General features: G+C 31.5%; 4 protein-coding genes across 5 annotated transcripts; 3 read left to right on the forward strand and 1 right to left on the reverse strand.

Annotated features, from left to right (window-relative positions):
* Positions 1-11,328: 11,328 nt before the first annotated feature.
* LOC133701722 (dihydrolipoyllysine-residue acetyltransferase component 2 of pyruvate dehydrogenase complex, mitochondrial-like) lies at positions 11,329-17,626 on the forward strand. Its single transcript, XM_062125765.1, has 19 exons — positions 11,329-11,556; positions 11,843-11,918; positions 12,612-12,667; positions 12,861-12,958; positions 13,044-13,084; positions 13,798-13,853; positions 13,929-14,003; positions 14,090-14,182; positions 14,442-14,690; positions 14,814-14,886; positions 15,068-15,168; positions 15,628-15,713; positions 15,794-15,869; positions 16,398-16,465; positions 16,556-16,622; positions 16,718-16,813; positions 16,895-16,997; positions 17,073-17,168; positions 17,281-17,626. Exons 1-19 carry the CDS (start codon positions 11,518-11,520, stop codon positions 17,349-17,351), a joined length of 1,620 nt encoding a protein of 539 aa, XP_061981749.1. The 5' UTR covers positions 11,329-11,517; the 3' UTR covers positions 17,352-17,626.
* An 8,338-nt stretch (positions 17,627-25,964) lies between these two features.
* On the forward strand, positions 25,965-26,854 carry LOC133701002 (mitochondrial import inner membrane translocase subunit TIM23-2-like). The gene has a single exon (XM_062124752.1). The coding sequence runs from the start codon at positions 26,084-26,086 to the stop codon at positions 26,639-26,641; it is 558 nt and encodes a 185-aa protein (XP_061980736.1). The 5' UTR covers positions 25,965-26,083; the 3' UTR covers positions 26,642-26,854.
* A 3,959-nt stretch (positions 26,855-30,813) lies between these two features.
* On the reverse strand, positions 30,814-34,525 carry LOC133700968 (protein phosphatase 2C 16-like). The gene is made up of 5 exons (XM_062124712.1): positions 34,393-34,525; positions 32,832-34,280; positions 32,025-32,384; positions 31,846-31,951; positions 30,814-31,530 (listed from the first exon to the last, which is right to left on the reverse strand). Exons 2-5 carry the CDS (start codon positions 33,669-33,671, stop codon positions 31,196-31,198), a joined length of 1,641 nt encoding a protein of 546 aa, XP_061980696.1. The 5' UTR covers positions 33,672-34,280; positions 34,393-34,525; the 3' UTR covers positions 30,814-31,195.
* A 16,849-nt stretch (positions 34,526-51,374) lies between these two features.
* Positions 51,375-55,610, forward strand: LOC133702080 (large ribosomal subunit protein eL20z-like). 2 transcript variants are annotated; one of them, XM_062126271.1, is made up of 4 exons: positions 51,375-51,628; positions 53,942-54,230; positions 54,353-54,470; positions 55,177-55,610. In XM_062126271.1, exons 2-4 carry the CDS (start codon positions 54,121-54,123, stop codon positions 55,228-55,230), a joined length of 282 nt encoding a protein of 93 aa, XP_061982255.1. In that variant the 5' UTR covers positions 51,375-51,628; positions 53,942-54,120; the 3' UTR covers positions 55,231-55,610. The 2 variants fall into 2 exon arrangements, with proteins under 2 accessions (XP_061982255.1, XP_061982256.1); XM_062126272.1 differs by having other exon boundaries at positions 54,104-54,230.
* The last annotated feature ends 16,479 nt before the right edge of the window (positions 55,611-72,089 follow it).

The raw sequence follows: 72,089 nt of genomic DNA on the forward strand, positions 1-72,089 counted from the left end.
AGTTTTAAAGAGAATTGGGCAAAAATCAGAAGAATTAATTAAGTTTAAGGACTTAATTAAACTTATAATGAGTTTTATGGATTCAATCAATGACTCAATTGAGGAAAATTCTAGTTTTGAGACCTAATTCAGATCAATTTGCAAATATTGAAAGATTAAGGACATAATTGAAACTTGAAAATGCTAAGTTGGTGCAATAAAGGGTTCAATTGAAAGAAATTTGAAGATTAAAGGCTAATTGAGGGTCAAATTGAAGGATTTCAAAACCAAGGACTAAATTGCAGAATGCACGTGAGTTCGGGGATTGAAATTAATCCAATCATGGGTTAATTTGAAAGAAATTGAAAGTTGATGGTTGATAAGAGTCAAATTTTATAATCAGGAAAACAAGGACTAATTTGTAAAAGGCACTTAAATTAAAGGATTTAAACAAAGGTTTTCAGGGGTGTAATTATAAAAATTAAGAAGTTTCAGGGTCAATTAAGGATACATATGCTAAAATGGGAAGGACAAAGACTAAATTGAAATTTCCCTGAAATCATATTTAAAAACCCTAATTTTTAGGGTTTAAATGAACAACGCGTCACTTGCAGTTTAATAAAGAAATAAGTGACACGACGTTTGGTTCTTGTGTGAAGTTCTTTAGCCAAGAAAGTTGATCGAGATGCTACCTTTAAGCGAATGAATGTACCTCTGACCACCTTCGAGGCTCCAACCACCACCATTCAACTAAGAAACATCTTCTCTATAAGGATCGGCTATTTCTATCAAATTTTTATATCTCATTTGCTTCAATGAACTTGATAACATCTTGTCCCTAATTAACCACTCTTGCATTGGCAAATTCAAGTTGATCGAGGGTCAACCTTCTAATCAATGAATGTGGAGTTTTGGACAATCAAGTGTGGTTTATTCCTGATGATAAATATACATAAACTCTAGAAGTTTTAGGTCTAGCAACGATATGTTTATAGCTCAATCTCCATAATAATCTTGACAAAGTACACAACCCAAATCATCTATGATTAAAGAAAAATTCACCATGATAGAATAAACTTTAAGGTTGTTTTCTTATGTTTGATTTCAGTTTACAAGAGTATAAAAAAAAGGACCAGGCACCACCTATTTCGGGGAGAAAGGTTATGAAAGAGAAATTATAAGATTCTTCTATAAAACCTTTTGGCAAAACCATCATGGTTTTGCAATTTCTAGTTTTGGTTTGCTTATAAAAGGACATTTGTTCTTGAGTAGAAAGAGGTAGAAGGGGAGAGAAAGAATTAATCACAGGGTGAAAGAAGAGAGGAAACACATAAAGATTAAGAGGAAAAACCTGATAGTTGATTAAGAGAGAAGCTACAATAATTGACTGTTAAGTAGTGTTCATGTTTTATTAATTAGGAACAACTTTGGTCTAGTGTAATAGTATTAGAGGTAATTGACTGTCATTTGAAGTTATGTGTTGGATTTGATTCATATACATTGTTTTCTTTCTATGTTTTAAAGTTTTTTATGGTTTAAGCAAGTTATAGTAAGCATGTTTGAGCTATAGTTGCAAGGCTTAGGTTGTTTTATTGTGTTTTTATGCTTTTTTTATTTGTATTTTTCTAGGTTTGTATGAATTTCTTGATTTTTGTTGTTGAGTGTTGTTCAACTAAAATTTAGGTTTTCTTATAATTTGATGTTTTTGCCTCCCCTGTGAGTTTCGGTTGAATCTCAAACCTATGCATGAGTGTTCTATGCCATTTTTCTCTTCCTTTTATGACATGTTTTAGATCAATCAATCTTTCTTAGCTTTGAATGTTGGGTTTAAGGTTTTTATTTATTGGGTAGATTAATGAGAATCAAGACCTTTTGTTCAATTATAATGCATGGTTATAGCTTAGTCTTTTTTTTTCTCATCATTATAAGCCTTTCATTCAATGTAATTGGGCTTGTATTGCTACTTCAATTTATAGGTTCATTTATTGTTCTTTATGTTCTCGAATAAGATTCAAACAATTTCTTCATTTGATCTTCTTTCCTTCGTCCACTAGTTTAGGTCTTGTTTCTGCGCTGGGAAGCCCAGCCATGTAGGAAGTGTTGAGTTCATTATTTTTTTTTAGATTGTGTTTGGCATGCTTAAAATTTACCAAAGGAAAAATGCAATTTTTTTTTGTCTTTAAGGCATTTGCCAGACATACCTTTAAGAAAATTTTTAAGTCTATGATTTTTAGATTTTTAGCTAAGGGCGTGGTTAGTAAACATGCCCTAGTGATTTTTCCAGCACTTATTTGTTTTTCCTTTTTGTGTGTTTTTCAAACAAAACCCTTGTTTTTTTTAATTAATTCAATTTTGTGCATTCAAAGGACTCATTTACAATAAATATTTTATATATCTTACTTTTAGCTCTTTATTTATTGAATATTTGGGATTGTGACCTTCATACGAGGTTTTTTCATAGTATTAAATAAACCAGTTTCTTTTCACACAAAAAAACAAATAATAAATTTTCTTTTCAAACAAATACATTTAAATATTTTAATTGCATATGGCCAAGTTTCTCAAATAAAAATCATATTGCATTAAAAAAATACATGGCATGATTTAGCATTTTTTTAAAATACAAAAAATTCAAGAAAAAATAATTTTGTTTGTATTTTTGCATGTATTTTTAGATTTAATAACAAATTTATTAAATCCATGAGAACTTGGCCTACATTTCAAAAACACTAAAAATTTATTTTGTTTCATTTAAATATTTGAGATTATAAACTTATACGTAAAATATATTCTAGATATTAAAAAAAGATTTTCCTTTTGTTTTGACTACAGAATGACTAAGTTTGACCCATAAAGTTATAATGTATTCTACTAGGGAGGATTAACTTTAACAAATAAACAAGTCAATGGTTAAAAAACACAACAATACCTTAGAAAATAAAAAAATAAACAATGCAACTTACCTTAGGTAGAGTGTTTTAAAGGTGATATTGTCTTCTCTATACACAATCAATTCTCTTATCCAGACTCTGAAGACCAATTAGGGTTCCTAGTGACCAAAATACTAGGTGGCAACTCCAAACTTTTTTTAACTAATAAAGAACAAGAATCCCTTGTTCTTTCCACTCATATCTGAGCATCCCGATATATGATGATGATCATTATGACACCGCACACGTGCAACAATCTTGATTAAGCAACATCTTGGCATTGAAGGCTAGGATATAAGATTAACAATGTCATAATTAAGCTTTTCCTTTAACAACCTATTTTTTATCTTAGATAACAACTATCCATCGGGCATTGGAAGTTCATGCTCCTTTAAGGATGTGACAAATATATTGAAAAGCAACTTGAGTTTGTAAAGAATATAATTCTTTAGCTTATTAAAAGACATTCACAGATTAGGCGTGTTGAATGTAGCCTTAAAATATATGACAATTTCATCATGCATTGAGTGCTAAAATTGCTTCACAAAATATAATAATGCTCATAAAGAGTTCTCTAAGAAGATATATGGATATAGTTGTAATTGCTTCATAAAAAGCTTTATCCCATTCTTTATTGTCCCTTAGAAGACTAAGGGTCTTGTAAACATACTGGAATATCAGATAAATAACCTTATAAACCTTTCTTAGATCCTTATAGCTAAAATCCCCTTTGAAGTGGGTCAAGAGAAATTTAAGGTAATATAGTACTCTAGCTGCGGGGTAAACATATGTCAAATAACCAAAACTGAACCGTTTATGACTTAGGGATCCACTCCTACTATCATGCATCCCGAAAAAATCTATTTGGAAAATAGGCGTAGTAAAGACCTTATGCATCCGAATCAACCTTATTATGCTCAAACCATTTTGTTAGCATTATCTTATTAATATAAGGCCTTCTAAGGACTGATTACAATGGTTTATTGCCTAAAAAATGAATTTTTTCTTAAGCAAAATATGGACCTGTAAACACTCAAGGAGGATTTTTTGAGTTGATAAGGAATTATAAAAAGCATCATAATGCTTCGTATATGCATATAAATCAATAATTTAGATAAGCTTTAATTTCATCATTATTCTCCTTCTTAACAAACATCTTACATATGTATGATCCTTTACTAAAATATTTAAAAACATATTTAATTAGTATTGATTGACAATATATCTTAATATTGATTTGAATGTTGTATCTTAGTAAGAAATTCCTATTATATGGTATAACATGGTTGTTGCATAGCTCAATATTGTTTTTTAGGATTAAATGGCCTTGTTGTTCATGATTTATATAATAGACAAATCCATTTTCATCAAAGACAATGTTGTTTTTAAACTTTATCGAAAACACTTAAAGCATTTGCCTTCTTTCATGCATTGAGCTTTTGGGTTTGAAAGCATGGACTGTGTAACATAAAATTTGAGACAATATTATAGCATACTGGATCAGCTTCTATATCAGAAAAAGTAGTTAAAATAATGGAATTAACATCCTCAAAACTATACACTTTAATTCAAAGTCAAACCAATAAAGAAGATGATTATGTAGCAATCCTATATTTTTTGGAATTCAATCGTGTAAGCATCTAGTAATAACTTGTGGGCAAAAAAACTAAATAAGAAGGAATGAATAAATTGTTGGATATGCATAAATAAACAAATGAAAACCAAAAAGAATTATACCTGCAATTGTATAGCCAAAAGGCTTTTCTAATTTGGTGTAGGTGATCGTATCAGTAAGTTGGCACAAAAAAACCCTTGTCGAAATGTTGGGCTTATCTTTTTGCTGGTAAGGCTTACCTTTACGAAGCTATCTCTAAATCTTAGGGTAATTAGATTTGCATGTAAATATGATGGAAAGATTTGGGTTACCATAAGCCCTATATATAGCCATGGCATCTTTGTAATTATTGATCATATAGCGTGAATTGTTGATTAAAAAGGAGGAAATGATAACGTTCCAGTGACATTCTCCCTAACATATCCTAATAGAATAACTTCATGTATACCCTTATAAACCTTCGTTCATATGTCATTTTGAGTTGCTCTAATATAATCAAGGTGGTCTTCTTCAATACTATAAATGCATCAACTAAAAGCTATTTGTATAATCAACCACCTTTAATACGAGTATTATCATCCCTTTCATTTTCATTAATAAGACAGGCGTTGAGCTCTCATCAAAACCTTTAATCATTTATTTGATGGTCGATGTTCTTAGTTGGTAAACGTGATGTTGCATTGATAGCCATCATCACTATAGGGGAAAAAAAGAAAAGAAAAGAAAAAAGGGTATTGCAAAGCTATATATTTGGGGTAGAGCTTGGAGACATGCTTCAAAGGTCGTAGGCAACTTTTAATGATCAAGTCACACTTAAAATGAAAATCATCTCAAACAACCAATCATCTAATATCATTCAATGAAGGATTATTATATTGACGTGAATCATTATCCTTTTTGCCTAGCGAGAGCAATCTATAGTTAAGATGATCAACATCATAAAGTCTTTGCTTTGCATTTCTAAATGCCTTAACCAACTTATTGATTTTATCAAACATCTTTATAAGTTCATGCATGATGCTTTCATCTAAAGAAGATGGTGAGTCATCACTATAAATGGAGCAAGATGACATGCGACTTTATTGTTAGTATCATATACATAGAGTTAAGAGAATTTTAAGGGTTCAACATCATTTGATAGTAATGATCCCATTAAATATGGTAATGACCATTAGTTTTAAAGACATATAGTCCAAGTCATATATATTAACAAAACTATTAAGCTTCATCCCTATTGATGTGAAAGAAAACATCAAGTTATATGCCCGAGCATTGGTTCAAGAGTTTTTAGAAAAAGGTTCCAATACTTGGATTGAGGAGAATGTCAAGCAATAAAGGTGTTGAGCATAAAACTGAGATCTGATCATTTGAGTAACAGAGTAAAAAAGATAGGTATTACTATGACGTATTTCTAAACCCAAAAACAAGCATTGTAATTTGGCATTTAAATGTTTTGTCTTTAAAATCAGTATAGTTATAAGATTCACTTGAGAGTGTCTTAACAAATTATAAAACTGTAAAAATGCATGGATAAAGATATGCAAGGGGAAAAGAGCAAATAATATAATAGTTTGAACTAAGAAATGAGAGGGGAAATTGAAATAAATGCATTAATCACTCATATTTTTTTTTCTATGATATTCATATTGGCCAAATATAGGTCGAAGATGTGGAAGAACATCAGGAGCTCGATCACTAAGAAGGTCAAAATCAGTTGGATGTTGATCACTGAATGGTGGTATGTTTGAGAAATTTTATTCAGGCGGTCACTCCTCAAAAGGTTCATCAATATGCAACGCTTGAGAAGCATTTGATGGGGAGGATGTATTCCTGTGTTTGAAATTAAGTTGTCTTTGCACATTGGTTGATCCATCAACCTAGACACAAGAAACAAACGCAGTAGGCGATGTGGATGAAGAGCCATTATGTGATTGACCAACATTGTGGCATAATTATGAGGTGGAGTTGTAGGGCAAAGTCAATCATGACTGATATACTAAAACGACTAAAGTCTTTAACAATGGCCGATCATAATAAAATATCTATAATTGAGTGAAAATCAATGAGAGAGCGACATTAAAAGACTGTGTGCCTAGTGGTTAGAGCAAAGGATTTAAAGCTGCGGGTTTGAAAGAGAAAGAACATAGAAAAAGAGTGATTGGTCAATGACTTGAACAACATTGAGAAACCTTGAACCAATTTTAAGCAACTTGTATAAAGAATAAATCGATTAACATGTTATATAGTAAGAAAGAAAAAAAAAAGAGTAAGGCTTGATATCCTAAAGCCAACATATGAAGAATGGTTCAAAGCCAAATATTAGTAGCGAGTAAATAGATTTGAATTAAACATGGTAGATTTTCATAACACAAACACCAAATATTCTAAAACAATTACCAACAGGAAAAATATGAAAGAGACAAAGAAGCAACTCATCGTGTTTAATTCTGCTATGATCTAGTTTGCAAAAAGCAAAATATAGCCTAAAAGGAATCGAATGCAAGCATTTAACATATCCAAGGAAAAAAATTAAAAACAAAAAGTGTGTACAAAGTCAAAGCAAGCAATTAACAAAGCATGAAATCGTTGAAGATTTGTAAGCGACTAACCTATCAAAGTTAATTGTGTAGAATTTACATATCAATATTAAGCATGTAACTTAACATAATATGGGAAGTACAAATAAATACATATCATTACAAGCCTAGAGCATGTAATTGAGATGACAATCCAAATAAAGAATAAAAAAAAGAGCAATGAAAACGTAAGAGAAAAGGGCATAAACCTTAACAAAGCAAGGATGAATGAAAAGTAGCTGTGAGAATGTGCTAGAAAAAGACTGATGGTTGGTAATTTGCTTATAAAAAAAAACTAATTACATCAAAAAAACACGTCAACAATTGAAACGGATAAAAGGTTTTAACAAAATATTGTTCATATTCATATCAAGCCCTGCTTAGCAAATGGAAGGTAATTGTGAAATAACAAAAGGATACTAATGTAAAGCATAAGGCAAACCGAGGCATATCAACAATCTAGAGGGACAAAAAAAGCAACGTCTCTTGAAACCATTACAAAGAGTGTTGGCTGTGAGGGGAGCAACGAAAAACATTTGGAAAAGCAAAGGAAAACCAATAAAAAAAGTCAAGAAAGCACCAAAAGCTTAAGGCACATCATAGGTAAGAAATGCTAGCTAATGTATTTCAAACACAAGACAAAACAAAGCTAGGATAAAATGATGATCTAAAAAGACTGTAATAAGTTGTCAATAACTTAGTTAACAAAACAAGCACTACAAAAAGAACCAAACAACTAAGAGAAATCAGAAAAAGCAAGGCACCTTGCAAATAACATTGACTAAGCAAAAAGTGACCAAACCCTAAAAATATAAGAATAAATACAAGCATAACACACCCAAGGCATCAAAAGTTTTTCAATTAGAACATGAACCATAATATATAAAAAGATAGTTAACAAAAAAAATAAAACTACCCAATATAAGCAACCAAAGATTCCACAATCAAGTTAATATATTATTGTCAGCAAGAACAAAGCACAATAATGTTTACGAATACAAACTCCCCAAAGCAGCTTAATGCATGAGAATCAACATAAAAGCAAAAGGAGGTTGAAAAAACAATGAGGTAGTTAGACCATAACATAAGGAAACCAACAAAATTCACGTATGTCGAAGTAAAATATCAAATGAAAAATAACCTTAGACAACATAGAAATGAATAAGAGGGAAAAAAAAATAGCAAACACGTCAAGATAAATAGAGAAAAGAGAGACAATATAGAAGGGGAATAAGACAATATAACAGCCCAACGAAAGAAGCCAATGAAATCAGAAAAGGCTTTAGTTTAATAAGCGACAGTAGTCCATAAAAGTCTACTAATACATGTAGAAGTGATAGTAAACCTTTGAAACTCAAAATAGAAACCAAAAATTATCAAAGGCTAATGCACATGGTAGTCACAAACCACTGGAAAACAAAGGAAAAGTGGTTAACTCCTAGTGTTGATAATGCTAAATCCTAAATCCTTGTTACAATTATTAGTGAAAATCATAGCCCTATGAATGGAAAGAAACTTATTAGTCCTTTAAGTCCTATGTTTAATAACCAACGGGGAAGAAAAGAAAGACCTAAAACAACTTGTAATGGCCAACAAACAAGTAAAATATATGCGAACCAATAAGGATAAAAGATAAAGCTATATCAAACCAAGTCAGCAAGCATTATTATAAATAGTCCATTAAAAAGAACTGAAACACCACATTCTTAAAAATACATTTGGAAAAGAGGAAAAAAAACATAAACAATTTTTAAAATTTAAAGCAATGTATATGAAATCTCCTTAAATGCAATGGCTCATAAACTGATAACTGCATGAGAGTTTAAGAATGCAAAGTCATCTAACAAAGAAAAAATAACAAGCCTATTATGGTTCCACCAACACCATGACACATAGTAAACAAGAGTAAGAAGTGAAGTCCCCTACTCAAACCACACCCTCATTTTCATTTCTTTATAGATTTAACATAAACAATAACAATAATAACATTTTCTTTCTGATGAGAGTTGACCCCTCAAGATGTTGTCATTTAGGTGCGAAGACAACAATGTTTTTCCAACAAATAACCAAGAGAAACAACAAATCACATTTTATAAAAACATAATTAACTTGAAAGTGTCTTTTGAATTCCCTAGAACCCATCTCTTATCTTACCCTTAACATTTCTTATTTTCATAGAACTATCTTGCATGTTAAAGACATCCAATGTACATAAATAAGGGAAATGACAACTTGTTGTGGCAATCAAGCGAGGTAGCTTATATTGTTTCATAACTTATAGGAAAAAAAACAATAAATGAGGTGTACAAACATGGCCTAGCAGGCTAGACACTTGATGCCCTCATTTCTTGTATCATGGAAGCCAACTTCAGAATAAAGCAAACACACATAGGACATCGTCATTTGGTGTAGTAGAGGGTGTGATAAAAAAAGGCATTCAATATCATGCTTAAATAAAAAAAAAAGTCTATTTGCACACTTTTTATTTATAATAATGCAAAGAAAGGTGGTTACTCATACAATGATGAACAATAGAAAATTCAAAACAACAAATAGAAAACTTCAGCATGACATTTATATAACACATGTAAACAATTTCAACCATAAAAAAATGAACCTAGAAAAGCAGCCAATTCATGTATACAACAATCATGAACTTGCAGCACAACACAATGACCCAAGGAGCAAGAACGATCACAAAACAACAAATTAGAAGGAGACAACAAAAGGAAAGAAGCGGGAGCATAAAAACCAAGCAAAAACAAAAGAAGCAACGACATAGAAAACACAAAGAGAGGCACAAAAAATGTATGTAAAATCAATAGATAAAAAGATGTTGGCCCATAAAATACAAAGAAACAAACCTGTTATAGATTACAAAAACCACAAAAGTCAATCCTAAGCTAAATTATATCAACCTACAACTACCAAATGAGCAACATAAAAAATCAATTAGCAAATCCAAAGCCAAATAATAAAAAAAATAATGCAGAAAGCAAAAACAATGTGCAAACAGGGAAAGAGACTTAAAAAAAGAAAATTGTAGTAGCTCGAAACCAATTAAGGTCCTCTAAAACCTAGACAAAACAAACTAAAAAAGGTATACTTGGGAAAATTAGAGGGCAAAAGGTCAACACAAACACACACGTTAAGAATAAGCACCCTAATTCCAAGAACATAGACAAACCAGAGGAAGCACACACAATAGAAGCAGGAAAAAACTCACCCAACACACTAGAAAATCACCAAACAACAGCTTGAGAAATGGCCTCCTATGAGAAAAAGGAAAAAAATATGCTTATATACCCCATCATATCCCCTAGAATTGTGGACAAAGTTTGAGGGAGAGAGAAATATCGAAACCCAAGAAAGAAAAAACAACTCTCCTTATAAGTGTTCTTGTCACTCTCAAAAGGAAGTGACAAAGGCAACAAAAAATATACCATGTGAAACGGGAAAAAAAACAAAAGGAAACCAAAAGGTAAAAGGGAAACAAAGAAAGGAAATAAAAAAATCTATCTGGTCAAAACAAAGCTCAATCAGACAATTCATATGGAAGCCCACCCAACTAACCCATCAGAATCTAACCACAAACCAATTCTAACTAAACCAATATGAGATTTCTCAACACAGAAAACAAAGCAAAGAATATGGCAAGTAGGGCCACAAAAAGGATTAATTTAACGCACAATGATGAGAAATCTACATGCTAGTTGAGAAGAAGACCCACCAAAGTGACGAAGTGAAGATAGTTGGGGCCGCAGAAAAGCACCAACTCTAACGAGAGGCAAACAAATTCATCCCAATCCAGCCTTGCCTCTCCATGATAGAGCCGTGAAAGATGATCAACCTAACCATATTAACAAAAAACTAAATGTGGAAGCCGATAAGCTCATGCAGATGAAACAAGAAAGATAGTGGTAAAAATAAAAGAAGATAACGTCCAAAAAAAAAAAGATCATGTGAGACACTGAAAATGCCTTAGATAAAAAAAGAGTGGAAACAATAATAATTGTTAGAATCCCAAGTTAAAGTAGTTTTGATCCACAATGCACCACTGGACATTTTTATTTAGTTTTTCTGTTAATTAGCTGTGAGGTACTATGCATGAGGTATATTTTTAAATGGAGGATGATTTCAATCAATTTGAATATTCGAGGGACCAATATATACATTGTTATTAATTAAAATGACTCGTTTGTGATTACAACAAATTCAAAACGAAAGTCATGTGCGATTTGTCTTCTCGCAGCCAGCCACCCCAAACTGACCACAACATAAACAACAACAAAAAAACCTAAAAAATAAACACATATTTTCCAAAAAATTTCGAGCTTTGAAAGAAGTTGATTGATTGACTGGTCGGTCGATTGAAGTTAGCCCACCACCAGCAGCGGCAGAAGCAGAAGCAGCAGTCATGGCGTATGCTTCTCACCTATTTAAGCACTCAAAAAAGGTATAATTTATCATCAGATCTCTTTATTGTTATTTGCTGAACGTCTCATTTCTAATTTTTTTAAAAAAATAATAATCTTAAATTGAATTTCTGGATTTTTTGTGTAAAATTTCTTGTATGCATCTTTAGTTTGTCTTTTTTTCTTTTTTCGATTTTGACTTGAGGGTTCAGTTTTTATTTTCTGTAATTATTTTGTGGAAAACTCTAATTTCCTTTCTGATTTTTCATTTTGTTTAATTAACTTATGATTTGTAGTAACTGTTTTTGTTTTTTGTGGTTTCGGCAGTTACGAAATCACCAGCATGCCGATTTGGTGCGTTGGTTATCAAATGATTCTCACCTCTCCGGTGGTAAAAGAAACGGTATGTTTATAATCTCTAGCATTCATGGGAAATCGTTGAAATCTGATGCTAATGGTTATGATCAAGTAGTTTTATTTAGCCCCTGTTTGGTATTGCATTCCAAACAGCAATTGGGCAAAATTTGAAAATTTTTTTTGCTTAATTTTATATGATTTTTAAAAAATAAAAAAAATATGATTTTAATGTATTTTCAAGTGAAAAGACAATTTGAAAAGCAACCGTTGCTATAGTTCCAAACACCTGGTTGCTGATTTTGTTTGACTGGTATGAGTTAATGCCGTACTTCGGTCGGACGCTTAGTTTTATATATATATATATATATATATATATATATATGATTAGATATGTGTAGATTTTGATTGATTGGTAAGAAAATTTTAATGGCGGGTGAGGTTTAGGAATAAAAAGATGACTAGTGAAAAGCGCATGTTAAGGGATTTGGGTTTGTTTTTAGTTGTTGCAGCAAATGTTTTTCAACGAGAGGTAAGTGTGGTGTTGTTGTTGGAAGTTTTGACTTGCAGTTATGAAATTTGGGAAGTGATAAGTGAAAGAACATGGTGTCTAATGTTCATGGTTATCGCCGTCGCTATGTGGTTTGCTGATTTTGAGTGTGAATTGTGCATCTGCTTGTTGACTTTGGAGTGGAATTTGCATAATTTTTTATTTGTTTTAAGGTAAGTTTGTTATTGCCAGATGCTTGGGCAGTTATGGAAAAAAGGAGGTACTCTAGCGCTGCTGCTAATAGCACTGTAAGTAGCCTTCTATCGCCCAATCATTATAATATGCTGCATGATGCTGTGATTGGAGTCCTTCTGTTGCAATTTCTACATTTCTTCCCTTGTCTTGGATCCATTATTTATTCCTACCTTTTTTTTTTGTAAACTGCTTTAATTGAAGTTTGTCTCAGTTTGCGAACAGTTACATATTTTTGTTGATATGAAGGTAATGTCATTCGGTGCATCTAAGAAAGATGTTTCTAGGACGTTTATGAAAGTGGGAAGCCCAATTGCTGGACCACTATTTATGAAGGATTTTGCTTGGTATGTATTGCTTAGGTTTGTTCCTCCTTGGTCACGCCTTCTCTTGATGATTCCATTTTTCTGATTCTCTTCTTTCCAATCTCAGTTCACAGGTACACTGGAAGAGAGGGTTTTCATCTGATTCAGGTAGAGTTTGTGCATAAATTTTTATTTCTTTGTTTGAATTGCTGATCTAGCTTTGTTATCACACATCTCATCCATATACCTTGATGATCTCCTTTTCACTCTCTGAATTCTTGATTACGAATTACACTGACCATATTGTGGCTCCTTTCACCCTTTAAACCCAGCTTGAATTGTCACCTATTATGCAAGTGGCATCAGATAACATGATTGAAATTTATTCAATGATTACATTTGAGAATCACAGTAGTTTTGTGATTGTGTGAAGTGTGACAGGCACCTTGTCACTTGGGTTATACTCTGTTGAAATTACTCTTTCTTTTACTGCATTGCCAGAGTAGGGAAAAATGTTAGGCATGTGGTTCATCTGTACTTGCTTGATTTTAGATAATAACAGTTTTTGAATATTTGTGGAGGGAGTTTGTCATGAGTGGAAAATAGAATTCAGATATGGAAGGATGGTGGGATAAGTTTGCATGGAATCAATGGGGAAGTTGTTATGTTTATTTATTTAATTTGCTTTTTAACAACATGGATTTATTTAAGAAACAAAATGCTCTTATCTCCTAGATTTGAACTGGAGACTGTAAAGTAACATGAATAAATTTACTTTTATTCATGTTCTTTTTTCATCTTGTTGGCGAGGGTTTAAGATGGAAATCATGTTTCTGACATAGCTTCATTCAGGGTTATTTAATAGTCATTATATGTTGCAGGTCTTCCTCCACACCAAGAGATTGGAATGCCTTCTCTCTCACCCACAATGACAGAGGCATGTATCTTTCTTCATCTTTTTGGAACAACACTGTAGGCTTGGTCTGCTAAGTGACTGTTTTTGAAATTTCAGGGTAATATAGCAAGGTGGTTGAAGAAGGAGGGTGACAAGATTTCTACCGGTGAAGTACTCTGTGAAGTCGAAACAGTAGGGTCTCTATACAGTTCTAGCTGTGCTTAACATGTTGTTTGTCATGGAAATATTGATGCTTTCCCTTTACATAATTTTTTCAGGATAAAGCAACTGTTGAGATGGAATGTATGGAAGAAGGTTATCTTGCAAAGATATTGAAGGGAGATGGGTCAAAAGAAATTAAACTTGGCGAGGTACTGACTTTATCTGGCAGTTGGCAAAGTTGTGCGCTGAGATCTTCTTTTTCCATCTCTTGTTTCTTTTCTTTCTTTGGGGAGTAGGGTACTCAATCATGGAAATAAGCAAACTGAACACATTTTGGTTGTCTGGCACCTTTCAGATTCCACAATTTTCTTTGTAAAATTAAACATTTTAGTTTCGGATTTAGGTCTCTGGTGTTGGTAATACTACTACATAGTGCTGATAAACTTTTTTTCTCTATATTATATATAGGTAATTGCCATTACCGTTGAAGATGAGGAAGACATTGCAAAATTTAAGGATTACAATCCTTCAGCATCAGGAAGTGGTGCTACTTCTGCTAACGAGGCTTCTGCCCCCACCCCACCTGCTTCACACAAGGAGGAAGTTGAAAAACCAGCTAGTTTACCAGAACCAAAAATTTCCAAGCCCAGTGCAGCTCCTGATGGAGATCGCACTTTTGCCAGTCCTCTTGCAAGAAAATTGGCTGAAGATCATAATGTTAGTAATTTGAAGTAGTTAGTACATCTAGAATATTTTCATTCAGGGATGGAAAGGCATTTATTGATCTTGATCCACTTTCAATTTACACTTATTGATGCACTTTCTTTATCATGGACATAGGTACCCCTCTCAAGTATCAAAGGAACGGGTCCTGATGGCCATATTGTGAAGGCTGATATCGAAGATTACTTGGGTATGACAATTAAGCTGTCTACACTTGATGATGTTGGTTTTTTTGGCTGTTCTCTATCCCCGGTGATTTGATGGATAAATGTTATATGCTGGCTGTTTAGTGTGTGATGTGAATGGTCTTGGCTTTTCTTGTTCTAGTCAAAATATATATGCTTCAGTGAAGAATTTCCCCCATTTTGTAGCTTCACGAGGAAAGGAAGCTCCAGCGACAAAGCCTGTCACCAAGGACACCTCAGCTCCTGCTTTAGATTATGTGGATATCCCTCATTCTCAAATAAGAAAGGTAATATTTGTAACCATCATTGTTTAGCCTAAATCCACGGGTAAGGATTTAAGGAATGTTGGCAGGGAACATTATTTCATTGGTCCACTATTTATGGATAAAAGTTCTGTTAGATGTTGAGGTTTGCAAATGCATGCCTGAAATTTCTTTGTTCTACCAAAGCTGAAATACCAACTTTTGGCTGAAAAATCACAGTTAAACTTTCTGTTTCAAAATGTAACCATGTCTTTTTCACTAAATTCCCCCAGAAATTTGGTGCCAGTCTGACAACTGTTTCTCATTAAGCTTGTATGAGATTCTTAAACTTTAGGATTTATTTCTTGGTCATTTCTGCATTTAAGTAACTCATGATGTCATATTATTTAGTACAGGCTCTCACATACATTTTTTCTTTTTGTCTACCACATATTATCTTTATCAAAGTTTGTCTTGAGGCAAAACTTGGCATCATTTTGACAGGTGACAGCTTCACGCTTGTTGTTATCAAAGCAAACTATTCCCCATTATTATTTAACAGTGGATACATGTGTCGACAAACTTATGGGGTTAGTGTTAGATTTTGCCAACTTATAAATGCAATTAATCTTTATGTTCCATATTTTTTAAAAAGATTTTTTGGGCACAGTTTGCGGAGTCAACTCAATTCGATACAAGAGACTTCAGGTGGGAAGAGAATATCTGTAAATGATCTTGTAATCAAGGTATACGAATATACTTCTTCATGTGTAGTATTGAAGCACTTACTATATTGTTTGGAAATACGAGAAGTGACCTCATCCCAGAAATTTTGCATAAAAAATCTATCGCAACCTAGAAGCATCCCTTTTCTGGTTGGATTATCTCACTTTACTTTTTAGAGTGAGCTCTTTTGACTAGATTGTCAACTGTGGCAAAGGGAAAGTCATTTAGCATGGTTTTATTTCTTTCTTTTTTAGTTGAAAAAAGCTCAAGTCATCTGAGTGGAAGTTTGAACTCAAACTGATGGTAGAGGGCTTGATCCTTGGAGTGGTTGTCCTGTGGACAGGAGACAATTTATCAAAACCACAAGGCACCAACATTTCACATTGGAACTATCCTAAGATTCTTTAAAGTGAAAAACTGAGTCAATGTTTTCCTCTATCTGAGCCATAACCTTGAGCTGTTAACATTCTGGACTTTAAGATGTTTATTGATTGTCTCTGTTTTTTAAATTTTTGCTAAAGAATAATTTCATGTCACTGTAACTACAGGCTGCTGCTTTGGCTCTGAGGAAAGTTCCCCAGTGCAATAGTTCATGGACTGATAGCTATATTCGCCAGTAAGTACATGGTTAATATACTCTTAAGATTAATGATTCATCTGTGATACCATATTTAAGATGATGTCTCTCTTCTTGCTTATAATGCAGGTATAATAATGTTAATATCAATGTAGCGGTACAGACAGATAATGGACTATATGTCCCAGTTATTAGGGTGAGTTATTGTCCAATTTCTGTTACGCAAAAAGTTTCTTGATTTTGTTCTGGGTGTAGAGCGCTTGACATGCCTTTATGTGGTAAAATTTGCAGGATGCAGACAAGAAAGGTCTATCCAAAATTGCTGACGAGGTGAAGAATTTGGCCCAAAAAGCAAAAGAGAATAGCTTGAAACCAGAAGATTATGAGGTTGGAATTCTGTCTCAGTTGGCCAGTGGACTGTTGTCTCATGTGAATTCCTTACGAATTTTGTTGTTTTTCCTTTTTCAGGGAGGCACATTTACTGTTTCCAACTTGGGAGGGCCCTTTGGCATCAAGCAATTTTGTGCGATCATTAATCCTCCTCAATCAGGCATTCTAGCAATTGGGTCTGGTAAGATAGGCACTTGGTAACAACTTTGAGACCAAATTAAGCTTCCACTTCTGATATTGACTTGTCCCTGTGCAGCTGAGAAGAGGGTCATCCCTGGTTCTGGTCCTGATGATTTCAAATTTGCTTCCCTCATGTCTGTAACTCTAAGCTGTGATCATCGTGTTATAGATGGTAAGCAGTTCTGTTAACCATCTTTTGTCATACAAACATGTTTAGCTTTATTCAACACCATCTCTGAGAATTGTGATGATATAACCCTGTTGGCGCAATTGGTCATTTTCAGGTGCAGTTGGTGCCGAATGGCTAAAAGCATTCAAAGGCTACATTGAGAATCCAGAGTCAATGTTGCTGTAGATTCCTCTACGGCCGCTTTCATCATTTCTTTTGACACTTATTTTCTTTTATTCGCGGTGGTGATTAACAACGAGGTACTTGGTGTAATCCCCATTGTCATTGCTGAGTTCTATTTGTTTGGCGTTTATGCATCACCCAGGAAACTCCCTCTGTAGTCTTGGCAAAACAACATTTGGTGGAATAAGTGGGGAATTGAGGCGTGAACAGCGAGCTCAATTTTGTAGTTGCAGAGTGTGAGAACCCTTTTTTGTGGGTAATAAACATGAGGTTTCCTAGACTTGTGTCATGTCGAACAGCACTAATAATCTGCTTCGCTTAGGAACTTAGAAAGCAGTGCCCATTTAACATGCCATGTTAAACATACTGGTAGAAGTAAAATTCCCGTTCCATAAATACCAAAGTCTTTCATATCTATGGTGGAAGTGAGCTCCCCTGCCTCGTAAGGGTTGTGTTTCAATTGAAGTTCAGTTGCCTCTCCCCGTCCTGTTCTTCTTCAGAATCAGAGACTAGAAAGACAGAAGCCCTTCAAAATATGAATAAGCAGTAGCTACCCATGATTTGTTGATTTTCATTTTAGCTCTGTGTGCGCGAGGGAGAGGAGGGGCAACTCGTTTCATGTACTACCTGTTCAGGCATTCCTGATTGTCTATTTTTTTTATTATTCGTGCCACAGCTGAATTCGTTCGCATGTGACGGTAAGAACAAGGACGTCGCAAGTTCATGCTTGGGATGTGAAAATGGTTATTTGACAGACAAGAGTCTGGTATTTGGTATTTTTTTCAAAAACAAGAGCTAGACGATATGTTATTTGTCCCCCTCTCTCGCATTGACCTATCTCTGGGCCACATGTTTGAGTTTTTTTCAACAGGTTCAAATGTAGCTCATTCAAGAATGGGCTTTTTTTTTTTTATCTTTTAGTGTTTTTTCAATTAAGTTCTTAGGTTTTTATTAAAATTTATCATTAATATTAGGTGATTGTAATTATGTTATTTTTTTATCATATAATAAAATAAAATAAATAATTTAACTCAATAGAGTTCATAACTAGATTATGGGTTTTGCTTATTGATTAGGGTGAATTTGATTTCTTTTTTTGTTTTTTGAAACACTCACATAATTTAATTGAAAATTCAAGTCAAGCAAAGAGTCAAGTTAGTATTTTGCAAGTTTAAACCAATATAACAAGTTTAATAGCATGCCCATGATTTTTTTTAATTGATCCTTTGGTTTTTTTTTTCTTTGATTTTTTATATTGGGTTGATTATGAATTATTTTTTATATTCTTTACCATATAGTAAAAGAAAAAAATTAATTTAACTCACAGGTCATAACCTAGGTTGTAGGTTTTGAGGATTGATCAAGGTGAATATGATTTTTTTTTCTTTGAATTTATCTAGTGAACAAAATCACGTAGGGTAATATCTTTATATAATTTAATTTAAAACTTGGTTTAAGTAAAAAGGTTGAATTGAGTTTTTTCAAGTTTGTAGTGATATATTAAATTTAATGACAATGAAAAAAAAAATGACAATCTAAATATTGATTTTTCATGTTAAAAACAAATTGTGATCCAAACCGCAACAAAAGCTATGTCAAGAAACTAGTTCTTAGCTAAACTATATTTATGTTCATGATGAAGTCAGAAAGCGTTCAATGATTCCAAACAATGATTTTGCAGATATTACCGGGCTATATTCTTTTCAGGGTGAAGCGCTCGATGGACCAAAAGTTTTTTTTTTTTTTCAACGCAAAAAATAAAAATCCTTTCCACCATCAAAATAAATGTATGTATTTAATAAAATAAATTAAAAAAATATATCTTAATAAATTTTAAATTACTTTTTAATGCTAATTAAAAATTAAATTGATATATCAAAATCAAAATACATATTGAAACATTTGATCAGGTCAAGTGGGGAGCTCTTCAAAATTTTCCTTATTTAATTATATAGCAATAAAAATGTGTTTATTGCAAGAAGAGTAACTCTTCCAACTCCATTGGAAAAAAATATTCTAATATAATTCCTTATTTTCTTATTAGTACATACCATATTTGTAGCCACATACCATATTTGTAGCCCACGTTGTGCTATGGCCAGATAAAAAGTTTTTCATGTAAAAAATAAATGTTAAGGGAAAAAAAATTTAAGCCTCTCATTGGTTCAATTAATAATTTAAATAATATAATTAAAAAATACAACAATAATAAATAAATAAATAAAAACAAAAAAAGGGTAAAAGAACTTGATCTCATAGTTATCAAACCCGATCCAGGGGCCTTGGCCAGGTCTCGGGTTTCATGGGTCAACCGGGATTAACCTGGAAAATAAAAAAATATTTAAAATTTTAATATTTTATATGAAAAAATTAAGAAACAACTCATGTGAATATAGACCATACATGTAAATAATTTTAAAATTTTATATTGTAACTAATGAAGTTTAAAAAAATATTTTAAAAAAATATATCTCATATTGAAAAGATACTATATTATCATTTTAAGTTGAAGTGTTTAAACTAAATTTTTTTTATTCGACATTGAAAAAATATAATTTTTTTTTTATAAACATAGAGTATATATATGAAAAGGTTTCAAATCCCACATTGAAAAAATAACTTTTTTTTAACATAAAGTATATATACTAAAGGATTGCAAATCCTATATTGAAAAAATAAAATATATTTTTAATATTTTTTAAAATAAAATATTTTTTAAATTGGAACATTAGAGACAACGGTGAAACTTCGAGATAGATTAAAAATATTTACAAATAATCAATTAAAATTAGGTCCAGCAAAAGTTTTGACTAGCACATATTAAGTAGAAAAAAGTTATATAAAAAAAGATAATATATAATATAATTTAGGTAGCCTTGAATTCTTTTAGTAATACCTGAATTACTTGAAAAATTACTCAAATTTCATAATTTTTAAGATACTTTACCTAAAATAAATAAAAAGATATTTCAAGTTTTTTTTTTTAATAGTGCTCACTCCGAGGGAGTTGAAGGAATGGGAAGACAAGAAAAGGAAACAAATATCATTTCCAATGTAACATGTGAGTGATGAGAGTTTTGAGACACATGCAAAGTACTCCATAAAGTACGAACATGTATTTATAGCAAGAGTAGAATGGCATGGTATATGAGAACCTTCGAGATAGGTTTAAAAAAAACAAACATGGGTTGCCCTGGATAGTTTTTTATTTTACCCGGACTGGTCCAGCCACCAGGTTGATCGGGTCCCGGGTCAACCTGCCAGGCTGGTCCGAGTTTAATAACTATATCAGATCTAAGCCAACTCAGATTATAAAACAACTCAATAATAAAGGAAAAAATTGAAAACAAATTTAAAAAAAACAATAAAAAAAACCCAATTAAGCCAGGTTAACTTGTAAACTTCGCAACAATGAACATAATAGGATAATCTCATAGAAAAAATACAGGAAAAAAAGTTTGAATATCAATTCCTAATAAATCAAAGGAGAACATAATAACTCCACACAAAAAAAAGAGGAAAAGGATGAAACTCAATCTCTATAAAATAAAATGTTGAAGGATGAAAATTAAAGAAAAAATATAATTTAAAAAGATTTAAAAAAAACTTAATTCGAGCCCACCAGAGTCAAGATGGAAAATCTCTAACTCAATCGTGATACCACGTTCGAAAGAAAAATGAATAATATGATAAAGCTCAATTATTGAACAACTTAATGTTGAAGGACAAAAATAAAAAAATAAATCTAATTTAAAAAAGCAATGGAAAAAAATATAAATCAACCTGGATTAACTCGCAAATCTCGTAACCATGGAAATCATGAAATCATTAAATCAGGTTCAATCAAGAAACTTAATTCTCAACCAATTTAATTTTGAATGATGAAATCGTGAAAAAGAAATATCATTTTAGAAAACATGCAAAAAAAAAAGATAGAAATAAAAAGAATGAGGATCAAATTTGATTAGAATAAAACTCATGGAGGATGAAATTGTAAAAGAAAAATGATTAGGATAACCCAATTGAAAGAAAATGAAAAACAAATACAAAGACTTGTTTTCAATAAATCAAATGTTAAATGATGAAATTGAAATAATTTAATTTTAAAAAAGGTTAAAAAAATTTCAATTTATATTAACTTTTGAAATAAGTGACCCAGGTCCTGAACCTGAGATTATCTCCATAGTAATTGGGAAAAAAAAATCTTAATTAACCCAAGTTAATCCTCAAACCTCGTGATCATGAGTACGAGATCAAGATAACTCAACAAAAAAAAAATAATACATAGTGAAAAGACCAAATTCAAATAAATTAAATGATGAAAAATGGAATTAAAATGAATCAATTTTAAAAAAGACCTAAAAAAACAAAAGTCAACTCATGTTAACCTTTGGAACTGGTTACTCTGGTCATGAACCCGAGATTAATCCATGGAAGGCAAACCATAAAAAATAATAAAAGAAAATCTCTAAAAAAAGGGTAAATAAAAAAAACATTAGCTTCTAAAAATAAAAAGAAAAAGTCAACTTGGGCACATGTCCTAAACCCAGTCTAATATCTAAAACTCACAACGCATGAAATCTTTGAACTGGATTCAATCAAGGAGGTTAATTCCCAACCAATTTAGTTATGAAGGATGAAATGAAAAAAAAAATCAATTTAAAAAACTTGTCAAAGAAAAAAGATAGCAATAAAAAGAATGAAAATCAAATTTGAAAAAAAAAACACATGGAGGATAAAATTGTAAAAAAAAAACCTAAAAATAATCCCAAACAAAATAAATAGCAATTAAAAGAATAAGGACTGAATTTAAAAGATAAAAAAAATAAAATGGGGTGAAATTGTAAAACAATTGTAATTTTATAACATATTAAAAATAAAAGAAATAGCAATCAAAAGAATGATGATTAAATCAAAAAGATTAAAACTTAAAAGGTGGTGAAATTAAAAGACATTCATGGCTTACTAAAAAAAATAGTAATCAAAAGGACAAGAACCAAATGTGAAGGGAAAATAAATTGCAGTGGATGATGTAGAATTCGAGGGTGGGGAGAGAGAAAAGGTTAAAAAAAATGGTTGTCGATGAGTGTTAAGGGCATGTGTCGCCATATTGCATTGGGGGAATTGAAACCTTTCAAACGCCGTTTTGGAAGGCTCTCACGCGTCACTCGAACAATGCGAGGATCATCCACTCGCTGGCATGTGTACGAATGCACCAACAATGTTTTTAATTATATTTAATAAATTTAATTTATAACAATGTCTCTAAATACCCTTATAATTTACAATAAAATCAATGTAAAATAACAAACAAAAAAAAAACTCTTAGGTGGGAGTTTTGTTGGTTTTGTCTTTAAAAGCATCAAAATAATAACATTATTCTAAAACAATTTAAAATATAAAAATATCCTTAAGCACTAGTCATTAGATTATTTTAGTTTAGGGTTAAATTAGTTATTTTATTGTAAAAAACAAAATTATCAATCTAATCCCACACAATTTACAAAAGCCAATTGTGCTATGGTAAAAAGACCACCTTCCCTTTAATACCTAGTTCAAAGGTTTTTTTATTCAAGGGTAATTTAACAATTATACTATTATAATAAATAATATTCCGAGTATTGGTGAAAAACAACTTTACTATGATAATTAGTTTTTTTTTCTAATTTTTTTTCAATAATTTGTTTTCCCTATGTTCTTAGCTTGATACAAATCAAAATAAATTAGAATTATTAAAAAAAATCTAAATAATTTAAAATAAAGATAAGAAAAAGTTTCCCTTCAATTAAACCCCTTAAACCCTTCTTATTTGATTAATGCTCTCTTTCTCTCTAAATATTTTTCCACCAAAATAATTGTTTTCTAAATAATAACTTATTAGAACAATAAATGACAATTTCAATAAAAAAAAACTATTTGATATTTTTTATGTTAATGTATTACGAGAGAAAAAAAGAAAGATATATTTTTTGTACTTTATAGCAATAAACTTTTTAGAACCGATTTTTTAACTATATATATATAATGCATAATAGAATCACATAGATAGATGAAATGATTGCCAACATCATAAACAAAGAGAGGCAAGAATGTCATTCAAAAATTAATATTGAATAGATTGATATTTAATGCAATAATATCTCAAACATAATTTAATTTATTCAACTATAATTAATTTTGACCAAACTTTAAGAAATTGTTTTTTAAAAAAAATCATGAAGGGTTGTACCAAAAATCAGTTGTTAATATCATAAAAAATGTCACAATCTCATCTAAAAATAAATTCAAAATTGAATGATATTTAATGCAATAATTTTTTTTTAAAAAATTCAATTAATTTAAAAAAATTAAAATAAAAGCCTCGTTCGAGTCATATTCTTTGCCTAACTTTTATTTTTAAAAACAATTAAACATCACATCATCTCTAAAAAAAGTTAGTCTTCTAATTATAAGGCCCCAAAAATCCATTTTTAAATCTATTTTTTACTTAAAAACAATTAAAAATAGAATTACCATAAAGCATCAATAAACTCTTATACGATCTTAAAATAACATTTCATCAATTCAAAAAAAAAATTTCAACAGTTCAAAAAAATTCAATTTGATTTCAAAAAACTTTCCTAGCTCCTAATCTACTATTCTCACTAAGATGAAGGGGAAAAAAGGCATCAATAGAACTCTTAATGTTGCAAGATAAAGACAAAAAAAAACATATTAATGGAACTTTATCGTTGCAAGATAAAGTCCAAAATAATACATTAATGAAACTCTTCTTGTTGCAAGAAACCTATTGACATAAAAAAACGACTTTTTATCTGCCAACAATTTACTTCTTCTTTTATTATTTTGGATGAGTTCCTCTCCTTTTTAAACATAAAAATAAAACAAATAAAAAAAATAAAATTTTAAACATAAACAAGAAAAGTGACAAATAACAAGATCAAAACAAAATTTGCTAAATTCTTTAGGCAAAAAATGCCAAAAAAACATTGGACAAACCGTGTCTTAAAAAAATAATTATTCTTCACCCCATCCTAAGATTTGATCCTCGATTTTCTTCTTGGTCACTAAAACCATTTTTTTTTAAATTATGCATTAATTCAATATCCCTAATAATAAATCCTCTCACATATGTTATATTGCATCTATAGTTGAGATCACACATGACTTAGATCACCTTTTAATTTAATTTAATTTTAGTTAAATGTAGGAAACAAAAGTTTTTGTCCTCATAGTTTACATAGACATCCTATAATCACTACTAATTATTTAACTTGCACTTCACTTCAGGTCGAATAATTTTTTAATAAAAAATAAATATGCAAGATTTTCAATTTTATTTTTTTAAAATTAAATTAAAACTAAAAATCAATATAAAAATCAAAGCCCGAGCACATTATATATATAATAATAATAATAATAATAATAATAATAATAATAATAAAAAATCAAGAGCTCGAGCCTACCCTAGGTGGCCCATCATGTTTGGATCTCTATAGAACAAAGCCCGAGCACACGAGCTTGGGACAATTCTTTTTAAGGAGCAGGTGACATGTTATTTGTTGTCTAAAATTTAGCCATAGTGGTAAAAAACCGACGGAGATTTTGGGCAAAACAATTTTATTTTTCAAGTAATTTTCACCTAAAAATATCTCAAAAACACAATAAAACCATTTCTTAACCACCTAGTAACCCTAAAAAACACTAAAAAACCCCAAAATCAATCAAATAAAAAATCTAAACCGAACTCGATCTTCGTTTTCATGGATGTTTAGAGACAAAAACTACTACTATCAAACTTTTCTAGTTGAATATATCTCGTTGATACCAAAAACGATGATTTTATATTCTGAAAAGTGATTAAACTAATTGCTTTCTCTCACCTTTCTGTTTTCAAGTGACCTTCTCTTCTCCTCTCTAAAACTTAGGGACTAAAATGAAACAAAAAATAAAATTTTTTAAAGAATTTTAGATTGACTATGTTTTTTCTCTTTGTACACTTTGGTCTCTGTTTTTTTTTAGTCCTATCTATCATCTATAAATTTTGATAAATTTGTCATCAAATTAAACATATAAAGCTGCAATTAAAATAAAATAAAGATAAAAATTTTAAATAATAATAATTATTGTAGACAGCTGGAATGTTTTACTAGTCATTTTAGCTTGGACACATATAAAGTTTCTAGTGTTTTTTTCTAATACTTTTCAAAAGTTTTTTTTTATTTGTTTGAAAAAAATATTAAATTGATTTTGTAAATATTTTTTATGACTTTAATATATGCAAGTTAAAACTATTTATGGAATGCTATCAAATTATTCAGATAAACAAATAAATACAGTATGGATATGAAATGCATAAAGTTTCTAATTAAGTATTTAGTTAATCTATTTCGCTATTTTAAATATAAAATAAGATTTAAATGCTGAAGTACTAAAATAAAATTGTTGTCTCTTGTGCCTTACATTCCATGGAGATGATCATGAGAGAAAGATTCTACACTTGAAAATCGATGAATCTCGGAAATACCCCTATCATTGAAAAAAGAAAATATCAAGGACAAAGGTCCTGCGAGGTTTTATAAACTACAGGGACTAAAGTGTAAACCACATTATGACTAATTTGTAATCAAATCCCTAAAACAAATCACGTTCCTTGAAACACACACGCTCTCCCCCCCTCTTTCTCCCTCTCTCGACCTTCTCAAAGCTTCCAACTTTTCCGGCAACTTTTAAGAATGTCCTACTCCGATAGTAATTCGGATCGACCCTCACCCGCTACCCGTCTCTACAACCCCTATCAGGATCTTCACCTTCCTTCCCAGACACTCTACCACCTTCCCACCTCGCCGGAATTCCTCTTTACCGAAGAATCTCTCCGCCAACGCCGCTCCTGGGGCGAAAACCTTACCTTCTACACTGGCTCCGCCTACCTCACCGCATCTCTTGCTGGCGGCGGCTCCGGGTTCTTCTCCGCCCTCCGATCCTTCGAGCCCACGGACACCCTCAAGCTCAAGGTCAATAGGATCCTCAACTCCTCTGGCCATTCGGGTCGGATCTGGGGCAACCGGGTCGGGATTGCGGGTTTGATTTACGCGATGATGGAGAGTGGCATCGTAGCGGTCACCGATAGGGATGATGTGTGGAGTAGCGTGGCAGCTGGGCTTGGAACTGGGGCGGTTTGTAGGGCGGCCAGAGGGGTTAGGTCAGCGGCAGTGGCAGGTGCTCTTGGTGGACTGGCTGCTGGTGCGGTGGTGGCTGGGAAGCAGGCGCTGAAGAGGTATGCAATGATTTGAAGGAAAGAGAGCTAGAGAAAAAAGAGAGATCAAATTAAAAGAAAAGTGAAAAAAGGGTTTTTAGGGTTTTTTTTTTTTAAAAAAATTAGTGTAATTTGTTTCAGTTTTGAGGATGAATCTGCTCGTTATTATAATGATTAAAAACCTTTTGGAATGAAATAACTGATGCTATCTGATCGATGATGAATAGAATAGCATTTTATTGTGCCAAAATTGTTAGTGACAAATATAAATTACCATGATCCATATTATTAATTAAAATATTAAACCGCCTGTGTTGTGTGTTTTTTTTATAGCCCATCTATATTGAAATGTGACTAGGAATACGATGAAATTATCTTTTTATTATTTTATTATTATTATTAATATAATTATGAGAGAACTTGTGATTATTGAAGAATAAATTTAAGGTTTAACTAGTTAAATTACTTCTTGTAATTTTTTATTATTTATCTTTTTTTTATAATATTGATGATGAATTTTTTTTTTATAATATTAAAATATGCACATGCATTGTTTTATAAGATCCATAGAGATCCATACGTAATCAGCCACCCAAGTAGGCTCGAGCTCCTGGATTTTTTTGTTTATTTTATTATTTTTTATATATATTGATTGTTTTTAGTTTTAATTTTTATAGGTTCTTAAGGTTTCTTATTATTTTTTTTAAATAATCTTTGTTCTGGTTATTCAAGGGACATTTTCTGACATGTGTGTATATATAAGCACAAAAGATTTAAAATAATTTTTTAAAATTTTATTTCATTTAATAATTAAATTGCTAATCAAGATTTATTTTTGGTTTTTCTTAAAAAAAAAAGCTATAACAAAATACACAACCTAATATATATTTTTAATCAAATTAATAATAAAAGACATTCAAATTGTTATATATATATATATATATATATATATATATATATTAAAAAAATATTAAAATATGTATATATGAAAAAAATATTAAAATATAATAATCAATATATTCACCACATAAAATGCAAGTAAAAATTGATTAAAGCATAATTTAATTATCACCATTTAATAGTTTCAAGGAATTAAAAAATTAAATTATAAATAACTTTTACATCCATATTATTTTGAAAAATGAAACTTTACCTTTAATATATTATATTTAATAAATAATTATTCTCATTTTATTTTTATAGGTGCTTAATTTGGATTTATTTTTTTCAATTTTATCTTTCAATATTGTTTTTTTGTTTTTAATTGGTCGTTAAATAAATAAAAAAAGTTATTGGATCGAGATAAATTTATGATCGAATCATATATTTAGCGGGTTAACCTGTATTAATCAAAATCAATCTAATATGTTGTTGTCTAAATAATTTTTTTAAAAAGCTCACCTTGAATTTTGTTTATAATAAAAAAATTTAATATGATTCGTAACATTGCATGGAAAGTAACCTAGTCACACTTGGTTGTTTGGAAGGGTAAGTGTAGAATTTATTATTTTTTATATAGAATTTTGATGCAACAGGAAAACCATTAAGTAACATTTATAAGAACAAGCATGTTTATTAAATCTATCCCGGTTTGATGAATCAAATTGCCTTTCACCCCAGGCCTGATCTAAAAACAAAAGTCAACTAAAAGTTGACTTGATCGACTTGGTAGTTAACTTGTGACCTGATTGACATGGTTAACAACAATTTGATATTTTTAAAAATTTTAAGTTAACTCGAGCCAATGTGCTTGATCTATTGATTCAGATCTTGTGCCAAGTCAACTCCAAATCAAGTGTATGACTATGAGAATAAGGCTTCATTTGCCATTATGGTCCAATCATGCTTTTGATAATTTTTGAATTTTTTTTAGTTTCAAATTAATTTTTTTTTATATTTTTGGATCGTTTTGATGTGTTGATATTAAAAATAAATTTTAAAAAATAAAAAAAAATATTATTTAAATGCATTTCCAAGCAAAACACACTTTAAAAAACAATCACTATCACACTCCTTAATAAGCTCTAAGTCAATTGATTGATAACCCGAGGTTAAACATACACACTTGAATACGATTGAAAGTTCTTACCTCCTACATGTTCTTTTCCATTTGAGAGCAAAGATTTTGGCATCCTGGCAAGAAAATAGCAGCTAATATAATTGTTGTTATAGGATTAATGCAATAATAACATTCAAGGGGGTGAATTGATGTTCTACTAATAATGTTAAATAATGCAAATATTCACATTAAGTACATATAACACAATAATCAATAATATAATTAAAGTATGAGATAAGGAAAAAGAGATTGCGAACTTGATTCTTAAAACAGTTCAACAAGCTTACATCCACACCTCAATTATCAACCATACTTGAGTATTGTATTTTTTTACTAATTCAAGTGAAAGATACAATATTTTTTTTATGAATTTACACCAAACAATTACATAACTTGAAGATGTCCTCTTTTCAAGATTTTTTTCTTGGTGACAATATCTCACTAATGTCAAGAGTTTTTGCAAACTATTAAGTGTTTATAATTATGATTTGTTTAAAACAAGATGCACTCTCTCAAAGAGTAAATTATACAATTGAAAACTATAATATCTATAGTTAATTCAATAAAACTTAGGATGACTAAAGGTGTGTAAGTATAATGAGTATGAGATTTTATACTCCTGTGCTAAAATACAAAGATTTAAGTTAGCACAGCTTAAAGTATGCTAGGATTAATGATTTCTATATTTTTTAATAGCTTCTATATCATGATGTTCAGAATCTCTTTAATTTTGCATAAAAGAGAGCTATATATATATATATATATATGTTTCCAAAAGAAACTAGCAATTAATAGCTTTTAAAATGCTTCTGACGGCTAAAGCGATCGACTAGTTCCTACAAAATCCTCAGGTGTTCATCACGAAAGAACAACAGTTGACCGGTTCACTTGGTAGACCCAGACAGTCAACTAGTTTAACTTAAATATCAATTTTGACAGTTTCAATTCTGGTGAAACTTGAACCGATTAAATGTATATCAATCTTATTTATGCATGCAATATGAAGTGTGTGAGTTTATTTTAGTTTGCTATTAAGTAAGATATAAAAATTTAACAATAAGCTCTAAAATGAATCTTTAATAGCTAAGTCTTTACTTGCTTTGTATCTTGAACTTGTTGATGAATTTTTTCATACAATTTCATATCTATTGATGTGATCTTCATATAAAATCTATTTAAACTTAATCTCATTCAAATATATCATCAATTCATTTTTTATTTGATTGTTATCATCAAAATAAAAAATATTATAAATATTAATATATGACTCATTGGTCAACAATCTTCCATTTTTTTTATGATGACAGTTAATGTATATTTGTAGATATAAAGATATGTATATCCCCCTATATTTTGTAATATAATCTTTCAGAGATTTAAACAATAATATGCAATCTATAAATATATCGTTCCCCTTAATTATTTAAACATGTATTTATATTTATTCCCTTCCTGATGTTTATTTTTCCATTTTCTCTCCCCCTTTATCATCAACAAAAATTAAATAGAAAAAATAAAAAGATTAGAAAAATAAGACATAAAAACATAACATAACATTCATTACAAAAAGAACAAGAAAGTAAAATACATCTATTAGATCATCAATTCAACCTTAAAAATTTCAAAAAACTTGTAGGCTTTTTAATTTTTTTTTAGTTTTAAATTAATTTGTTATGATGTTTTTGAATCGTTTTAATATGTTGATATTAAAAATAAATTTTTAAAAAATAAAAAATATTTTAACTAAATTGATATATAAATTTATATTGATTATAAAAAAAACAAAAAAACCTGTAGCATGTTCTCCATCGGAATATAGAAGCTACCTTGATCAATGATGAAGAAGGGATCAAGCAAAGGAATATTTATAAAAATATTATAATATTTCTTTTATTTTTTTAATTATTTTTTATTTAAAAATACATTAAAATAATATTTTTTTATTTTTTAAAAATTATTTTTAATATTAGCAAAAATAAAAAACGATATAAAAATATTAAAAAATAATTTTTAAAATTTTTTTTAATAAAAAAATAGACGTTTCCGAGCAGTTAATTAGCATTAGATCATATCAACAAGTCGAATCACAGTTTTAAAACTGAAGTCAATAAACCACATAACTACAAACCACTGCCACAAGATGGAGCTACTTCCAGGAGAAATTTTCTTCTTCGGCCATAAGCTGCTAAGATTATATGAACTTGTACCAGACATTCCCATGAGAAAGAAATCTCAGACAGACAGACCGAGACCCGAGAGCAGAACAGAATGAATCTAAAACTGGAACTCCATACTCAGCTCGAACAACAGCTAAAATTTACATAACCATAACTTTGGCACAGTGCGTGTCAAAAACACAAGAAATATGGAGTTCAGATAAACTATAGCTATTTAGTACACACTAGTTTCTATTCTAGTACACACATTAAGCCCACGAAAAAAAGGAATGGACCAAACTATGTATTATTTAAAGATGTACGTTTCTAATATATAGGTACGCAGACTTGAACTAGATGACGGAGTGAACCTTGCTTAAGATTTGCTCTTGAACTTCCTTTGACCTTTCAAGTCCACCACAATCACAGAGATATTATCCTTGCTTCCCTTCTGGAGGGCAAGCATCGAAAGGTAATCAGCTGCTGCTTGGGCAGCGGGATCTATAACCTTGCCCCTTTCAAGAAGAGAAGCAACCCCATTCTTTTTGTGCCATAGCAGAATCCGCCTTCGAGCCACTTCACAGGCTTCCTCATTTGTAATAACATCCCATAACCCATCACTCGCTAAAATGAGGCATTCATCATCTTTCACACGAGGAAGAAACATGACTTCTGGATCGGGAATTATCCATGGTTTTAAATATCTATCACCTGTTAGATAAAAATGATTAGGCAAGTAAGAGCTACTCTTGATTATAACTTCCTCATGATATCTTCAAATATTGTTAAATATAATGCTAAAGCATCAATGGCAAAACATAATGACTGTAAACAAATTGCCATTCAATGTTCTAATAAAGGAAAATAAAAGGAACTTCTAAAATTTGATTTGTATAGTTGATAAAGCAAGCTGGTATAAACTTGGACCTTAGGATTAAGTAATTGAACCATGGGAATAAGCAAGCTCTCATAATTGTTTCAATTTAAGCAGGTTTTACATCCATGCTAAAAGTTTGGTACACCTACCAATCGACCTCGACATTGCAAGAACACCAAAGACACGATGTCCATTCCACTGTATCACCTTGCCTCCAGATGCCTCAATCCTTGCATATTCATCTTCCCTGTTTGGCTGGAAATGATAGGGGGAAAAATTGTTATCTAGACAGTTTTTTGTTCTTATTCATGTAGAGAACATGTCTTACCTTGTGATCCACTGATAATGCCATTGGTTCTTTTCCACGACAAAGTACTGCCCTTGAATCTCCACAGTTTGCAACTATGATGTGGGATGAGCAGACCAAGGCAACTACAGCTGTAGATCCAACTGTTTCTGGCGCTATGGGCTCAGAACTGGAAATAGAAGCATTTCCATCACCTTCAATGATGCCTCTAATGCTCTTTCCTCCAATCTCATCATCAACCTTAAGAAAGCAGCTCCTGAAAACTTTCTCCCATTGCAGCTGTTGATCTCCCCAGATAATCCCATCATTTGAATTGCTTTTAATGTTTCCAAACTCTTCAGCCAAGGCCAAATGGATTCGGTCACGACAATAATTAGCAACCTGCATGAGACCCCTCCAAATCATGCTCACATATCCAATACTGAGCAATTATTCACCTTATGGAGTACCTCAAGTATTAAACCAATGGAATGTGTTTTAAATATGCACGAATTAAAGTCATTTCTTCAATTATTTGCAACACAAATGCACGCTGCAGACTGAAGTAAAACAATGTTGCCAATAATAAGTCATTTGAATAGGTAAAGAATTGAAAAGATTAGCTAAGAACAAGTAGTGCTGAAAACGAGATGCTAGGATTCTATATATGCATGAGGTATCAAAACAAAAATACATCAATCTAATTACACATGCTCAACTAACAATTCTTTCCAAATCCTCCAAAAATTATACAGCTTGGTAATATACCTCAATAAATCCCACATAGATTTGGAACTAAAGTATCATATATGAGGGGAGGAAAACAAATATCTAGCTTTATTGATATACCTGTGCTCCCCCATGGCCATCATAAACACCATAAAAATGACTAGTTAGGTGTGTCAAACTCTCACTGATGCCATCAACAACACGATCACCAACGAGCATCTTGATAGGAACTTTTGCAAATCGGGGAACAGCTGCAACAGCATCTTCCATTTCTGATCTTCTTCCACATATAGATACAGAACCCCAAAGAGGAATGCAATCAAGTTCAAAAACACTCCGGGTAGGTCCTCCAATGAGATTCTTCTCACTAGGCAACTTAAGAAGCACCGCCGATGCCTTTATGTCAGATCCATCAGAGATTTCTGCATTTGGGCCGACTGCTCCAATAAGGAGTTTTGCCGTAGGCACCTGCACCTCATTTGTTGACTCCACAATAATAGCCTTAGCAATAATTTTGGTATTTTCCATTTTAACAGACTTTGGTAAGCTTATTTCGGATGCTGCATTCAATACCAATATCCCCTTAGGGATAATTCCATTACTGTCTTCCACCACTGACAAAACTTCATCTTCCTCAGTTTCATGGATCACAGCATCACTAGTTATGGAACCATTTTTATTCTCAATCAACATATTCAGCAAAACAGTTTCTCCATCGCCACCATCATCCGGTGTTGTCATGGTGGTCAAGTTCAGCTCATTCTTAGCATGACTGCAACTTTCAGCTCCCCCAGAAAGCGACTCCTCGGAGACCACCTTTCCAGAATCAGACAGCAAGCTTGCAGTCCCTGTTACAAGCTTTAGCCGTGTAATTTCTACATGGGTTGCAATCCCTGAGTTATCGCACATTGAATTGCCTAAACTAAGCGTCATTGCAAGTGCTGGAGACATCTCTTCCATCAAGTCCTCTGTCTATATGTTTAATTAAAAGTTACAACTCAAAGAATACACCTAATTTTCACACAATCTACCGATTCTCATCCTCTTCATCTCCTTCCACCTCTGAACATCCTATAAAGCTAGGAAATTCTAACAACACTTGTTCCATCAAATGAAATCTCAATGACCCATCAATCTTTTTTCCACAAAAAAAGATATGCAGAAATCAAAACAAGGAACCTAAGCAGATCAGATCTGGTGAGAAATAATGGATCTGACTCTCTAATTCTTACTCCAGTTATCCTACAACTCCATAGCTAATCAAATTCTTCATTTTTTTTTACCTCGATAACAAAATCCTATCTCCACCAACCCTAAAAATCAAGATCAAGACTTCACACTTAAACCCAAGAAATAGAAAGCAAGATTACTGGTGATGGGAATTAAACAGCCAAGAAAGGAGTAAACCACCTCTCCAAATAATCACAAGAAAAATCTTATAAAGGTAAGACCTTTTCCACGTAAAACTTAGGTTCTCCTGGATCTAAGGCAACCCCATCTCAGCTTCTCTTGAATTATGCTTCTCCTCTCTACTGTTGTTCTTCAATAAGCATGAACGACCTATCTCCTCTATACAAAATAACAGAAATCACATATATGATCTTCAGACCCTCTCTCTAGACAATGAAAAAATAATAATCCCATGTTGTCAAAGAAAGGATTGAAGGGTTGATGAGCTTACCAGTTGAAATACTGAAACAATGATGAGTTTTCAGCTAGGCCTCCCTTGCTACCAGATTTTATTTTCATTTTTCTGGGGGAAAGAGAGAATATGTGGAAAAATGCTTTGCTCTCCTTGTGTTTTTAATTATTCTTTAGTCCCTAAATATTTGAGTTGATAACATATCAGTCTTTCATCTTTGCAAACTTGTTACTTAATTCTTAATGCTATTTTTTATGGTTTTGAAATAATAAATTCATTATAACCTTATGTATTAGGTAAATCTACTATAACAGGTTAATATTAATGATTTAAAATATGTTAGAAAATAATTTTAAAATTTTAAATGACTCGTTTAAGAATTTACCATTAACTAAATATATTTTTTAAATCTAAAAATGAATAATTTATTAGTTTCAATCCTATCAATCCGTTTGGTATTGTGATTGGAACTGTGTTTTGTTCCAACCACAATTTCTAGTCGTTTGGTAAACATTTGAACACAGATTTTAAAGATGGGTCCCACTAAAAATTAAGTTCGTACTGCTGATTTTTATGAAGCAAAAAATTGCTACTTTTCACTTTTCATTGCTCGCATGTTGCCACATGTACAGAATGAATTAATTCACTCTGCACAGTGTTCACTTCAAGAAGTAAACACTGCCTCGTGGATTAATTCACCTGGCACTGTTGCACTATTCACGTGAATAGTGACTTCACTAAAAAAATTCATTGGACCACGTCCAACCCGAAAAAAATTCAATATTTTTTTAATTGTGTTTTACTCAAAAACTAGTATTTAATATTATTCAATAACACTACATAAATTAAAAGGAGATTGCATGATGCCGTAACATTTGCAGAATTTGATCGCAATTTCAATTTTGTTTTTGAAGATATTTTACCTGATTTTGTTGCACACTAAAAAAACCATGAAAACTGAAATCCTTATCGGATGAAGTTCATACGTGATGAAGTTGTAGATAAGTTAATGAAACAATAAAAAATATTTGATATAAAATATTATTTATTTAATGATGTAATAGTGGTAGTTAAATCTACAATATTTAAATTAAAAACCATCAATATTAATATATATTTTTTTAGTTATTTTATAACTTCAAGTTGAAAAACATGTTTAACCAAACATATTAAATTATTTTTTATTCAACCTCAATATCAACCACAGTTTTAACTAAATATATATAAATATCAAACCAACCTAAACCAAAAATACTTTTTATAAAACAACTTTTTTCGAACCACAACCACAAAAGCTACCACAATACCAAACACACTACAACCACCCACCGTCTTATTTATTAAATAATATGTGGTTATAGGCTTTGAGACAAAAACTAATATAGGGAGCAAGCTGGATTTTTAATGGAGAAATCAAAAAAAGTTTAAGTTATAACTTTTCAAACATAAATAACATACAAATAAAGGAGTCAGTTAGATATTTACTAAATGAACAGAGACCGATGCAATGTGGTCATGCAGGGGACACATATAAATGTAATTAGAGTCCTTCTGGTTTCTAGTATAGTTTTAAAAAAATAATAATAATACATTAAAAAATATTTAGAAATATAATACAATTTAGAAGTCATACATGACTTATATGATTTGCAAGTCGCACTCATATTACAAAATTATTGGACACATGATTTAATAAAAAGAGGAGGAGAAAGAAAAAAAAAGAGAGAAAAAAAAAGACTCTAGAGACGTATTAAAACTCTGATGATAACATCATCAGTACCGTTAGAAATATATCGCCAAGATAAATCTAACAATAACAAAGAAGGTTACCAACGGTGATCGGAAAAGGCCACACAAATGGTCCGAAGACAAGTGAGCCTTGACACCTTTGGACAGCACGTGTCGCTCACTTCATTCATCATTTATGACCTTCTTTGGTGTCGTTAAATTCTTCTTATCGAGATCTTTTCAACGATACTGGTGATGTCATAATTGGAGTTTTGGTGTGTTTTCGAGGTCTATTTATTTAATTTTTTCATTGTTATTTCTCTATCATCTCTCCTCCTTATTATTTGTGAAGAGAGAGAGGAGAAAAAAGGTGAAAACAAAGAAAAAAATAACTTTGGAAGCATATCGAAACTTTAATGATGACACCACTGGTACCGTTGAAAAAATCTTGACGAGATGAATCCAACAACATCAAATAAGGTTATAAATGGTGAACGAAGTGAGTTACATGAGTTGTTCAAAGGTGTCAAGGCTTACTTGCCTTTGAGTCGTTCATGTGGCCCACTCCGGTCACCATTGATGACCTTTCTTGATGTCGTTGGATTCATCTCGTTGAGATCTTTTTAATGGTACCAGTAGTGTCATCATCAGAGTTTCAATTGTCTTCAGAGTCTTTTTCTTTCCTTTTCTCTTTCTCTGTTCTCTTATCTTTCTTTATTGAGTCATGTTTTCAACAATTTTATAATTTGAGAGAGTCGCATATCATACTTACAACTTGAGAATCACAAATGTAATCTGTGACTCTCTAAACTGTGTTATTTCCCTAAAATATCTTCGCTTTATATTATTTTATCACATATTTTCTACCATGCTAGAACCAAAAAGACTCAATGTAATTATCTAACATTATTTAAAGAAGGTTGTCTTTGTGTGAGATAAAAAAAATACTTATTAGCAAGGTTGTCAAACCACACATCAATATAAACTTGGATAATAAAAACACATCATAAAATCATAAAATTTTAAATAATTTTTTTCATACAAACAATAACCAATTTCATCAACAAAGATGTACTGTACTTGTTCTTGCATAATAAAATCCTACCAAGAAAGATGTAAGAAAAAAAGTTGGAAGTGGTTGGTAAGACTGTGTTTATGAGAAAATATTGAAAACAATTATCTTTACAACTATGCTATCTTGTTGGCCAACACTAGTTCCAATGCTCCCTTTAAATGCATGACTATCTGTAATGATAATTTTAGCTTATCTGATGTGTTTTGTCTTGTTGAATAATACATTATTTTTAGATATTGTTATGTTTTCTTTTAGATATTGTTATATTTTCATAAGTTTATGATCTTTGTTGTCACACCATGAATCTCAACAAATAGATTGATAGAGAATTGTAGGCTTTATATAAACTAAAACGAATGAATCAAACAATTCAAAGTAGGATTGTTTTTTTTTTTTTTTTTTTTATCTTGAAGCCTGTTTCATTGTTAGATCATATCTTAGACAAGTTATGAGATTTTCTATGGAAAAATCATAAAGCTTTAAACTTAAAAGACTTTGGTATTAGGCATAAGCACCTAGTGGGTTAAACTTCAAAGTATGGTCAGTCATTCATAACCGTAAAGATATCCTTATAAAATACAAATTTTCAAAGTTCTCTCCCATAATAGACAATTTTTTATTTGTTTGGTAAAGTTTAAGCAAGACTATATTCCTTCATCCTTTCATTATTGATTGAAGAAAGAATCCATGGATACAAGCACTTGCAAGGCTTGTATTTTAGTGAGAAACACAAGGGTATATAATGAGAAAAATAAGAATTTGAAATTTGAAATTATTGTAAAATCATGATTTTACCTGATTTTACATGATTTTAGTCCAATTTTATTATTTTTCAATTTTTACATGATTTTACATAATAAATATATGTTGACTCATAAAATCATATGATTTTATGAGTCAATTTGCAATGTTAACATCCTTGTTTATTACATTCTAAGAAGACAAGTATTGAATTGCTTTTTCATGAGGCAAAAGACACGTGTTCCCTCAACTCTAAAGTACATTGCTCCTTCAATAATGGCTATATCTATCTCCTTGTACTAATCATAACAACGTCAAAAATTAGAAGAAGAAATAAAGACTTGTGTGTTTGGTATTGTGATAGCTTTTGTGGTTGTGGTTTGAAAAAAGTAAGTTTATAAAATCACTTTTAATTGTGGTTGGTTTGATTAAATATGTGTTTGGTTAAATTGTGGTTGTAAATAAAATCACCAAAAAGGACACGAATTAATTTCTTATTTTGCATTGTATTATTAATACATTGGAAAAAAAACAATAAAAAAAACATTGGTTACATTGTCCTATTAAATTTGTTGCACTACCATCTTGAACATAATTCATACGTGAAGACCTTAAGTTTCCATGAGTTTGTGAATGTGGAACCACATCGATTAAAATATCATCAGGAACAAAATTAAGACTGCGATCAAACTCGGTAAATGCCACACATCTTGCTGCAACTTCCTTCTTATATAATTATGAAGTGCCATGGATACCACAACAATTTGAACTTGTGTTTTGTAAAGAAACACATGCATGTTCTATAAAATTCTCCATCTTTTTTTTCCATACTCCAAATGTACATTATATTACACAATGTATGAACATAATTGAATATTTCTTCTTGACTTTGTGGTTGGCCTTGTCAATGAAATTCTTGAAGATGATATCTCTCACCTCTATATGGCCTTAAGAGATCGTACTCATTTGGATATCCAAAATCGACATTGCAATACTTCCTTGCAATAACAAAATGTTTCTTTGTAACTTAATCCTTATTACTTACTGAAAAATTAACTTGTCTAAATATAATAACATTTACTTTGTTTTTTCCCTAATACTTTCTAGTGACTTTGGAAATTTGATATTAGTGCAATCGCCTCAAGAAAAATTCTCGTATCATATATGCTACCTTCTCATCCAGCCTAAACAAATGTATACTGCATGTAAAAGTTACATGAAATCATTAAATTTTGTGTCGATATATTTTTCTGTCAATAAATGGTATTTGATTTTTTGATGATACACACGCACACATATATATGCCATCGATAGATCCAATACAATTGTACAACAAAAACAAGAAGCAAAAAACATCATTTTGAATGTAACAAGCTGGAATTCATACCAAATACTAATCAATATTATTTATGCATAAAACTACATTAAAGTTACTCTGAAATGAGGTATATATCATGGATTCATGATGATTTCTCATGGTGTGTTTGAAAATATCGAGTCTTGTGGTTTGATGATTTCTACTATTAGTAAACACACTGATCACAGGACTTCATTAAAATATTTACTAATAGTTTCACCAGAATGTTAAAATCTCTTATTAACTTCTCTATTTGAAGCATTTAATGCTAATGTATACAATAACACTCATCCTCGATGGTTTTAATTCATATGGGGTTTATAAATCAAAACAAAGACTTTGAAATGTCGATGTATCCATCCTAAACATTTTAACACAATGTTTCCAATGCTCATGTAAAATTCCGTTCAACATCACATTCATGTCTTGTAAGAAACCATACAAGTTTTTTTTATAAATATAATTATTATAATACATAGCGAGAGCTTTGACTATGCATAATACTAGTTTACGACAATCATACTCTCTCAGCCAAAATGGCTCACCTTTCTTATCATCATCGTTTTCATTGTCGTCGTCGTCATCATCATCTGTATTGTTAGCATCACTACTATAATTACCCCCACCATCATAACAAACATATTCAATAACACGATTTATTACATTATCATAATCCCTATCAAATAGATCATTAAGCCATTGTGTGTACATATCTATAATGAAAAATAAAATTTTTTTAGTCAAATTAACTCTTATTTGATTAGTAGTTTCATATTATTGTTGAGTTTTACTATGGACACCTACCACAATAAATATATCACCTTTTCAAAAAATTAATGGTGAGACTTGAACCTAAAACCTCTAATTGATTTTTTTTTCCGAACCATCCATTGAAGGCAATATTAAAAGTAATTCACTTAGCATGTCATAATTTACTTAAGGTACAAAAAAGATGTAAATCATATACTTATCACATGTTTTCAAGATATTAAGATAGGGTGGCTGAGCATAAAATATAAATCTTAAGAGTCAAATACAAATCATAAAATGCAATATGTTTGTTAATTTGAATACAAGTTTTAACATAATGATGTATTGTTAATTCAATATTTATTAATCGGTGGACATGATAAATGTAATTATTCAAAACAGAACAAGATATCGCTTTTAAAGTGTAAGGTCATAATAAGTCATTGTCTCGGACCGGAAATTTAAGGTCTTATGAATTTGTTTGTTTGATTTCTAAGTAATTTAGCATTTACATTTGCTGTTTGGTTTTGAATAAAAACACGATTTCTATTTTCTAAAACAAGATTCTAACATTCCTAAAAATGTTACATATTCAATAATAAATATAACAAAATTGCTTTATAGAGGTGGGTACAAATTTAATTTAACAATCCTATTTTGTTAACTTATAACTCAACATTACAACAATATAAAAAAATTAACTACTTAAAGAAACTCACAAACAAACTCCATATTCATTTGCAAAAAATAGCTTTTTAACATATATCTTTGACCAATAATAAACAAGCAAAAATCATGGAATGCAATAATTGTTATGCCTATTACAATTTAAAAAACAAAAGGCGTTACTTATACATGTATCTCAAAACAAATGCTACACAACTTATTTAATATTATGACTTTTAAATTTTTAACTCATGAATATGAAAGAATATATTTGAAAGTGATATCTGAACCTTTTAGAAAATAATGAATTATATAAGAGTGTGTCAATATGTTAAAACAAAGTTTAACCATTAGTTGTTGCAATTTCGAACAAATTTTTAAACCCAACTATTCTCACCTAAACTTCTCACAGAATAATAATCCAAGTCAATACCACTACAACTACAATATACACAATCAATCTTAAGTTATGTGAAGAAGTTCTACCACACATACTAGATTTGAAACAAACATCATTACTAGATATAGTTTACACAATACTACATTGTCTATATTTGAAATAAAAATGTATTACATATCTAGCAATAGAACAATAATAGAGGAATTTCAAAATCATCAACAACATGGTAGCCATGTCTATCACAATATTGGCAAGCAATAGATAAAAGTAACAAGCATCATCCAAACTGTTTTTGATATATATCAATTAAAATGAATATATGGTTTATGAAGAATTTTACACATACATAAATAATACAATTTATAGCATGGAAAAGAAATTGTAATTACTTCTCTAACACAAACAAAATTGAAATAGGAACAACAATCAAAACATAAAAATGTTGAACAATGTTAAATGCATAAAAGTTATTTTTTTTTTAATTTAAGATAAGTCAAACATTATTAAAAAAAATTAATATGATTTAACTAAGATAAGAAGATTGAACTGAACCTCAGGGTCTAAGGTTTGATCTTTTTTCAAACATTAATTTTAATCAAGAGAATTTTCTTTCTATATTTCCCATTATTTCCCACATTTCTCTCTTTTTTCTTACTAAGAAAAACTTAGTTGCAAAGATGTACACCTTGTTGCCAAAATCAACACCATTAATGGAGTGAAACTCTTGCATCACCTCTTCTATGTTACATCATTTCCTATCCCTAAAAGTGGATGTGCAATCACTCATACTAGACATGCTATTAACCAATTGATCCAAGTGTGAAAACAATTACACTCCTACTCCCATTCCAGAACCCCTCTTTCTTTCTTTTTTCACTTATATATGTAGATTGTTGAGTGACTTTCCTCTTCCCACCATTATTGTAGTTGCCACTACTATTTGCAACATTAACACAAGCAACCATGTTACTCACATCATCAATAAAATCCGGTAAACTATCATCCTCTAAATCTCCACTTCCTTCCTTAAGATTGAAATCTCATTTTTAGTATTCCTTAATCCATCATCCCTAACTTCATCATCATCAAACAAAATTCCTTGAGATGGAACCCAAGCAAATTGTCCAGTTGCAATAATGTTGGTAAATATAATGTCATATTTGCAACACACGATGGCTCAATACCACAATGCCTAAACTTTTTATCTCCTTTTATTTTCCTACAATAGAGAAAATAAATGCAATTAATAAATCAAAACAAATGAAAGAAAAACTTAAACCAGATTAATATAATTGCAAGGCTAAATTAACAGTAAACTTACATGAATTTTGGATTTCCACCACTCATTAGTTAAAAAAATTATCCCTAATTTACTATAACCAACTTCAGTTTCAGATATTAAGTTTTTCCATATCCTCCAATCTTTTTTTTCATTCCATCTAATTTATTCTTTAATTGTGCTTTTTATGAATGCATGCCCAGTCTGGTCTTTAAAGGTAGTTATAATGAATTTTCATCCAGCTTTATCAAAATGCATGTTTGGTCTTATGCCTTTCTCAAAAGTCTTGATACATATGTCATAGAAAGTGTGCACCATCTCTCTAGTCCAATACGCTTTATCTTGACCTTGAGAACCTTCTTGATAGATGTCACAGAAAGTATGCACCGTCTCTCTAGTCTAATATGTTTTATCTTGACCATAAGAACCTTCAATATCCTTAGTTTATATGTTTTTTCTAAGCATACAACTAAACAATTAATGTCCTAGGTATAATGTAATCATTAATAATGAGCATATACATATGGGTAAAAAACTTTCAAGGATAGTAATATATAAATAAAGTGTTGTTGATAGATAATATGGGAAAAAAAAAAACATAATAGGCATGTGGAAGGTTGAAACAAAGTAGCAGAACACATAAAGGAAGTATTAAATTAGTGACAAATATAAATATTACTGCCTAGGAAAAAAAAAGAGTTGTGACATATCATGTTCAAAAAAGCAGTGAAATGTTGTCTGAAATTTTCATCAAATGAAAATAATAACAAACAAAATTAGCAGCATGATAAAGAATAAATAGTAACTCTGTAGCTAAAGAAAAAAAAAGCATGACAAAACATATAAAAGAAGAAGTATCATAAAAACAACAATATATATTATACCCAAACCAATAAAAAAAAATATAGCAATCTCATATGATGTATCTGTAACTTATAGACAAATAATGATAAATATTGACAACATTACTAGAGTTGTTAATGCCAAGGGATGGATTCAATTTGTTATAGGAGAGTCTGAGAGCTTCCATTCAATGAAAAATGATATTATTCAATCTGATTTTCAATCAAAGTAATTCTTTTTTTGAAGTTACTAAAATATATTATTCCTTCTTAATTTTGTTGTGAGTCAATAACAGTGGAATTGGTGATGAGTTTTGAGTTAATGTCTATGTGAACTTTGTAGTTTAGTGAAAATTTGCTTGATTATGGATGACATTAGATGACAACTTATCTTTTAAACCTTAAAGAAGGCGGCACAATGTTGATCATGCAGGTGATCAAAGACATTTCACATTGCAAATGACAACTAATTTCAATGAACATATAGTTTTGAATTCTAGGTTGTTTAAGATTAACATAGATTACCTAAAAACCTAAAGACATAATTGAAAGATAACGCAATCAAAGATAAAGAATCCTAAAAATATTACATAATCTATGTAATCATCAACATCACATAATTGATTTCATTCTACATATAGTTTTGAAGTGAGGATTTTGGAGGAGAAATTGGATTCCTAAATGGCAATCCCCATCTACTGTTTACAGTTACGATCTGGGTTTTCTTCTTTTTATTGAACCCCAAGAATTAGCAGGCTATAATTTTTGTTCCTATAATAAGAAAAAATAAAAAGCTTTAACTTAATAATAAAAAAGGTGATGATTTTCGCTTGAGAAACAATTACATGACATCTAACATATAAGGACTGAAAATAGGAACAAAAGATTGTTAGGGCTAGCTTACTAAGATTTATTGATGTAAATTACAGTGGTTTGTCAATGTAGAAGAGAAGAAGATAAAAGCAAAGTAGATTTAATGGGAGGATATTAGGGATCTTGAAAGAAGATAAAAGTAATTTTTGCCCATATAAAGTTTGCCGACTCGATTTTTGGGTAAAGATTTTCATTTAGAGAGAACAATTGAGATGTGAACTTAAATTGTCAATCTCAAAACAAAAGAAAAGCAAAGCAACAGGTTAGGTAAGTCCAAACATCACTCAATGAAACACATAAGAAGAAGAGGCTGATTGGAAAGATGATGAAGGTATTTTGGTCTGTCAATAAAACAACAATTCTTTTCTCTTTTTTTGTGAAAGGTTGTTGATAAAAGCGATGACTTAATTGAGGTTGCAAATCAACACAAAATCAATTTTGAAATGCCTATTATGAATGTATGTCTAGACCACCAAATTCAATAGATCCCATATTCTAAAACCGTGTTTTATATGTTAACCAAATTATGTTTTAATATTTAATTTTATATAAATCTTACTAAAAACTTTTTCATGAAATCTTGGTCATAGAAAAAACAATAATTTATAACTCTTTATAAATCTGCCTTTTAAATTGTAACTATAAAAACTATCACAATACTAAACATAGCAGCACAACATTGATAATGCCTAAATATATCTTCAAACACTCCCAAATGGCTTTGGTAAAGAGAACTGCACTTTAATAAGACTAGAGTAACAAACTGCAATTCTCAAATGATCAAGGGAGGCTAGTGAATTAAGGAGTTTTTATCACAGTAGTCAATACTGAATAGTGCATTATACATTGAAAGTTTCATAGAACAAATGTTAAAATTGTATTATGTTATCTTCACCTCAACCATAACTAGGGTTGATATTGTCAAGATATAAGTCAGAAAATTTGATGTCCAGTCTGAAACTGTTCCTGAAACTAAAGAGATTAATCTCAGCATAAAACTCTACCACTTTCTGCTAGCATAAGACCCCAAATTACAGATGTCTATATCCAAGTCCAGCATACGTCAACACAAGATCAAATTGCAGATGTCTTTACAAAAAGCCAAACTGCAAATCAGTATTCCTTTTTAAGAGACAAACTCAGTGTCTGTCTTCTTCCCCACAATTTGAAGAGGGATGTTAGAGTATTGAATATCATAACAACCTCAACAAAATCAGGAACAATCAAAATAGAACTAAGCATAGGAGAAATATCAGAAGAAGATAGAGAAAGATAATCTGTTATCGTTTAAATTTCAAATACATGTACTTATCATCTTTTCACGCGCGCGCGCACACACACACAAACTGTCAAACATAATGAATTAAAAAAGATCTATTTCTTCAACCTCTATTAGCATAATTCTCTGGAATTCTTTCATGGTATCAGAGCCATAATAGGCTAACACCTGATCTTACACAACTTCCACACATAACACAAATCCACTCTTTCCTTTTTTCTTCACCTCAACCATGACTTCATCTGATTCCACAATCCTCCCCTTGTTCTCTTCACCTCAAAAGATTCAATCCACTTCGCAACCAGTCAACCAAAGACTTGAAGGACATAATTACCTACCATGGAGTGTTCAATTTCAAGTTTTTCTTCGCAGTTATAATCTGAATGGTATGATTGATGGTTCTGAAGAGCCACTAACCAAAACTCTTCTAGATGACTCTTTTAATCCAGCCTATGCAATTTGGTTTAAAAAGGACAATTGTGTTCTTAGCTAGCTACTAACTTTTATTTTTGAGAAGTTAGTTTCTACTATCTTTAATCTAAAGATTTCTAAACAAGTTTAAGACTCTCTTCAGGCAAGATTCTCATCTACCTCAAGGTCCTACATTGCTCTTCTTAAGAGACAACTTCAGATCCTTATTCAAGGCAATCGACCATGTTCTGCATATCTTGAAGATGTTAAACAGTTGGTTGACCAACTTGCTGCTGCAGGCAAACCCGTAGATGATCAAGACTTCATTACCTTTTTAATTGGAGGACTTCATCCCACCTTTACACCCTTTATCACATTCTATAATTTTTCTTGCAGAGATAAGGACTTGTCTCTAGATGATTTTCAATATGAACTTTTAAGTTTTGAAACATTACTTGAAGCTTCAAATACAATCCAGAATCATAATTTTACCTTTGCTGTAAAAACATCTAATTATCCAAAAAGGAAACTTGCAACTATTCCTACAAAATTTTAGCAAGCTCCTACATCAACACAAGCTCGAGGAACTTTAAAACTTTAGTCCCATTGTGATCGTGTAGCTTCATATGACAGACCACAATGTCAGATCTGTGACAAATATGGTTATATTACGTTGGATTGTTTTCAACATTTTAATTTTTCTTTCTAAGATAGAAGGCCTCCTTCTGAATTGCCAGCAATGATTGCTGAATCAAATAATACTTTTAAGCAACAAACTTGTTATATCGATAATGGGGCTAACGCTCACATTACTGCTAATGTAGCAGATTTAACAACTCTGCAGCCTTATGATGGTATGGATACTGTCCAAGTAGGCAATGGTTCAGGTTTAATGATTCAAAACACTAGTTCTTCATTTTTAAATACATCACATAATTCCTTTCATTTGGATATCTCCTATTCCTTCAGTTGGGGGATGTTGATATTATGTTTTATTCTTGTATTGTCCTCAAGCCACATCTAATCTTTTATCCATTAATCAATTCTGCCTAGACAATAATTTTTACTTTATACTTACTGGAACTAATTTTTTTTGTTAAGAAAAACAAGACCAGACGACTGCTGCTCCAAGGGCTAGTTGAGAATGGCCTTTATCCAATCAATAGGAATAAGAGTTGTGCCAACAAATTTTGTTGTCTCACTTTTAAATTAGGGACAAAAGCTACTAGGGATCAATGTCATAAACGCCTTGGTCATCCTTCCAACTCCACTTTAGACTATTTATCTTCTTTCCCGCAAATAAAAGAATCAACTAGCAAGTCTAATGTTTCTTCCTGCCAGTTAGGGAAAGCTAAAAAGTTACCTTTTAGTGATTCTCAAAGACAATCATCTAGACCTTTAGCTTGATTCATACTGATGTTTGGATATCTCCTATTCCTTCAGTTGGGGGATGTTGATATTATGTTTTATTCGTTGATGATTTCAGTCGTTTTACATGGATGTATCCTATGCGTTTCAAAAGTGATGTCTTTTCCATATTTCAACAATATAAAGTTCTTATTGAAAATTTATTCTCTTTCACAATTCAACAACTATAATATGATAATGGTGGAAAATACTTATCTACAGAGTTTCAAAAAAATTTAGTTGAATATGGAATTTTTCATCACTTAACATGTCCTTATACATCCCTATAAATTGGTATTGCTGAACGAAAACATCGGCATATTCAAGAAATGGGATTGACATTATTAGCACAAGCTTGCCTTCCAAACTATTTTGGGTAGATGCCTTCTTAACTTTAGTATACTTGATCAATCGTTTACCAACCAAAGCCCTTAAAAATATAACACCATACTTTGTACTCCACAAAACTATACCGAGATACTCTAATCTACGCACCTTTGGTTATGTATGCTACCCTTATTTCAGACCATATGAAGATCATAAGTTAGCTTGCAACAACAAATAATGTATTTTCTTAGGGTACTCAAATCAACAAAAAGGTTATCGTTGTTTAGATTTTGCTATAGGTAGGGTGTTTATCTCCAGGCATGTTGTTTTTGATGAGGACATTTTTCCTCACTTGGATAAACGTCACTCTTCTACCAACCCCGCGAGCAACTAATCTTCAGGTACTATTTCTTCCAATACAGTTCATTTAATTTCTCATACACAACATTTCAACTTTAATCCAACTATTATACCAACAAACTCTCCACAACCCCTATCTCCTCACACCGAGAGCCTATCCTTGCAAATATCTGACGCAGTGTTATCTATCCCAACTGAAACACCAATTCCTGCACCTTCTTCAATCGAAACACCAATTCGTACACCTTTTTCCACAAACCACGTGTCACTATTTGATTCTAGTAGTCATCTTACCCTCCTTATTTCCTCACCTGAGATGTCTCCACTACTACCTAGATAGATTGTTACCAGATCTAAAATAGAAAATCTTAAGCCTAAAGAATTCCTTGGTTTTAAAACCTTTTATTCTACCTGACATCCACTATATGTTTTATCTAGTATTGTCCTTGAGTCTGAACCCACTTGTTTTACAAAGGCAGTATCTAATCCACAACGAAAAGCAGCAATAAGACATGAATTTGATGCGTTAAGGGCTAACAAAACATGGTCTCTCTATCCTAGACCTTTACATAAACATGTTGTTAAAAACAAATGGGTTTATAAGCTTAAAAGAAATCCCGATGGCAGTATTGATCGCTACAAAGCAAGACTTGTGGCTAAGGAGTTTGAACAAATTCTTGATATTGATTACTTTGATACCTTTTCTCCAGTAGTGAAGCCTACCACCATAAGGTTAATCCTCTCTCCTGCAGTCTCTTTCAAATGGAATATCCAGCAGTTGGATGTTTCCAATGCCTTTCTGCATGGCATTTTTGATAAAGAAGTGTATATGGAACAACCAAAAGGTTATGAAAATCAAACCTTTCCTGATAATGTCTGTTATCTACACAAATCCCTTTATGGTCTTAAACAAGCTCCTCGAGCTTGGTTCAAACGCCTCTCACAGTAGCTGATTGATTTTGGTTTTTCAGAATCCAAGATGGATTATTCATTGTTTACATACGTCTCTGACACTTTACATGTTTTTGTGTTAATATATGTTGATGATATAATAATCACAGGATCCAATAGTCAAGCAGTCCATTACTTTATTGCTCAACTATAAAATGTGTTTTCAATTAAAGACTTAGGTGAATTGAGCTACTTTCTTGGTGTTGAAGCACTGTGGAACCAAGATGGTTTACATTTGCGACAGACTAAGTATATCACTGATATGCTCAACAACACCTACATGCTTGGCGCAAGGCCTCTCTGTTGTCCATCATCTTCTGGTTTCAAGCTATCATCTACTGCTGGTGACCTGTTAGAGAATCCAACTGAATATTAACGAGTTGTAGGTGCTTTTCAATATTGCACAATCAAATTCCAACTATTTACTTAGCTACGATGATAAATCATCAGCTATCTAGCATGCTACTTCCAAGAGGAGTATTCCATAACAATCCTATGCACACATTAAAATCAGATTCTGAGAAATTTGCTTAAACTTCATCATATTTAAAATGAATCAGGAAGAATCTCACCGCACAAGTTTTCCTAGTGAACTACAACTACTACTCCCAACTCTTCAAATGCTAAATCCTCATTCACCATTTTATTACAGTGCAGTTTCAAACTTTAAAAGTTAGAATAATCGAAGTGAATTTCCATCAACATGTAGGCAAAAATATTCCATTTTACCTGAATCTCCAGCAATTTATGGATCCTGTTGCAAACAAAAGTTGGGTAAGCATTGCTTGCTACTTCTCCTACTTGCAAACTCCTATAAATATCTTCGAGGAAATCCCACTCTCCGCTGAGAATAATCCTGTCCAAAGGATAAGCCTCCTGGGGAGTATTGGCAAAAGAATCATATGGTGGAATATTTCGAGCATCGATCGTGGCCACTGGTGCCTTGAAGAGCTTCCTTGTTTACTGGGGCATTTTCTGTTTTCCTGCCCAGATCCTTCTGGGAGAGAGGATCATCTCCCTTCCTCAGAGCCTGCATTTTTTTTATCCTGCAGGACAACAAAAAATTCAGTGCTGTCTGCAAAAATGCTTCCAACAGAAGCACACACTTTCCAGCTAACAAGATGTTCGGTCAAAACTTGTACTGAAGCATGGGTGCAGAAAACATGTGCTGTTTGTTCTACATAGGGATCCTATTTTGTAGAAACACTATCAAGAAAAATATTAAGGATCCAATTTGGATGTTGTAGCTCAAATTAATCCTATTTATTGTCTCATTAGTTACAGATGACCCAACACTTTTTTTTTGGTATATAATCATGGCTAGAAATTATAGATTTGAGAGATTAATTTGGATAAATTCAATTAGTATTTTTTATTTATTTTTATTTTTATTTTTTTCTTCAAAATTTTATTAATTAAGAATATAATTTTATAATTTATTTTGATATATTTTCTAAAGGATTATTATAGAATTATTATTAAAATTGTAGATTTACAGTTTAACCCATATTAATTCGATATGTCATCATCTTAATATTTTTTTAAAAAAACTCATCCAATTGTATTAATAACTAAAAAACATTGCCAAATAAAAATTATATTTTGAATTAATTGTTAATTTTTTTTATTAAAAAAATATATTATCAACGCTTAGAACAATTTTTTTCTTACGTGAAAAACAAAAATCTTCCAATACTCTAGTAGTGTGTGTTTGGTATTGTGGTAGCTGTTGTGGTTGTGATTTGAAAAAAATTGTTTTATAAAAAATACTTTTAGTTGAGGTTGGTTTGAAAAAATAGGTGTTTGGTTAAAAATGTGGTTGAAATTGAGATTGAAGAAAAAATTGTTTAATGTTTTTTGTTAAGAATGCTTTTGAAATTGAGGTTATAAAATAATTTTAAAAAATATATATTAATATTGATGGTTTTTAATTTAAATATTGTAGATTTAACTATTACTATTATATCATGAAATAAATAATACTTTATATAAAATATTTTTTATTGTTCCATTAAATTTTTTAAGAGTCCAACAACATAGGTAAAATATAATCAGGAATAAAACTGGGATTGCGATCAAATTCTGCAAATATTATGTCATCAAGCGATCTCCATCTAATTTATGTAGTGTCATTGAATAATGTTTAACGCTAGTTTTTCGAATAAAATATAATTAAAAATAAAAAATATTTTTTTTATTTTATTAAATTGGACCTAGTTTAATGTATTTTTAACGTTGAATCGGACCAGCCTTGCCGGAATAGTAGAGTATACTTCACAGTTCATAAAAAATAATCCATGAACCATGAAGCATGACTTTACTGTTTATGAGTTTTTCAGCTAAAGAAGTAGCAAATAGCTGCTTCTAGCAAACTATAACTGTGCTATAATTAATAGTAGGCTCTACCAATATAAATATGTTGTTGAAGGATTACCAAATAGTTGAGTTAATGTGGTTGTTGAAGCAACCAAGTAATAAATGTAATTATCCCTAAAAAAATAAATAAAGGGATTTGCTTTGCGGGATTAAAGAAAAGGGCTATGAGCTGCTACTGCTAATGGGTTGGGTTGGGATGTCACAAGGCCGAAAAGTGCTTTCTTTTTAAGGCCTAGTGGTTTGAATTTTGAGGTAGTAATTTCTTGATCGGCAGTATCAATCTTCCAGTCTAAACCTCCGGTCTTATGCTTAGAACTCGCTCACTCACCCACAAACAATAGCATTAGCAGCCGCATATTCTCTTGATCTTCATCAAGATGGAGGAATTACTAAGAAACTAGAGCACCCTCTTCTTCTTTCTTGTGCAAAGTTCACTTCTTTAGAGGCCATACTGTAAGCTCTCTCTCTCTCTCTCTCTCTCTCTCTCTCTCTCTCTCTCTATATATATATATATATATATATATCTGTTACTTTTTTTTTTAAAAAAAGAACGAATCTTGCATGTTAAAATTCGTGGTATTTGTTTCTTGGTTCTGATGCAAAAGTAAGCTTATTTATCATATGTTTCTTGATGGATGTTTTTTCATTGTTCATTGAAATATGGATAATTTATTGATATTTTCAAGATCAAAAAGTAGTCCCCACCCCACCCATTTATTAGCTTGATTGTTTGCTGCGAGTCTTTATGCTAAAATAAGCTTCTCCAACCTACATTGATGCCAGGCTAGAAGTTTTGAGAGACTTCCTTCGCTGAAATATGGTTTTTTTTTTTTTCCATTTTCAAGCTCTTGCTGGTTTTGGGGTCATTGCATGATTGCTTTAAAAATTCTAGCTAAACTAAATTTCTCTGAGAGTGGTTGATTCTTTTTATTTTATGTTAGAGAAGGGGGTTTATTTGTGTTGCCTCTGTAGTGGATGTTATAATTTACTAGAACAGTTTGAATCTAAACGATTGTTTTTGTGGGATTTAGTGAAATACTCTGTGATGGACACAATCGGAGTGCGTAAAAATTGCCACTTGATGTTGGATTTTGATTGGACATTATTTTGTACATCTGGATTGATTCTTAGATTGAACTTGTTATTGAGCTTGTTTGTATTCTACTTTAAGCAATCTGGTGATTCTATTTTCTTAAATTCTCTTAAGCGAGGCTCTCCCATTCTCCCACGTGGTAGTTTCTTGGTGGGACCTGGTATTTTGTCAATTCTTCCATATTGCCCTTTTCTCTTACATATTTACGGAATCCATGATTGCATAAATCAATGTTTTATTTTGTTATGGTTATGGGATGGATTTAGTTGTATTTATGGGGTTGCAAATTTATCACCTTTGCATGGCTACTGCAGCTTTAAATAATCCTCTCTCATCTTTCTTTCCTGAAGTAGCTTTAAAGTATTGCTTGTAAGACCTTAGTAATTCTATCTGTTCATTTGTGATAAGGGAGTGCACTTTTCACACAAACCATTCTATGGCCTTATATTTGTGCAATAATTCTGTAGTTTTATGGGAGCCCAATCAGGGAGGGATTTATGTAACAATTGGTACAGATGGATGTCGATGTTAGTGATTGTCTAAGGTTTTCGCTACTTGGAAAATTATGCTCATTTTTTACAATCTCTCATGTCTCTTTCATGGGTTCTGGTTACTTCTTAATTCGTAGTTGCTGAATTTCTTTTACCTGCAAAATGCTATTTGTTTCATTTAAGTCACACAACTTCTGTTTTTAGGATTTAACTCCATTTCATATAAGGTGGGATCTACTTTTGTTTTCATATGTTAAAATTCTAGATTACCTGATTGATTTGATTACTCTTTGTATTCTTCATGTTAGAGGCTTCATTGTATTAAATGCATTAAGTTCTTTGTTGATATCCAGCATGTTACATTGTTTTAAACATCCAGCATATTTCATTTTGTTTTGTAAGTCCATAAGAGGAGGCATCGATGGGAGCTGAAGCACCAGCTTTTCTATTTTTTTTCTGGGATAAATGAATAAGGATACTCTATTCCTGCATATTTACTATTTTTGGTGCACAATGCAATCTATCCTTTTCCGAAAAAAGAGCCTTTCTGTTAGTCTTACTGCAAGCCATACAGCTAGCCTGTTTGGTGCTGGCTTGATGCTGTATGTGTTAGTTTGTGAATCTAAATGTTTTGGTCAATACCTGTTAGTTAAAAACTGTTGGTATTTGACAGGGGCGAAAATCTGTGGCCATAAAGAGAGTTTGTCGCTTCTCTATATTCTCATGCAACTAGGTTTTCTTTGCTTAAAGGAATCTTGGACATGGGAAGTCTTTATTTTCCATATCATGTAACAGGCCATTAAATTTAGCCAAAAAAATAAAAAACAAAAACAAAAAATAGAAACCACTATTTTTTTTTTCTTTTCATATACACTTATCATGGTGGTGGAAAAATTATATGTTCTGAACCTCATCTGACTGCATCGCAATCTGCAAAATTTCAACTTCATTTTTAGAACCATTTAGGTCCATTACTGTACTGTGAAGTAACTCTTTTGGATGGATTGGAATAAAAAATTCTTTGGCATGGTGAATGAGTTTGGTTTTTGCAATCCATAACCTTTTGAATTCCAAAATTATGTGTGTCATGAACCTCATCTAACAGCATTGTGAACTATAAAATTTCAGCTTCATTTCTAGAATAGTTTAGGTTCATACTGTATTGTGAAATGGTTCTTTCAGGTGGTTTTGGATCAATTACTCTGGCTTGGTGAATGAGCTTGGTGAATTCAGTAACTTTTTAATCAGCGAATGGGAGATTCAAGATGCTTAATGCTTGTTATTATTCTTGAGACCTTTGAAAAATTTATCTAGACAAGTTGCTTGAGGTGTTTTGTTGAACAGGGCATTCCACTGATGCCATGAACCATATAGAAGATGAGTATGTTCCCATTAGAGATGCGGAGGATGCCCAACTGGGAATGTTTGACAAACCCCTTCCTTGCTTTGGCTGTGGAATTGGATGGTTTTCGTGAGTATTGCTTCCCTTCTTCTCCCTTATTGCTCTCACTCATGGATGCTTCTTTTTACTGCTGCCTCTTGCTTGGATTTGTGTTCCCATTCTTTTCTCATGGATGCGCCGTTTCTCTGAAGCCTTTTGCTTGGATTTGTGTTCCCACTGATGTGGTACTTCTCAGCAATTCTCTACTTTGGGAAGTACTATAACAAGGATCCAAGGGAGCGATCTGGCCTTGCTGCGTGTGCAATAGCTGTGAGTGTTGAGCTTAATTATTAATTTTTTTGTAGCATGGTTTGTCTCGCAATTTTCGGTCATGCAGCTGATGTAACATCAAATATGATACCTGTCTCTATTATTACTATGCCATTATTAAAAATCCATAGCTTGAGAAAAACATGAACTCATGGGTTCTAGCATTGGAATAAAGGCTTGACAGAGCATCATGATGCCAGTGGGTTAGATTGCCATTTAGTTCCAAGTCAGAATCACTTTTAAAATGCTACTCATTCTGTCCTTCATTTCATGGTGTTTCTTCTGCTTGTTTTACATGGGCTGCTCCACTTAATTGATGAAAGAAGCCTTTCCAAACCCAAAAGAGGTACAGATTGAGCTTTTCATTGTAGTTTCCTATCATAGAAAGAGCAATGCTATGATGAGGTGACAGTTCACGTCCTTTGTGCCGGGCACACATTTTTCAATCACATAAGCACTTTTACCTTGAAGTATTTCATGATAGGTATCAAAAAATTTGTCTGGAAACTGGAAAGTACTTAATCTTGGGAGAGACCAGAGGTTCAACGTGGCTGTGCCAACCATTGTACTAATTGGTGCTCCCAGAGGTGTACTGAGTTATCTATTGGACATGCTTGGGATGAATCTTTGTGTTTAAGTGGTTTGTTCATGAAGTAATTATCTGTCTTTTATTTTATTTGATTTCCAATTACCATGAACATTGCAGGCTATAACGTTCACAGTAGCTGCGGTGATCACTTTGCTCGTTTATTTGTTGTGATTCTTGCCTCTACAATTTCATCTTGTGGCTGCAGTGTATGTTTCTAAACAATAAGATGAACCTGATCGTGAGCGGCTTAGTCTCTCGTGCTCTAGTTGTAATGGGCCAAGAGGAAAAGAATATCAGCACGGTGAATGATCGAGCTATCTTACATCTGTAGCTGCAACTAATTTCCCCAGTCTTGTACATAATACAAAAGTGTTGTATGATGATGGGCAAAAAAAAAAAAAAAAACAGAGAGAAGAAACGAAAGAAACAACGAAACTGTTAAATGCCCTCTTAGTGGGAGTATGTAAAGTGTTTATATCAAACTTACAGAGCAAATCACTCTGTATTTATGCGATGATGCATTAGAAAATGCGACATTCCTTGATATATTATTTCAGAGTTTGCTGGAAGCAGCAGCTATCTCAACTTGTTGCAAATTGACAATTGAAGGAAAGTGACTTCCAATATGAAAATTCCCCATGTTTATTTCATTCATGCCTTGCGTTTCTTTGAAGCTACCCAGGATCTTAAGAAGGCACGTTGCTTGTTTGCAACTGGGATTTCATGTCTATTCGATCCATTTCCTCACTGCGGTTGGATGAGGTCCATGCTGATGCATCTAGCAGCCAGAACTGCAAATCATGTCCATGAAAAGAAGACGATTTGGTTATATGTAGTAGTAGTGATAGAACTTCTGCCTATGGATTTCGTTGTAGTTATATTTGCTTTGTAATTAATTGGTTTTGGTTGATTATAGATGATGTTATTATATTTATGTAAATGTATATTTTATTATTAATAAAAGCCTAACTTGTTTTTAATATAATATAATATTAGATTAATAAATCTAATATTTGATTTATGAATCTAAACTAAAGATAGAGTTCATGGGACAAAATGTTTTGCAAAGAAAATTATAAGTGCATCGATTAGGAACATTTTAGAAACAATACTTTGATACAATAAAAATCTTATAATTATAGAAAATATTTAGTAACAAAACTTTATATTAGGGTTTTTGTGTGATCCTTTATTCAACATAATTCTATGTTTTTATGCTTGTTATCTTTCTTGTGTTGCTTCCTTCTACGTCAAATGGTATCAAACCCCAACGATCCCAAGCTATTTGCTTGTTGTGTGATGGAATAACCATGGATGGAAGATGTCATAGAGTAAAACATGTTCAAATAAGAGAGGATAAATAGATTCTCTCTCTCGATAGAGAAATATCCAGAAGTTGGTGATAAAAGACATGTAGAGACAGATTGTAAAATTAAAAAGATATATTCAAGAACCAGTGATAGAAGATATGCAGAGATAAATTGCAAAATTAACCCGATAATTGGCAAAAAAAGGAGCTTAAGGGATCATAAGAAGAGTGATTATGGATTTATAACTAGTTTTGAGAACGTGTTTCAAAAGCATAAACAAAGGAAGCTACTTCTTGATTACGATGAATATGATATTGAAACATAAACTTTTCATAACTCTAATTCTTATGTGGATTGAGATCAACCATCAAAATTTGATGAGGAAGAAACTTAAAATGTTATTAAGCTTGAAGGTTATAAGAATCATAAAAAAATTATACATTAGGATTTACAAGGATTCTCTTGTGAAAGTGAATAATTTTTTGATACTCCAAAAAAGTGTTTTGGAGCTAGTTTTAAAGATATTAAAGTATTACAAATTCTCATCCATAAAGAAATCAATTGATTAACCTATTATTCATTACCAACAACCAAGTGTCAAAAGTTGATGTTTTATGATTTCAAGGTGGATTTGGGATTGTCAACAAAGGTGTATTGCCAAAATAAAACATCCTAGTTATTGTCAAGGGCAATAACATTATGCTGAATTTTGAGTTTGAGTTTGAGAAAGTTACTATAAAAGTTTTTTCACATGGTCTTCAAAGTAACTCTAAGATTGATTTCATTGTTAGGGAGGTTAAGCATCTTGTTGACATATATGATGTTATGAAAAGGCTGAGCATGTAAAAGATTGAAAATTCTTGATTGGACATCCATAAGATTAATGCAAGAACAACTTGAACTCAATGATAAGTTTTTTCCAACCCGGGGATACTAATGTAAGTGATTTTTTTTTCTAATATACAACTTTATGTTAATTGTCATAACTTTTAATTTAACCATTGTATCAGATTGAAATTTTTTTAAAAGATTTTTATGGCCCTAGTTTTTATAGGGTTATAATTTCAGGAATGGTTTATAATAGGGCCCATAAATTACTACTCAAGATTTGCAATATTTTCCTTAATGATTAATTCTTTTTCCTATTTAGTTTGGAAAATTAAATATTATGCTTAATAATTTATTTTTTCTAATTTTATTATCACTTTTATTGTTTTTCCTTTATTTTCAATTTTTTTAGTTTATTTAGGTTGTTTGTGGGTTTATTAAGGAGTTGTAAACCTATAAGAGAAGTAGATTACCTGAACAAAAAATATTTAGTAATAAAATTTTAAATTATGATTTCTATGTGATACACTTTTCAATATAGTTCTATTTTTTGTGTTTGTTGTCTTTCTTGCGTTTTCCATCCATGTTTGTTGGTATCAGAGCCCAACGATCTTAGGTTATTTGTTTATTATATGTTGCAAATTCCATATTAATTTCTCACTGTATACTGAAATAAACATGATTGGAAGATGTCACAAAGCAGAACATGTTCAGGTAGAGAATACTAGACCTTTATAATTACTACAACCCCTACCCATACCTAACATACCTTATACTTACACTCTCTTATACTTGTTTCACATCTGTTTTTATTAGTATGCATAGTTTATTCAAGCTGCTACTTAGGGTAGGAAGATGCCTATCTTGTATCTGCTTTATACTATATTTTTTGCTCTCATTTATGCCTCTATTTATATGCTCAATGGTGATAAACGTTTTGCTAAACAAGGTGACTTTACAACCTCTTTAGCCATTTTTTTTACTTTCATGCATGGTTACCAACAACCCACCAAAAGTTATAGCCTTTCTGGACTTCTAAGTTAGCACCATACATTGCATAGTTCATGCATGAAGTTAAGTTGTTACCGTGACTTTGTTTCCATATCTTAACAATCTTCCACTTAAAGACAAAAAACATCAAATCTATCATCTAACCTTAGAGATTTGCTGATAATTTTTACAGTATTTCAATTCCTCATCCTTTAAAAGTTAACTCCCACTTAATCTGAGTAGCCATTACTTAAAAATCCCCCATTTGATTTAAGTAGTTGCCACTAGACTCATTTCTACTTGATTAAAGTGGTTTATGTCCCAATACCATGCTCGTTCTAGCTAAAACCAGCATTTGCAACCCGTAACACTTTCAAGCTTAACCAAACATAGATTATATCCCATCAGTTAAAATGTTTACATCCACTTCTCCATTAGAAAAAACCAAGTAGTAATTGCGATGTCAAACCATAGGTCCAACACTTGTACTTTTTAACACAAAGAAGAGTGTTTCGTTGGCTACTTTATCTCTCATTTTGGATGCATGTCAAGTCATTTTAAGGCACCATGTTTGCCAATATTTGGAGAATTCTTTGTTAAATTTTCATGTACTCGCCAAACCTTTATATTACCAAAATCAACAAAGCACCCCTCTGCTTATACTAGAGGATCATTTCAACGAGATACCATTTCACACTTTTAAAGAGTGTTCATACTTGTCTCTAGCATTTACTTCATTCCTTTCTTCGAGCTTTGCAATATTTATTCTCATAAAAATTTCATGATTAGTCTAGAATGATCAAAGAAACCTTCTTTCAAGGCTTCTAACATCCACTCTAGTTAAGTTTTTAGTATAACAAATATTTTTTTAGTATCATAGTATTATCAATAGCTTACCATTCTTTTAAGATTCTATTCATCTATAAGTTACACTTGTTTCATGTTCCATCCTAGGAACCACGTCTTACTTCTCTATAAGTCATTTGCTCTTAGTATAAAAGTCCAACTAGCTCTCTACTTTTACCATAAAGTTAGCCCATGAAAGTCAAACTACACTTGTTTTCATACTCTTCTCAGCCAATATTCCACCATCGACTAAAAACTTATCATATACACCCATATTTAGCCATAAACTTGGTTGCAAGGAGATATATATTTAGGCTCTTATTTGAATCTCCCACCTTTTAACCAAAGTGACTACAATCTTTTTCATAGGATGATCATTTTTTTTTTAGATTCCTTGAAGTGACTTCATCACTTTTTATTTCTCATATCTCTTCCATTATGTGTACCAATAAAAAGAACATGACTGCTAATCTCTTAGAGTTTTTGTGTCTTTTATTGTAGCATTTACACCTTTTCACCAAGGATGCTCATTAACTTTATCTACACCTTTTAACCAAGGTTTCTTCATCTTTTAATACCAAATAGTCACACCTCCTTAACCTGGGTGCCTATACAATAACTTTTCTTTAAAAAGATACTACTATTGTCTTCCTTTTAAGAGCTTAAGAGACTTATTATTATACAATGTTTTAACCCAGTCTTTGCTTTAAGCTCAACTAGAAACACTTTTATAATTGAACTTTATATCTTATTTACTAGTACCTTATTGGATTTTACAGGTACACCTATATATTTTCATATGCACCAGTACAATATTTGTTCTTCAGATTTCCCTATTGCTCACAATGTTTGACAACAACTCTTTCTACCATATCTCTTTGAGTATAAAATAGGGTGGCATTCTTCTTTTTATTAGTGTATTCTCTAGCTCTATTTAGAAAATTCTAGTTAATTAAATACAACATCTCTATAGAAATTACACTTCCATCAGATCCTTGAACATGTAAAACCTGATTGTATATTTTCTATTAGCTTGCTAGACTATCTCCATTTCACTTTAAGCTGAATCATATATGAAAATAGTATCATGTGAATAATACTTCTACTAATTAAGTTTCAGGAAAGATCACAAAGGTCACAAATGATAATGTTTAAAACCCATTCTCTTTAGACATAATTTCCTAGATTATATTTATTTATCCTACTGACTTTCCATATACATAACAATTATTGTATCCGTGAATAGTATCAAAAAATAATTTTTAATTTTTAACTATGTTGTGGCTATCCTTGACAGTTCTTCTATCGCATACTTGGTTATGAAACTTTCTTTTTCGACCTTACCATAAGTGATATTAACATCTTGAGTTATCTACCCATCTAATTTCTCAATACTTGGCAAGACTATCAATGTTATTAATACATCAAGATTAGTCTTTCAACACTTCACACCCTGATCTTTCCATATGATCTGGTGTTTAAAGTATCTAAGTTTTGCCTTTCTATAAGGAATCAAGCCATGCTAAATTCTTTTGATAAGGCTAGCTTCTCATCTGATTTCTTCCATAATAATCCAACACATGTATTGAACTAACATATACAATTTTTTTCTTTTTCTTCTTCAACTCCATTACCCATGAAAATGGTCTTTATATACCACATTTATGGGTAATCTAGCTCATTATATCACTTTCATCACTTGTAAGTCTGAATCTAAAAAATAGAACCATCTTATTGCATCTAAAATTATCATATTTATTGGAAATAACTCTAAAATTGTCATGATCGCATTTCAAATAGCTTTGATTTTATCAAAATAAATCTAGCCCAATTGATGGTCTATATTCAATCATAAATCTTATTGCACATAGGATCAACTATACTAGATCTTACCCATCAACTCGTGGCTCGACCCAACCAATATATGGCTTTACTCGACTAACTTAGCTCATCTTCAGCTTAGGACCTACCTTGCTGACATGGTTGATGACTTAGATGCTAACAAAGGATACACATCACATGAATGTCATCACTAACATTAACCTCTTATTTTAGGTAATTGATTTGGGTCGAGTTAGGTTGATGGGTTGGGTTCTAGTTTATTTTAGTGAAGAAAATGCACAAAGCATGCTTCTACTCATGGTTTGACTATATAGGTGACATTGTGGCACATACATCCTTGTTGGACATTTGGTTTGCATATGATTTTCACCTTTGTGCTCCTATCGACCTCCTCCTCACAATGGTATTGCTAAAATATATTTTCAACCATTTTTATATTTCATAAAAAACCAAATGCTTATATTTTTCGCACCACAACTCTAATATCACTTTTTAGAACAATTAATCTTTGTCCAAAGGCTAAACACAACATCTTAACATGGCTTAACAATTTGCCTACATTCACAAAGAAACCAATATTATTAGATAGGAGAAAACTAAAATTTACAATGCCAATTGAGAATGATAAACTGTTACACTCTTTTTTGGTTGTCTCACCTCTCTCTATCACTCAACATAGCCTATACAAGCTGCTGCCACAAAGATAAATGCCTTTTTTGCACCTGTTTTGTGCTCTCTTGTATGCTATATTTTATGCTCTCATTTATGAGGTCAATGGTGCCAAGCTATCTATTAAACTAGGTGACTTTCTAGCCTCTCTAGCTTACTCCTTTAACTCCCATGCATGGCTGCCAACAACCTATCAAAAAGTTCCAGCTTAACCCATTAAATTGTTGCCAAGCTGTCTATTAAACTATGATTTTTAGGTTGTAAAGATAGAGACTATCCTTATAGCATATAATCTATGGGACGTAATAGAGGCTGGTATAAAACCTCAGCAAGCTCTTGAGGTCACAGAAGGCTTTAGAGATGAAGAAAGTGAAGCTAAGCAAATTTCGATGGTAGCATCCACTACCTCCAGTGAAAACAAAATAAAAAATGCCAAGGCGTTGAGTCTCATTTAAGTAGCATTAACTGATGAGCTTTTCCCTCACATCAGAAATGAGAAGACTGCAAAAGGAGCTTGGGATGTTCTGAGAAAAGAGTTTAAAGGAGATAAAAAGGTAATAGCAGTAAAACTTGAAGTAGTTAGAGCAGATTTTGAATATATGAGAATGATAGATGGTGAATGCTTAGATAGTTATTTGGCTAAGTTTTTTAGAACTGTGAATAATCTAAAATCGCTTGGTGAGGATATGACTGAAACAAGAATTGTGCAGAAACTCTTAATGAGTCTAAGTAGAAGATATAAGTCCATTGTGTCTATCATTGAAGAAACTCAAGATCTTGATGTTCTTAGAGTAGAAGAAGTTATAGCATCTATTAAAGTCTATGATAAGAGGGAGGACCTGTATGATGAGAGAGATAAAGTCACAGGAACTGAGAAAGCTTTTAGCAGCTTCAAGGTTGGATACAACCATGTTTATGGTACACATAAGGGCTCATAGGGCAGATCAAATCAAAAGTGGCAAGCATAAGACAATAGGGGATCAAATTGGTCTCAAAACAGAAACCTAAACAACAATAATAACTCAAGCTAGAATAATAGTGATGGAGGAAGCAATCAAGGAGGTGTGAAACCACAGTTTCAAGTTTGTTAGAAGTATCATTTTGGGTTGTGTAGGCATAAAGGAAAACCAAGATGTGGAAAATACAATCGATTTAGCCATATTGCAAAGGATTGTGATAGTCATAGTTACAAACAACCAGCCAACTGTGCAAAGAAAGAAGAAGTAATTATAGGAACAATATTCTATGCTTGTCATTCTGCAAGTTTACAATATAGAAGTGTATGGTTTGTGGACAGTGCTTGCAGCAACCATATGTCATCTTAAAAGTGTGGACTAATCAACATTGACAGAACTGTGACTTGTAAAGTTAAGATGGGCTCTGGAGATCTTGTACAAGCAACAGAAAAAGGCACTCTAGTGGTGGAAACTTAGCATGGGAAGGGATATATAAATGAAGTGCTACTATTTCCAGGTTTGGATGAGAATTTATTGAGTGTAGGCCAAATGATGGAGCATGGTTATTATATCCTGTTTGGAGGTAACAAATCAATGATATTTGATGATGAACAACTGAACAATGTTGTAGTTGTAATGGTTAAGGGAGGAAATCGATGTTTCCTCTTTTCACTTGAATCTATGAGACCTGCAGCAAGGAAAACTTCAGTGATTGAAGACTCCTGGATCTGGCACAAACGACTTGGGCATTTGAATTTTGCTAGCATGAAGAAGATGCAACAAACGGACATGGTGTGTGGAGTACCTGTGTTAACAGAACTAAAGGAAGTGTGTGAAGGTTGTGTCTCAAGAAAACATTACAGAGAGAAGTTTGATAAAGAAGAAGCAAGAGAGCAAGCTATCTACTGGAACTGATGCACGCAGACCTATATGGACCAATGCAGAATGAATCAATTGGGGGAAATAGATACTTCATCATATTCATTGATGACTTCTTAAGAATGTGTTAGGTATACTTCCTCAGAAATAAATCTGATACTCTTAATTTGTTCAAGAAATTCAAAGCCCTTGTTGAATTGCAAAGTGGATATAGGTTGAAGAAACTAAAGAGTGATAAAGGTGGTGAATGCACCTCACATGAATTTCAAGATTTCTGTGCAAGCATGGGAATAGAGAGGCAGCTAACCATTGCATACTCTCCCCAACAGAATGGAGTTGCTAAAAGAAAGAATAGAACAATCTGTGAGATGGCAAGATCCATAATGACTAAGAAAGAAATGTCAGTTACTTTCTAGGCAAAACTTGTGAGTACAGCTGTGTATCTTCAAAATAGATGTTTTACAACATCTGTGACAAGAAAAACACCATTTGAAGCATTTACAGGAAGGAAGCCAGGAGTCAAGCATCTGAAGGTGTTCGGTTGCATATGTTTCACTCATGTTCCATCATCCTTGAGGTAGAAATTTGATGACAATGCCAGGAAGGGAGTTTTGTGGGATATGGAAGCTGTGAAAAAGGGTATAGAGTGTATGATTTGAAATCAGAGAGAATTGTGCTCTCAAGAAGTGTAATTTTCAGTGAGGACAAGTCATGGAGTTGGAAAAGAAATCAAGTGAACATGCCAATATCTCTCAATCTTGAAGAAAATGAAACAGAAAGTGAGAACAATGAAGAACAAACTGATGCAACTTAGTTTGACAATGCTGGAGGCTCTCATTTTCTCCACAGTTGGAGAGTTAATTGAAGATGTCAAGGATGGTAGCAGTCAAAACTCCACACCTAGTTCCACTCCAGTCAAATTAAAGACCCTAAAAGATATATATGCAAGGTGTCACATGTGCATCATAGAACTAGAGAATTATCAAGAAGTAGCTGGAGATATAGTTTGGCAAGAAGCTATGAATGCAGACTGGAAATGATAGAGAAGAATAATACTTGGGAATTGGTGGAGAGACCTGTTGACAAACCTGTTATAGGAGTGAAATGGGTGTTCAAGACAAAGCTTAACTTGGATGGGATAGTTCAAAAACATAAAACCAGACTTGTAGCAAAAGGGTATGCACATAAACCTGGGATTGACAACAATGAAACCTTTGCAGCAGTGGCAAGGTTAGACACAATTCGAACTCTTATTGCACTTGCAACACAAAAGGGTTGGAAGCTGTTTCAGTTGGATGTTAAGTTAGCATTCCTAAATGATGTGCTTGATGAAGAAGTATATATTGAACAACCTGAAGGTTTCGAAGTAAAGAATGCAGGGCACAAGATCTATAAGCTAAGAAAGGCCTTATATGGACTTAAGCAGGCTCCTAGAGCCTGGTATAGTGAGATTGACAAATACCTCTCCATATACAAGTTCAAGAGAAGCACAAGTGAAGCTACTCTGTATATTAGGTGTAACTATAAAGGAGAATTGATTATTGTTTCAATCTATGTTGATGACATTGTCTATACTGGTAGCAGGGAAAGGATTCTTACTGAATTCAAAAGGGAAATGATGCAGAGATATGAGATGTCAGATCTTGGACTTCTTAATCATTTTCTGGGTATGAGAATACTGCAAATTGATCAAGGAATATTTATTCATCAAGGCAAGTATGCAAAATCCTTGCTGATGAAGTTTAGACTTGAAGATTGTAAACCAGTTTCAATTCCTCTACAAATTGGTGAGAAATTGAAAAAGATGGATGGAAGTGAGTTGGTTGATGAAGAACTCTATAGGAAAATAGTGGGAAGTCTAATATATTTAACTTCAACTAGACCTGGTTTAATGTATGCTGCTAGTCTGCTGTCAAGGTTCATGAATTGTCCTACAAAAAGACATATGGGAGCTGTAAGAAGGGTTCTAAAATATGTACAAGGAACTCTAAGTTATGGCATGTGAGAAATCAATCAGCAACTCTTATTGGATTCTGTGATGTAGATTGGGTAGGAAGTGAAGATGATAACAGGAGTACTTTAGGGTATGCATTCAGTTTTAGAAGTGGAGCATTTTCTTGGGCTTCTGTGAAATAAAACATAGTGGCACTATCAACAGTAGAAGCTGAGTATGTCTTAGCATTAGAAGCAATAACACATGCTATTTGGTTAAGGTTTGTTCTTGATGATTTTGGAGAAATGCAAACTAAGGCAACACTCTTGTTCTGTGACAATATGTCAACAATTTCGATGGCTAAGAATCTAATTTTTCATCAAAGAACAAGACACATAAACAGAAGGTATCATTTCATTAGGGAATCTTTGAAGGAAGGACTGATTAACATGAAATTCTGCAGAAATGAAGAAAAGGTCGCATACATCTTTACTAAAGCATTGCCTAAAGACAGATTCAGGTTATTAAGGTCCAAGCTTGGAGTTAAGCCAGTAAGCAATTTAGGAGAGGCTGTTGGAAAGTAAGCTAATTACTTAAGTTTATCCAAGCCTTAGAAGATAATCATACGGGCTATTACAAGAAGAATGAAGAAATGAAGAAAACTTTCTGTTACAGGAAATTAATATAGTTGTCTTTATTTTTACCTTTCTGTTGTAACCGACTCTTACCTAGGTGTAAGAATCATAGCCTCCAATGATTGAATGGTAAGAGATGATTACTTCCTTTCTAAATTCTAGGATCTAGTTATTTGGCAGCATGTGTCATGTATATGAGCAGGTTTTCTTGCTCAGCTTTTACATAGTGAATTACAATCTTCTCATTCTCTCTGATTTCTTATTTTTTCTGATGTTAGAGAAGTTTCTAATATAACTCTAAAAAAGCAATACTGCTAATGTTCCATAGCAACTATCTGAGTAGAATGGCCTAAGCTAGAACAAACAAGACTCTGACTGACCCTCGTAGGAATAGAAGTTTTCTGAAAATTCTTCCCTTTTTTATCACCACTAACTCTGGTGCATACAAAGACAGTATGCTGAAGAAGTCTACAATGTTTGTAAAACTTAGGAAAAGACTCATAAACAACCAATTGCAGCAGTGCCACTCCATTAGACAGAACAATATTAATTGAGTTGGGCAACTCAGCAAGCAAGTCCACCTCGATGAGAACTCTAGTATAAGAGAGCTTAGACATGGAGGTGATGAGCATATCACACTGAAAAGGTTTTCCAATAACACTAGCAATCTTTGCCTTGTAGTTTGTTTTTAATTATATGAATGGTGTCCTTTCCCAGGAGATAAGCAAAGATGGTTTTCTAGCTTTTTGACTATGGTTCATTGGTGTGGAACCCAATTTTTTAATATGATGAGAAAGTGATTAGATTTATCAAGGATTACAAATGTGTTTTTGATCTTGGTATGTTTGTGTATTAATTTGAAGTTATTTTTATCAATTACAGTAATAATCTTGAATTTTTATTGTCTTTAATTAGTTATATATGCCAACGTGTATTGATCATAAAGGTACACCTAAAAGTCCTGCAAGAACTTGTGTGTTGGAAAATGTTGAAGGAGATCTTTGCGTAAGTTCAACTATTTAGCAACTTTAACCCCTTTTACCTGATTTTGTTAGTGGCGGTGATCAGCAAAAAATGTTCATCTTTTTCAGTTAAAGCTTTGTACTGTTGCTCTATCTTACTTTCAACAGGCTTTTGTTTTTTCTTGATTTGTTTTTTATTTCTCTATTTTCAATTCTTATAGTGGGGAGCTGCCTATTATGTACGAGGAGGTCCTGAAAGGGAAAGATTAGCTATGGAGGTATGTCTTGTTATTGTATTTCTAGCTTAAAATTGCTTAGATTGAGCAGACCTGGCTATTTATTAATTTGATGAGAGAAATGGAGGAATGGCATTACTAAACTCATAAGCTTAATTACTTAAATTAGCCACATTCATTTAGTATTATGGTTGGGAAATCTTTTCCCTTGCTTTTGAAAGCAGTTACTAAATCATCATTTCTTACATGTCACTTTTTTTTTCTTTTTGTAATATTTGAAAAGGAGAGAATGTGAATATGATAAAAAGACCATTATAGATTTTTATAAGGTAAAGAAATGGTTTAAAGTGTCTGAAATTGCCAAATGATTTCTAGGTCTATCTCTATGCTTTCTGTCATTTTATTTATGATCAAAATTTCACCTGAGATTTTATGATTTTACAATTTGAATTTACATTGTATTTTTTATATTATATTTAAAAAATATTTTTGACAACCTCGAAATCCTTTTATTTTTGTTTCTTTAAAAACTAGCAGGTATAGGAATAGAATATAAGAACTATCCCTCTTCTTATATAGCATGAACATGTGGTGGTGGCCATGACATTAGTGCAAAATGGTGAAGGTAACGTGTATCAACAAGTTGAGTTTTTTTATATTCATACCGCATTCATTATCCATTGAATTAAAAAATTAGATTTTTATACCATATCTAACATGTTTATTTATCCATTATTCAACTATTATTTATTATTCAATAAAAAATAAAACAATATATATATATATATATATATATATAGGGTTAAGTATGGGTCGGGTTTTGGATCATGTTTAACAATATTCATATCCTATTCATTATTCATCGGGTGAGGTAACTATCATAGAAAACCCATATATTTAGGTTGGTATCCATTGGTTTCAGATTAAATTATCATCCCTATTGTTAATCTTATTCTATGGTTATAGAGGTTTAAAAGTTTTTTTTTATAGTTTTCAAACTTGTCATTTTCTATTTTTTACCTCTAATCTTTCTATCTAATTTAATCAATAATAAAAAGAAAAAGAAAAATAATTTAGGGAGTAAATTGGGAAGAAAGGAAAAAAGGACAAGTTTATTGAAAGATAAATGAGAGGATCAAGAAAAACTGGAAATTTATTGAAAGAGATCCTATATATTAAGAAGAGAAAATTTAATTACTTAGAAATTCATGGTCAAGAAGGAAACAATATAATTTCCAAACATTATTTTTCCAGTTTTGAAAGGATCATGGACAATTTAAATAGAAGAGAAATTCAAACAAAGGGGAACACACTAAGATTGGAATTGACAGTCTTGCAAAAAAACTAGTAAAAACTTTAGTATAAGGAAGAGAAAAAAAACACAACAGTCCAATTTATCCAGCAACAGTTGCTACATTCTTAGCATTCAATCTCTTAGATTTAGTAGAGGTGGTCATCACCTCCCAAACCATCAAGAAAAAGAACAAGGGGCACTCCACATATAGGTCCACACGCCACACTACCATGAAGGCGCATAGAAATAAGCATTGCAACCTAAACTGTTGAATGGAGCATGAACACCATGCATCAAGACTGTTTCTATTTTCCAGCCATTTTCTTTCCATTTCAGCCGACTCTAATGGCTCGTAAAGGTCATTTTTAATCCTTATTTATGATTTATTTGTTGTTCAAATAATTTTATGATTTTTATGTTAAATTTCAAAGTACAGACATATGTTGATGAGTATATTGTTTTGAATAAATTCACAATGTATTCATGATTTTCTTTCTTTTCACGTTCAATTATGCTCATCAATAGCAATTGAGTTATGTGAAATATTTGTGGTTATTTATACTGGCTATACTTTGTAAAATGATTAATTTATGGTGTATTAATATAAACTGGGTAATTAAAGGAAACAATTCAAAACCCGAGTCTTTGTTAATTATTATTTCAAATCTTGCCTGCATAATGAAAAAAAAAATATATGGAATAAGCTTTGTTGTCAAGCCAAAATCTCAAATCACTATTCTAGGAATTCTTACCTTTAATAAACATATGTATTTAGTTTAGGCAAAATATTAGCATGTATACATAATATGTATTTTTATCATTAAATTAAAACAACAATGCAACTTATTTTAGGTGGAATGTTTTAGGGTAATTTTCATCTTCATTTTAGCATAACTAGCCTATTACCAAAAAAACTCTAAAGACCAGTTAGAATTCCGAGTTATTATAAAACTAAGTGACGATTTTTTTTTAAAAAAAATTTTTACCTGTTTTACATAACCATTTCACCAAAATGTCCCAATAACCTGTCAATTGAAAATCTTGGTAAATAACTGAATGGCAACTCCATTAGGGATTTAGGGATAAGCTTTGATTTTTTGATTTTGTGATAATATGCTTGACATGCTTTGTATATATTTTATGCTTGATTGCATAGACTAATTAATATGTGTTTATTATTTGCATGTTATATGTTCTTGTATATATCTTTGTCTATATGATACTTTATATTGCATTTTATACATCATTCATCTTTATGAATCCCATACATCATTCTTTAAATTGAATATTGGTTTACAATCATGCTTTTATTACATGACATTTTGTTTTATGTACACTTACTCTAAGTTAACATTAGGGAATTAATGGTGCTTCAATAGGTTACGCTCTGGACTAGCACTCATAAAATCTCAAATTCTTGTTGAAAGTCTAATATAGTCATGATTAGTAGCCAATTGAATTTCTTCTTGTCTATAATATTTGTACATTATAGGCCTCAGGTCAGCCTTTTAAGAGTTGATTACCCATGCAGTTATCTAACCTTGTAGTATTACATGGAGAGTCTTAAAAGTTTCTTTTAAGACCAATAGGTTATCTAACCAACCCATATATAATGGCTAGAACCTTTCTGTAGGACCTCTCCCTGTAATACTACTAGGCAAGTTTGTTGTGCATTAAACTTCATAAGATTGGTGACAGTACAAGTAAAAGCAACATTATAAGAGGTCCAATCATTACAAGCTTCCAATATAAAATGCCATAATTTTATTAAGAAGCCAACCTCGCATGTCAAAGTTCTTGATATGTAGCTTGCTTCTCAAAATTTAGTTAATAAATGGGTGACAAGACAAACAAAAACAACAACATAAGAAGTCCAGTCATTACAAGCTTTTACTATAAAATGCCATGATTTCATCAAGGAGACAACCTCGCATGTCAAAGTTTTCGATGTGTAACTTACTTCTCAAAATTTGGTTAGTTAACACTCAAATGGAAGGAGTTGATAACTTATTTTGTATATATTTTCTTATTTTTAGATGAATTAAAAGCTTGAATTTTTCTTCTTAAAATATATGGGGTAATGATTTAGGTTATTTTCATATTTTTGGATGAAGGGAGGTCACATATCACCTTCAAGAAATATATAGACAACTATGTTAAATCATATCCCACATCTTTTAATGAATAAATATTTTCAAGTTTTTTATTCCTAAAATAGATAGATTAATATATTCAATAATTTATCATACAACCATTATGTAAATATAAAAGATGAAAACAAGGAGCACATGATGAAGTGGCTCATATCTATCCATAAAAGAATAATTTCTCTCAAAATTTAAGGCACTAAAGTTGTTGTCAATGTAACATCCCCAACTTGTGGTTGTCAATGTAACATCCCTAACTTTTGGACGTAATTTCTAAATAATCTCCTTCATTATAATGTAAAAAAATAAGGTAATTTTTTTATGATCGTATACTGTCAGTACTAACAGTCGACCAGATCAACTCTATCCAAAAATTTGGTCGACCAATTTATTCCATAGTTCTAAAATTTCCCTTACCGGTTGATTAATTTTTCAACTGGTTCCATTGACTGATTGAGACAATAGTGAATTTAATTGTTTAGTTCATTAAATGATCAATCAAATCAATTTGTAAAATAGAATCATGTATTTTTGTTATTTACCTTTTATTCATTTATTAATTTTTGGCATATCATTTATTTTCCTGAATTAACAACATTTCTACCGATTTTCCAGTAGAGTTTCCGTTACTTTTGGATTTTTACCAAATTATCATTAACTTCCATAACACTAGATTTTACATCATAATTAAAGTCCAATCATTCTGGACTTTTTCTCACGTCATCATATCTTGTGATCCAATTTGCACAATTAATAAAAAAAAATATATGATATTATACAAATTCATAGGAAAATATTATAAGTTAGATTTATACATTTCAAAGCTTAATGTACTAATAAATCATAATATTGTAAAAGTCTAATAAGAAGGTCTATTAAAAGTGATAAAAAAATTATAATTCTTGACATTATTTACATGCCCAGCCCAAGTTTACATTACAAAAGGATTAATATATCAAAATTAAATCTTCATTAATTAACAAAAAGAAAATCATAATCATCTACTCATTATGCACAAGCTTTTAGTACATGAAATTAATTTAATGTTAAGTGTAAATTAAACAATGTAATTAACATATGAACAATAAGGTAACTCTTATGATATGTTATAAACATAACTTATCTTTCAATCATATTTATAGTCTTATTGAATCATCTTCCCAAGATATATTTTTGTAGTCATTTTCAAATTATTGTCACTAGCCATTGTCCGGTAAAATTCCTAATTGCTAGTTAACTAATTTCACCGCTCTTTTACCAGACATTAGTCCCATCATCGAGAAACTAGTTTTATTGTCCATTATCGGGCACTAGCTCCATTACAGGATAGCTAGTTCCATTATCCATTATCGAGCACTAGCTCCATTACCATATAGCTAGTTTCATACACATCAATGTTAAATAAGAAACCTACCACATTTATTAAAATGTAATTACTTGATTTAACATAAAAGTATCAAGGTTTCAAGCACCTACAAGGGGATTGCGCTCATGCTGTTATCC

This window comes from Populus nigra, chromosome 8, assembly GCF_951802175.1.
Source record: "Populus nigra chromosome 8, ddPopNigr1.1, whole genome shotgun sequence".
Taxonomy (NCBI): Eukaryota; Viridiplantae; Streptophyta; class Magnoliopsida; order Malpighiales; family Salicaceae; genus Populus; species Populus nigra.

Bases quoted from the DNA above. Each gene is read 5' to 3' on its own strand.
- LOC133701722 (XM_062125765.1), top strand. From the start codon at position 11,518: ATGGCGTATGCTTCTCACCTATTTAAGCACTCAAAAAAG. The intron at 11,919-12,611 runs GTATGTTTATAA...TGTTATTGCCAG, and splicing joins CTCCGGTGGTAAAAGAAACG to ATGCTTGGGCAGTTATGGAA. The intron at 14,887-15,067 runs GTATGACAATTA...CCCATTTTGTAG, and splicing joins TGATATCGAAGATTACTTGG to CTTCACGAGGAAAGGAAGCT.
- LOC133701002 (XM_062124752.1), top strand. From the start codon at position 26,084: ATGTCCTACTCCGATAGTAATTCGGATCGACCCTCACCCGCTACCCGT.
- LOC133700968 (XM_062124712.1), bottom strand. From the start codon at position 33,671: ATGGAAGAGATGTCTCCAGCACTTGCAATGACGCTTAGTTTAGGCAAT. The intron at 32,385-32,831 runs GTATATCAATAA...GGTCTCATGCAG, and splicing joins ATGGCCATGGGGGAGCACAG to GTTGCTAATTATTGTCGTGA. The intron at 31,531-31,845 runs GTAGGTGTACCA...TTTATCTAACAG, and splicing joins TGCAATGTCGAGGTCGATTG to GTGATAGATATTTAAAACCA.
- LOC133702080 (XM_062126271.1), top strand. From the start codon at position 54,121: ATGAACCATATAGAAGATGAGTATGTTCCCATTAGAGATGCGGAGGAT. The intron at 54,231-54,352 runs GTGAGTATTGCT...GTTTCTCTGAAG, and splicing joins TGTGGAATTGGATGGTTTTC to CCTTTTGCTTGGATTTGTGT. The intron at 54,471-55,176 runs GTGAGTGTTGAG...TGAACATTGCAG, and splicing joins TTGCTGCGTGTGCAATAGCT to GCTATAACGTTCACAGTAGC.